The 72,089-nt window shown below is 36.3% G+C and overlaps 2 protein-coding genes and 1 long non-coding RNA gene across 3 annotated transcripts; 2 read left to right on the plus strand and 1 right to left on the minus strand.

Annotated features, from left to right (window-relative positions):
* The first annotated feature begins 13,573 nt into the window (after nucleotides 1-13,573).
* LOC132605265 (probable BOI-related E3 ubiquitin-protein ligase 2) lies at nucleotides 13,574-16,463 on the plus strand. The gene is made up of 2 exons (XM_060318469.1): nucleotides 13,574-14,611; nucleotides 15,267-16,463. The coding sequence occupies exons 1-2, from the start codon at nucleotides 14,306-14,308 to the stop codon at nucleotides 15,771-15,773; spliced, it is 813 nt and encodes a 270-aa protein (XP_060174452.1). The 5' UTR covers nucleotides 13,574-14,305; the 3' UTR covers nucleotides 15,774-16,463.
* A 7,278-nt stretch (nucleotides 16,464-23,741) lies between these two features.
* On the minus strand, nucleotides 23,742-25,582 carry LOC132605266 (uncharacterized). Its single transcript, XR_009569122.1, has 3 exons — nucleotides 25,057-25,582; nucleotides 24,736-24,782; nucleotides 23,742-23,972 (listed from the first exon to the last, which is right to left on the minus strand). It is a non-coding gene; the product is annotated as an uncharacterized LOC132605266 (long non-coding RNA).
* Nucleotides 25,583-26,624: 1,042 nt separating this feature from the next.
* Nucleotides 26,625-28,530, plus strand: LOC132608115 (uncharacterized). Its single transcript, XM_060322188.1, has 5 exons — nucleotides 26,625-27,260; nucleotides 27,298-27,415; nucleotides 27,448-27,805; nucleotides 28,243-28,379; nucleotides 28,418-28,530. Exons 1-5 carry the CDS (start codon nucleotides 26,625-26,627, stop codon nucleotides 28,528-28,530), a joined length of 1,362 nt encoding a protein of 453 aa, XP_060178171.1.
* The last annotated feature ends 43,559 nt before the right edge of the window (nucleotides 28,531-72,089 follow it).

Genomic DNA, 72,089 nt, shown 5'->3' on the forward strand with positions numbered 1-72,089 from the left:
AGGGTCTTGAGCTTAGTAGGAATTCAAGAAGAAATAAATTTTTGAACCAAAGATTTGAGCTCCAAGAATTTTTTTTTTCTTTTTCTTGCTCTAGCCAAACCCCTCTCTTGTTCTTGCTCTCTCTCTCTCTTATGTTCTTGAAGCTTCTAAAATGAATGGTTTGTGGCCCCTTCTTGTTTATTTAATACATGGACTTTAAAAACTTTTATGGGCTTGGGCCCTTTTAGTGGCCATGGCCGGCCACCTAGCACCATTTGGGCCTTTTGTTTTTTTTTCTTTGAGCCCAATTCACTTATGGGTCTTATTTTGCACTTCCCGAACTAATTTTCAAAATTCCCCATTTTGCCCTTGACCTTCCTCCATATTTCCACATCAACATTTTTCATAAACAACACATATATAAAAATAAAAAATAAAAATTATGGCCTTATTTCTTACAAGTCAAAATTATTTCGACTTTTCCGAATATGCAAAAATACGGGATATGACAAAGTTGAACAAGCCCAATCCTCCAAGGCCCACTCAGGTAAGACAAAAATGAACCCAAGAGGCCAAACCAAAAATCTGAAGAAGCAGGAAGAAACCCAGGGTTCTCAAGGCCCAATAATGGTTTTTCCAAAAATCGCTTTCCAGATCAATAATGGGCCACTGCAGAAAAAGAGAAACTTGGATAATTCGTTTAAGTCAACTGGATCCTCCACCCAATCAGAACAAAACCTCAGTATTAACGAGGTAAATAATATTCTCCCTCCCTCTAAAATACTTCCCCATTTCCCCATAACTCCTTATGTGAAAGCTCAAGCAGTGGATTTCTCAACTCCAATGCAGGATATCACACGTCCACCCCATACAAATCATTTCACTGGGGTAGACATGAGTATGAACTCCACTAACGAGGAGTCGGCATTAAATGATAAGCTTTTTTCAAAAAATCCTCCTTATCGTTATAAGAAGCAAAACCTTGTCAGTTTTAAAAATCAAACCCTTTCCTCAGATAACTCTGATACTATTACTACTTCTACCACCCCTACCATTTTCTCCGACAATCTAGATATCTCTAATGGCAGAGAATCTTTTACGTTTAGTTTACATCACTGCTCCACCACCTCAAGACCATCTCCCCCTCATGGCTAGAGATGGGTCTTCAGGGACACTCCACGGCCCTGAGTGTGTAAGCGGAGGGGAGAGATATTCCATTAATAGTGAAAGATACGCGCTTTCTACCCCATCTGGTAACCCAGGGACTCAACAATGGCATGGCCAACTATGGCCATAATGTCTGGCTTCAAACATTACTCCAAACCATACACCAGACAACCCCAGAAGCCATGCATGCACACCTCATCTCGAACATTATGACAAATGTGACTCAGTCCCTCTCTTTCTTCCCACCTATGGACCAATTACTACCCCTTCTACCCCTAACCTTTGTACCCTGGACTCCACCACCTCCCCATGACAATATACAAGTGGACTCAACAACAGTGACCACAACCACTCAGATCACGGAGGCTTCCACCTCCCAAAACATCACCCTCCAGACTTTGAGAGCCCAAAACAAAGACCTGGAGGCAATGCTCATCTCCATGCATGTGCCAAAATCATCAGAAATAACCCTGGAGGAACTCCATATGGTGAAGTTTAAAGGTCCAAGAAGCGAGCTGCTGATTGTGATGTGCCCCAGACTTCTGATCAAAGTTGGAATGGGTCTGAAATTCCCAGTGGACTCTATGACAGGGAACTTTGCTGTGGTTCTGAACTCCACACTTGCCCCTCTGACTAAAGAGACCTTATGGACTACAACAAGGAAGGGGAAAGGGGTAATGAGGGAAACCCCAAAACCACAAAAAACCAATATGATGAATTTTATAATCTGGAATTCTAGAGGAGCCAACAATTTAGAATTTATGAGGCATTGTACTGCCATGATAGGCTTACACAAACCTGATATGCTTGTTCTGCTTGAAACCAAGATGACTGAGCGCTTACACAAACCTGATATGCTTGTTTTGCTTGAAACCAAGATGATTGAGCACAAACATATTGCTCAACAACTTGGTTTTGACTCTGTGATCCAAAGCCCAACACTGGGTAACTCTGGAGGACTAGTCATCCTGTGGAAGGATGACTACTTAAAGATTGAAGACCTCACCGTCACTAACCAGAGCATTCATGCCATTGTTAAGGTAAATAACTATAACTAGCAATGGTACTTTAGTGCAATTTATGCTAGTAATACTCTGAATGATAGGAAATTGCTTTGGGAACAACTCTGTACTTTATCTAATAATATTAATGGGCCCTGGCTAATAGGTAGGGACTTTAATGAAGTTCTTAGAGCCTCTGAAAAGTTTGGAGGCAATCATATTAATAATAATAGAGCTAGCTGCTTTTGGAGATGTATTAACCACTGTAATCTAGTTGTCTTAGGCTTCAAAGGCAGTCGTTATACCTGGACTAATAAGGGATATAGGAATAGGCAGAATTTCATCCTTGAAAGGTTATATAGATGCTTTGCTAATGATGAGTGGCTCCAACTCTACCCTGATGCTACAGTCACTCACCTGCCAAGAACTCACTCTGAGCATTGTCCCTTCCAAATCAAGCTTACTAATCCCCACCTTAACCCCAATAATAAACCTTTTAGGTTGGAATCCATATGGTGTCACCACCCTGATTTTAGCATTCCAAGACTCCCAAGACCATACTATAGATGCCTCTTCCTTCAAACATAGAATCACCTAATGGAATAAAGAGGTTTTTTGAAATATATTCCATAAAAAAAAAGACACACCTTAGCCAGATTAGAAGGTATTCAAAAATCTCTAAACTACCCATATAGCACCTTTCTCCAAAACCTAGAGAACACCCTCCAAAGTGAATACAATGAGATCCTCAGGCAAGAGTCTGAATTTTGGAGATTAAAAGAAGGAGACTCTAACACCAGATTCTTTCATACCTCTACTCTTAATAGAAGAAGGAGAAATAAGATTCTAACCCTTACAAATGAGGTAGGCAACTGGATTCATGACACTAGTGCCATTAAAAACTCTATTTTTAGTTTTTACTAGAAGTTGTATACCATTGAACATACCCATGTTAATAGATTACTTAGTTCCAATTGTTATACCCCATTTTAACCGGGTTGAAGCGGAGTACAACATATTGGAGATTCCTATTTTTTTATTTTAAGGAGTCTCCACCTAATTTATTTTAAGGTGAATTAGGGCACCTAATTGTTAACTAAGGGAAAGTTAAAACTAAACCTCAATTAATAGTCTGCTTAACCAGTGTGATTCTAGGTAAGGGCTCTATATTATCCTAAAGGGAAGGGGTTAGGCATCCTTTAGAATCCGTTAACTTACGGTTATCCGACCAAACTTAGGTTAATTAATTAAGGTTAAATATAAGATGCTTTAAATTTTAAGGAAAGAAAAAGGGGTTAAGAAATGTTGGTAAGTTTTTAAGAAAAATATAAAAATGTTGCTTAAGATAGAATTTAGAGAAAATCTAATAATTTGCATAAAAGAAGATTTTAAATGCCATTTAAAATAAAACTTACAAAAATCGATAAGGCTTTAAATAAAAACGCTATTTAGAATGAGATTTGTAAAAAAATATAATAATTTGCATAAAAGGAAACTTCAAATGCCATCTAAAATAAATGTTGTGAAGACTTCAAATAATAATGCTATTTAAAAATAAGATTTGCATAAATATGATAATTTGCATGTGCTAAGAAGATGAAGGTTTGTGCAGTGTTTTGCTAAATATTTGAAACAAGCTAAACGATAATATATTAATTGATTTTGCGTTTTAGAAGTGTAAACAAGATTATGTTTTCTTAATTACATTGGTCAAAAGTATGCATATTTCGGGATAAACTTCAAAAGATGTCTACAACATATTCTTTAGTTCCTCTTTGCGTATTAGTGACATTTTAAAATTCCCAAGGTAATAAGAATAAAATATGATTCCTTTAACTCAACTATGACCTTACTCTGTTGAGAGTTAATTATTCTAAAAGTAGATATTATAGATACTATGAATAATTTAATATAAAAAGGGAAAAAATGAAACTTATGAAACTGATTATTAGTTTTCCTTAAATTAACTACCCATTGCTAACAGCTAAACCCTACTAAATTCTCTTATAATTCACCTAAGCTGACAGACAAAATAAAACAAAGCGTTAGTTATACAAGGCTAATCAAACTGTATAACGAAATAAAGTAGAGAGGAAGGAAAATCAAGTGGGTCGGCCCATTTTAAAGCCATTGCAATCCGTTACTGCTGTATGGGCTTTGGCCCAGTAGCTTTCTGCTTTGCTACTTTGCTGTGGACTGGGCAGAGAGAGCATTATGTTGTTGGGCTTTGGCCCAACACCGAATGCGGAAGGAGTGATGAGTCCGAGGGACTCGTATGCGATGTTCATGCACAAAAAAAAATGAAAAGGAAAATGATTAGTATCTAATCAATGAATATGTAAAAATACAAATTCAACAGGTCTGTAGGTTATGTATACAATGCGTGTACTTAAGTATATCTCGTATACACATTCATAAGGATGTATAGAAGATTAATGTTTGGAGTATAAGTGTAGCCAAACAGACAGCAGGCATCAAGGATTAAGTTCTGACGATTAAATGAATGGTCATTCATCAAGAATACATGTGAGATTTCAAACCAATTTTCATTCAGCATTTCGAATCGATTTACTCAAGGATGCATGCAATGACAACTGAGTTCAAGAAAGGACTATGGCAGATTTGAACATTCAAAGGTTTATGCATGAGTAGGAACACAGAATTAACTGGACAGAATTGAAACTAAATCAAAATTTGCATTACTAGCAGCTTTTAAATCACCCCTATCCCTCTTGAAATACAAATCAATAATATAATTACCATTATCAGTAAACAGATCCCTTCACCATTACCAACTCCCCTCAACTTCCCAACACAAACAGCTTCAATAAACAACATTTTTTCAAGTCTCTTGAATGTAAGTTCCCAACAAAATGGCACAATCTCAACAGGCATAGCAGACAAGTATCACTCTTCTAATAATGCAATCATTTAAGATTATCAAGGATGACAATTTGAGGCAGATTTGAACCCCTCTAATATCCGATCACAATTTCATCATACTTATCCTACAGACTCGATAGAAAAAAATGTTTTCTATGCATTAAGAAGACCCAAACACTTGAGCCTACAGTAAGAAACATGGTCATACTATAAGTATTAAACTATTTTCAGTCACCGAGCTAAATTCCATATTGTTGACTGAAACCAACTCGGCTCAGGTACTGGTTTTAACACATGATTATCTTGCACAAATTAAGGGCACTTTTCTAACTCATTTCACTTCCAATAGCACTTTGCTATTAGTTCCCAAATTATGAGAAAACTGATCCTACTTATATGAGATTTAGAAATGTCCTTAAAAGAAAAAGCAGCCATAACTAGAAACTGAAACAAACTATACTGAAACCAAAGTTACACCTAAAAATTGTCATCAGTTTGAAGTCTCACCAGTAGCTCCAAACTATTTTAAAGTTACACCATATGCTAATGTCTTGACTAGGTATAGATTACAACAGCAACCAAATAAAAAATGGCAAAGAGGGTAACAGGCATGATGTTTTACTTGAACTAATACACACTCAGCTAAGTAGATCAGATGAGCTTATGCTAATGCTAAACACTTATCAAAATTCTCATAGAACAAACAGGGACTTTAGTGTAGGAACTCATATCCAGGGGGTTCAAACAATACAAAACCAAGGCTGGCATTTTAGTGTAGATAGATGAGATTCAGAAGATAGGTTTATGACTTAGTCTAACATGTTGAAACTCATTTTTTAATTACCAGCTGACCTTAACAACATATTCTAGTCAAATAAGGAAGGCAATTGCCATATTTTAAATTAGGTTACCATGACACAAATGATAAATCAAGGCTCAAGTCAAACCAACAACTATAAAGGCATAAAAGATAAATAGGCTATTGCTAAGCTAATATGAAAGAGACATCAGACTGAAACGATATTCACTTTTATGTTAAACTACTGATACATCCAAATAAACACATACAATTGTATCAACAGAATTTCTGCTAAACTAGTACATGGAATAAGAATAAACCTAACTAACATATGATATCATATAAAGATATAGTCAAGCAAAACCACAGATTAACTGATGCACAAGCAAACCGAAGTTGGACCTGTATGGCACAACCCAATAACTACTGAACTGATAGGTGAACAATCATTATTGAACATACAAGCTATACTTAAATTGTTATAAGCTGAATACGTATGGCTGATCAAGATAAGACATAAAATGAAACACTGCAGAACCACTAAGTAGGCACATCCACATAATTGGCAAACTAGAAACTAATGTATAGAACCAATAAAATGAAGACTAAATAATCAATATAGACCCAACTAGCACATGATTAACCCGAATTGGTGCAGAGCATAGAGCTAATCGACTACAATACTGGAAGCAGGATTAACTTAAGCTTAACCATGCATAATGCCACTAAAACAACACAAACAGGAACTAGATCGTGACAGATTAAACGAATCACATAAGTAGTTTAAGCACTCAAAACATTTGCTAAAATTTAACTAATGGAAGGTGTATTACCTTCTTCGGGTGCAGCGAACTGGGTGCGGGGTCTCAAATCTACACTCGAACACTTCGAATCTACTTCGAAACAAACCCGAATCTCTAATTTGTATATTCTCGAATCCAAACAGATACCAAGGGCAAAAATAAAACGAAAAAATGATTCAGATTTTGACTCGATATCAAGCACTGATGCAACTGCTGAACGTTAATTTTAGGGAATTTAGGCTCCTAAACTTGTATTTTTGTAGAGGGGATTCTCGCGATTCAAAAAAAGGGTCTCAGTGCTTGGGGAGTTTCATGAAATAAAAAAACCTTTGTAACAGATTTTTGTGATTCCTAAAGCTTCATCCTTCCGGAAATTTTTTCCTCCCCCTTATATCGTGGACTCATTTTGAAGAAGGGAAGGAGGAGCAGGGGACAAAGAGGGATGGGGTGACAGAAGCGTGAGCATGGGTGGCGACAGAAGTAAGGCGTGGAGAGGGGAACATGGCGAAGTGGAGCAGAGAGGGAAGTGGGGGTGTCAGACGCGTGGGGGATGGTGGAGGCGGCTAGGGTTTTGGGGGGATGAAGGGGAAGGGGAGAGGAAATGAAGAGGGCGGCGGAAGGAAAATGTGAAGGGAAACCCTAATATTTCCCTGAGGAATGAATTGGACCCGGTCTATTTGTGGACCGGGTCAAATTTTAGACTGCGCATTTAAAAGAATGGGCTATTAAATTAAACATGGACTGATCTAAAAATTGAGGTAAAAAATATGATCTAGTCCAAAATATTAGGAATTAATCGGACTTTGATTTGGGGTCCGGTAAGTCAAAATATGGACTGAGTGCAAGAAATAGTTTGGCCTCTAAATTTGAATAAAAGACCCATTTTGATTAACGATGTACCAAGGGTACCAGAATATCACCTAGTACGAAAATGTGTAATTGTAAAAGACCCGGATAATAAAATTATATGATGTTGCAATGACCGTGCAATGATATTTTAAACAATAAATAAAGCTATCATTTTAAACGTGCGAAATAAATGCGATGTGTACGCGGAAGTTGATAAAAATGCCGAAAAAATGCAAGTTTTAATAATACTAAATAACCGTAACGAATGACTAGCGGTAATAATACCGCTAATAATAATAATACTAACAATTAACAGCAATGATAATGATAAATGATGACGATAATACTGATGCCCATAATAATAACAACAACAACAACAATAATAATAATAATAATAATAATAATAATAATAATAATAATAATAATAACAATAATAATGGTAATAATAGATAACAAATAGTGATAATTACTAACAGAATAACAGTAATAATAATGATAATAATTAATAATAATAATAATAATAATTATTATTAATAATAATAAAAAAAATGATAATAACAAATAACAATTATCGATAACAGTAAATGATGATAAATTAACGATAATGATAATAACAAAAATGATAATAAATTAATAATAATAGTGATAACAATAATAATGACAAAATAATAATGATAATAATAATAAGGATAATAATAAAATAATGATAATAACAATAATAAATAACGATTATTGATAAAAAATAATGACAATAATAAAACAACGATGATAATGATGATTAATAATTAATAACAAAATGACACTGATGATACTGATTAATAATAATAATAATAATGATAACAGAAATGACAAGAATAATAATAATTGGTGACAAAAAATATCAGAAGTATTAATAGGTATTTCGGGGAAGAGGCGGGACAAAATTGGGTGTCAACACCAATCCTTCCACTAGAGGTAGCTTTACTGATTCAGAAAAGAACATTCTCCGTAGGTCTTTAAGGGATGAGGAAGTTAAGTAGGTTGTCTGCTCCTTTAAACCTTTCAAAGCCCTTGGACCTGATGGTTTTCATCCCTTCATCTATCAAAAGTTCTGGGATGACATTCATAAGCCCTAACTATGTTCTGCAGATAAGTGTTCTAATCCAGTACCATGCAAGAGGAAGTGAACACTACCTACTTTTGTTTGATTCCAAAATCTGCTAATGCTACCACCCTTAAAAACTTTAGACCCATTGGTCTTTGCAACACCCAATACAAGATCATCACAAAGATCATTGTCTATAGAGTTAAACCTTCTCCTTCCTAATATCACAGGTCCTACTCAAGCTAGCTTCCTAACTGGTAGAAGGGCATCTGACAATCCCATTATAGTACAAGAATATATTAGCCGTTTTAAGAATATGAAAGGTAAACAGGCTAATATGGCTCGTAAAATTGACCTAGAGAAAGGTTTTAATAGAATTAAATGGTCCTTTATTAAGGACACTCTGCATTTCTTCAATTTCCCTCATAACCTCACAAACCTCATCCTATGAGGTATCTCCACCTCCTCTATTTCTATATTAGTGAATGGAGGAAGAGCTGACTTCTTTAAGCCTATTAGGGGTATTAGACAAGCTGATCCATTATCCCCATACCTATTCATACTGTGCATGGAAATATTATCAAGAAGTATTAACAATAAAGTGGATATTCTTAACTAGAATCCTATCTCTATTAGCAGAAATTGCCTCAAACTCTCCCACTTGTTCTTTGCAGATGATCTAACCTTGTTTGCTAGGGCCAATTATAAGAATTGCCATACTATCATGACTACTCTTAATAGTTTTATCTCTGTTTCTGCTCAAAAGATTAACTAAGCTAAATCCAAAGTAGTCTGTTCCAAGAATTGCAGCTCTAGGGACAAAACTGGTCTTTCCAACTACATGTCCATAAAACCTAGTGATCACTTTGGTAAATACCTAGGCTTTCCCATCCTTCAGAATAGGCCTTGTAATGCTGATTTTCAATTCATTCTTGATAATCTCAAAGCTAAACTAGCTGGCTGGAAAACCAAATTCCTTAACACAACTGGTTGGACAATCCTCACTAAAGCTTGTCTTAGTAGCAGCCTTAACCATGTTATGCAATATATTAAGCTTCCCATAAAAATTACCCAGCAAATTAATAGATTCCAAAGGAATTTCATCTGGGGAACCACAGCTGAGAAAAACAAGCTTCATCTGATAAGTTGGCAGACTGTAACCAAACCCAAATTAGATGGGGGACTGGGCACTCAAAAAGCTGAAGTGAAAAATAAAAAAAAATCTCACCAGTCTAACTTGGAGACTTCTAAAAAATCATGATTCTCTTTAGGCCTCTACTCTAATTGCTAAAAACTCTAGACTCAATCCCATTAGACACCCAACTAGGACTTGGACAAAAATTCTAGAAAGCTACAAATACTGTAGGAAAGCTACTCAATAGGTGGTTAATAAAGGCAATACTGTGAATCTTTGGCATGATAACTGGATTCCTCACTTCCCTAGTCTTAGAGAAGTTATTGAGGGACCCTTAGCCAGGGAAGAAGATCTAAAACAAGTTTGTGACATACACCAGAATGGAACTTGGAATCTAACCAACCTATCTTTTGAATTGCCTGATAACATAAAAGAGGTGATAACCAACACCTATATCAACCCCTACAGTACTGAGGAAGACTTTAGTTATTGGAAACTTACTAGCAATGGTAAGTTTAGTTCAAGCTCAACCTATAAAATGCTTGACAGTAGAACTGACCATGGTGCTGATGGCCTCATTATGAAATTTAAGGTAATATGGAATCTTAAGGCCCCCCAAAAAATAAGGTATCGTTTTTTGGCTCCTGAATCATAATAGACTTCCAACAGCCTCTTATCTTCACTCTATAGGCTTAAATATCAACCCTGCATGTGCCTCATGTGGGCAACACCCTAAAGATATCAATCACATATTATTTGACTGCTACATCAGTAGGCAGTTCTGGAACTGCTTGGCCCAAAAGGGCAACCCCTCTATTCACCCTTCCTCCTTTAGTAGTGTTAGTAACGGATCACTACCTGGAATAACCTAAGGAAGAAGTTTTTGATAAGCTAATCCATTGGGAAATCTTAATGCCTTTTTGTATCTGGGAATATGGTTGAATAGAAACCAGAACTTCTTCAATCAAACAAGAGATTATCCCTCCTTTGAGATTGTTTATCACCATGCTATTGAGTTTAATATACTTTGCAGGAACTATACTACCCCTAAATAGAAAATAACTATCTCTATCAAGTGGGAACCCCCCAATGGTAATAGATTCAAACTAAATACTGATGGAGCTTGTCAAAAAATCCTGGAATAGGGGGATAGGAGGAGTATTTAGAGATGGAAGTGGGAATTGGGTAATTGGCTTCATGAAAGGATTACCTCACACTACCAATACACTTACGAACTAACAGTTATTATGCAGGGACTCAGAATTGTTGTGGATCATAATCTAGCATCATTAGAAATCAACTCAGACTCCATAGAGGTAATTAAAATAATTAAAGCGGGTCATCTACCTTACATGTCTATCATTTCTGAATGCAGGTACTTAATGGGAAAGCTGGGTCATCCGGAACTAAGGCATAGCTTCAGGGAGCAGAACAAGGTGGCAGACTTGCTAGCCAAAGAAGGAGGGAAGCAACTTTTGTTTGACGAAGTGAAGCTATTGGAAGCCCCTCATATTTTTGTTAGAAATGTATATTTTGATGATCAATGTGGTACTTTCTTTAATCGGGTTGTAAATTTTGGTACCGCCCATGGGGGTGATGTTTTTGGACAACTAAATGGCCCTGGAGCCGTTAACTCTAATGTAACTAAAATGTAGATATGTTTGCTATAAGTATATATATCAGTAGTATCTGTTTAACCAAAAAAAAAAAAGATAGAAAATTCTAAGTAGCTTTTTTGTTTCAAGGGTATGAGGAGGGCGAGCCAAATGAAACCATAAGAAACCTTCACCAATTTGAGAATACAAAACGGAAAGTACAACATGAAAAATGTTTGTCAAAAGTACGCTACAATATATATTTTGAACTATGAATATACTCCCTCCTTCCCATATTACTTGTCCGCTTTTCTTTTTTAAAAGTCAAACTATATAAATTTTGACAAACATTTTGATATTTCACCCTATTAATATGGAAAGAATTGCAACTTGTAGTACTTTTCGTGTAATTTTTTAATATCTAGATTATAATTTAAAAATATTTAATTCATCTAATCTAATTTAGCTTCGAAGATTAGTCAATTTGACCCTTTAAAAGTGAAACATGATAACTAATTTGGTACGGGGGAGTAATTTCAAATCACAAAAAGCACCACAAACCTCCATTCCTCAAATTTGTTAAGTGGATAACTGGACAGTTTAGTATGACAGCATGAACTATAATATAATCAAATTGGATAGACATAAAAGATAAATAAAGCATCACTATAATGTACTTGTAACTCCTGTACCCATTTTTTTTACGATTCATACCCTTTAATATATTTTTTTATGAGTCGCACCCAGTCCATTTTCGCCCACGTGGAAAATTTAAAAGAAGAGTGGTTTCTTTATTTTACAAGAAAATCAGAGGTTGGGTGTGAATCGTAAGAATAAATAGGGTAAAGTGCAAATCACAAAAGAGAACATACCTTAGGTTGCAAAACGCAATGGACCAGAGCATATATTATGTAATTTGATGCATCTATACTAAGCTCATTATTAAACATGTCGCATCTTTGGTTGAATTAATTGATCGGTATGGTATGCTCAAAATGTGTAAATTAACTAAAAAAGAAAATAAATAACAAATAAAGGGAGAAACATGTTCCTGTTATACTGCCAATTAAGATATTGAATCCCAACACATATCTTCTATTCTTAAAAGGTTTCCCACGAATCTTTTCACGTTAAACCCGTGAAGTTTGGTTTTATGACTTCTTAAAACTTTCCTTTTGCTTCTATTGACTAGGATTTCAATAAATTAATTTCCTAATAATACACAATAAAGTACCAAAAAGTAAGATGGAAACAAATTAACAACTAATTTGTTAGATAAATGTACAGATAAAAATTTGGTTTGATCTCCATTGATTAGAATGTCAAAACTTGAATTTAAAGTTTTAATTGCCTTCTAATTTTTCCTTATTAAGTACTTTAATGTCCTACCTATTTTTTTCTTTTGGCAGTTCTTTTATGTCTATCCTTATAACCTGCTAAGAAATTACTCTTTGAAGAATGAAGACTACTTAATACGTAATGATGTCAAAAGTCAAAACTGAATTGGACTTTGAAAAGTTAAATCAGTATAAGGACAAAGAAAAGTAGGTTTCATTTCTTTTAAATTTAAATTAAAGGTCAAAGTGTAATTTTGGGTCCTCTGGCACATTTATATACAACTTTACAATTATTTGGGAAGTATGGAAGAAAACAAAGTACTAGTATGTAATATATAATTATTTGGTAAGTCAATTCTTTTTAACTTTGATGTTTTTTTCTCAAATTTTTAGAATACCGTTAATTATAAAATTTTATGATTTATAGCGTTCCCTGAATCCAAAAGAATGACGAGGTTCAGGGTACCATCTTTAATGCATTTTTTGAATTAATTCAAATATCAATTTCTTATTACTTTTTTTCTACCAAATGAAACTTACCGTGCTTACTATATTTTTAAACTATTTAAAGTACTACAAATAAAAATTATAATAATTTTATTGAAATAGTCATAACCGAAGAAAATTATTTGAACTAGTGAATTATAATTTTCACGTATTTGTAATTTTAATAATTGAAAATTTAAGGAACGAGTGTTGGAATTTATACCAGACTAGATATTAAATTCATTGTTCTTTTCTTTTTTCCGAAAATTCATTGGTCTTCGTATTCTGAACTTTGTCAGTTTCTTCTTGAACAGACAAAGTGCGTAATTTTTAAAAAGAAGTTACGAAAGTTAAGAAGGCAAGTAAATAAATAAATAAAAAGTGAGTAGTTAATAAAATTCAAAGGATGGGAATCCTATTCTTCAGGCTTCACAAATGACCAAACTGACAAATCTTTGATTTCCCTCTAATAATTCTCCTCTAATTTTAAACCAAAAAACAAAACTGACCATTTCTTTTTTCCTTCCGTTTCTGCTATCCATCATCCTAAAATACTGACTCCTTCATTGACATACCAAAAACACAACACAACAACTTCTTCAAAACCTCTAAATTAGGAATGGAATTGAATTGATATTTCTTATCATTCATCCATTTACAAATAGTAACTCTGACCCGATAGTTTAGTCACAAAATCTGCATGTTGTACCAGTTATAAATTTATCTCCTTTAATGCTTCTTCACAAGAAGAGAGAGAGAGAGAGAGATAATAGTAGAACCTTTTATAGCCCCTCCTTTAGTTCCTGCAACTTTTCAGTTTCCATAATTTGAAATCAAGAAAATTATTTATTTACATACTATAAATACAGAACAGAAGAAAGAGACCCCACCATTTTTTTTTTCTTCTATATATATTTATACAATAACAAGTCATAGGTTTGGCCTACCCTAAACCAAGAAACATGTCACAAAGGTTGGCATAGGTTTTCCCAACAGATTATTAGTGCAATATAGGTAGAATCCTCTTCCTCCTATTCTCCTTTGCTTGAGGAACAAATCAAGCTCTTATTTTTAACCAAAATCCCACCTTGTTTGCTTCTTCTTTTTGCTGGTTTTGTGGTTAGAATCTAAAAAGAAAGGTCAGTTTATGTTCTTGTTCTTGTTGTTGGTCCTCGTGGTTTACAAATATGGCCATTCAAGCACAGTTGTATGCAGATAATCTTGGTTTTCCTTTGGGAAGTTCACAGGATTTGATGGAGAATAATGGTTGTGGATTCAATCAGTTTTATTTTAATCCTCAACAGCAACAACAACAACAACAGTTCCCACAAATCCAACAGTTTCAATTTCTCAACCAGAAAAATAATCCGGATTTGATGAACTGTTGTACTAGCCATAACACAAATTCTACACAATCAGTGTTGTTTCCTCAAAACCTGGCTCGTCAATTTGAAAAACAGAGGGTTGAGGTTGATCAGTTTATCACTTTACAGGTAATTCTTACAAGTTTTACTATTTTCTTCCTCCCAATTTACGTGACATTCTTTCCATTTTAATCGGTAAAAAAATGAAATTATTCAGCATTAGTACTAACAATTTAACTTAAAACTTTTCATTTTGTCCTTAAAAAAAATACCGCCTTCGTCTCAAAATAGTTATTGTATTTTTTCATTTACACACTCTTTAAGAAAGTACCGTTAAGGCTTAAGAAAGCATTAATAAGGAAGCATTTTATTTATTTTATCCTCTTAAAATATTATGCCACGTTATCTCTATCAACGATGTACTCCCTCTTAAATGTGTAATTAATACCAAGGATAAAATTAGAAAAAACTACTTTATTTTATCTTGTGATTTTTAAAAATGACAAGTATTTTGAAACGCATACTTTTTAGTAAGAATGATAAGTATTTTTATAAGGAGGATTAATTATAATCATACAAATAATTATGACTTGTTTTAAATTATTGTAGATTTTTTTAAAAAAAAATCATTCTAAAAATTTTAATTAAATATCTTCGCATAAATTAAGAGAAAATGTAGTACTAATTTTTTATCAAGAATTTTATTAGTTACTAAAAGATTGAATTTTCACCATATGCAACAACATCCTAACAGTGGATTTGTTATATTTTATTTTATTAACAGAATGAGAGACTGAGATTGGCTCTGCAAGAACAGAGAAAGCAACAAGTGGCATTAATCTTGAGAAACTACGAATCAAAGGCTCAGTTTTTACTGAAACAAAAAGACGAAGAAATTGCAAAAGCAGCAAACAGGTCAAAAGAGCTAGAAGATTTCTTGAAAAGAATAGAAATGGAAAACCAAACATGGCAGAGAATAGCCAAAGAGAACGCAGCTATTGTCCTTTCTTTAAACAACACAATTGAACAACTTAAAGAAAATGCATGTTTATCAACCAATGGTGGTGTAGGAGATGCAGAGTCTTGTTGTGATGTACCACCAATGGAGGATAACGTACAAGCATCACAACAAACGAGAAAGATGATGTGCAAAAGTTGTAATTCTAGTAAGTCGTGCATGGTTTTCTTGCCTTGTAGGCACCTTTCTTCATGCAGAGATTGTGACCCTTTTCTCCATTCATGCCCTGTATGTAACGTGGAGAAGAAAGCAAGCATAGAGGCTTTGATTTGATCTTTTTATGAAAATGACTAGTGTTTCTTGTTTCCAAGAAAAAATAGTTACATCTCTTCAATATGTCCTTTGGGACCAGATTAATTTAAATTTACATCGCGTACGACTCACTTAAGGAGTAATTCCTTATTCAATCTTCCCCCGACGAGTTCATCTATTTAAGCTTTAGAGAATTCAATTCTAGTGGAAGGCTTCCATTTGCGAGAACCAAGGAGTCTTTCTGTAGCAATTCTCCATGAACTATGGTCGTATTCAGATGGTTTTTCCGTTTCTTACAGCTGTTCTTTGAACACATCTTATCACCAAAAGAGTCCTATGTATAGTGCAAGAGCGCTCACATTTTGAGCCTCTCAGGGAAGGCGTTCCCTATCAAAAAAATTACATTTTGAGCCTTTGAGAGAAGCGTTCTCTATCAAAAAAAAAAAAATCATTCTCAGACTCAAACCTGAAAATTTTAATTTAGGATGGAAGGATCCTACCAGAACTTTTGGTTGTTAAGGAACATTGAGTTGTGGGATTAGTCAGGTAGAGTAGTCATTCTAAATTTCATTAATTTTTTCGTTAATCTTGTGTTTACTCTTTATCTTATTAGGGGGATTCATTGATCTTTTTTGGACTTGTTAATTTTCTGTACTTTCTGACGAAACCCCTGAATCAGATTAATGGAACAGAGTTATTAGTAGTACAGGACACAGCATCTCTTTATTTTTATTTATTTTTCTTGGAAACATTACTTTTACCTTTTTGGGGGTTTCAAATCTTTCACTTTAGGATTGATTTGAGTATTCATATCTGATTTTACAGTCGTTTATAGTGTTTGTCGAATCGTGACTGTGAGCGGATGTCAGAAATTAGTACTGGGTTTTTCAATCAGTCCATATTTTGTTGTTGATCTCCTCTTCCAAGGAATCGAGCTTTTTTGTTTCATTCGAAAGGGAATCAATAATCTATTAACAATGAGTATCGGGTAGAAACAAGTATAGTAGTTGCAATTTGGATGGGTTTCACGGGCAATATTTGACCATCGAATATGATGTCTTGCATAAAAACATATTAATTCGCATCGATTGCGTTATATGGAGCTATTGGCGTATAAAAACATATTAATTGCATCGATTGCGTTATATGGAGTTATTGGCGTAGAATCAGAGACGGATCTAAAATTTGAAGGTTCCGGGTGCTACTTTGATATAAATGTAGACGTATTTTAATTTATATGGTCCAAATAAAGTAAGCATTTGATCGGTTTGATCAACTTTGAATTGCGGTTCAGGTTATTTGTTTGAGTTACATAGCCAAATATTATTCCAATTTATGTGGCTCAATTTAGATTTCGAGATTCAAATCTTTTAGTTTTGACCATGAACTCGGAAAAAGTACTATAGTCTATAATTGATAATTCAAAATTTTTAAAAGATACATGAAAAAATTGCAGTCAAAGTAAGACTCGGTTGAATCTCAAAATCCGAAAGGTGCCACATAAATTGAGATGAAGGGAGCACAACATAAAGAAAATTTCTCTTTTAAATCAGCGTGAACCAAAACTCAACATAGCCTTTTCTTCTGTATTGTGTTAAACCATTTAAATAAAATAAATTAATATGAAAAGTAAAGATAAGAACAGCAACGGGAGAGAAGTTGGGTAGCAAGGAAAAATTTTACCAAAATTTTGACGAAGAGAGAGGAGAAGATTTTAGGTGATTTATTGTGGTTAAAATAAAAAGGAAGAAAGATGGTACAAGTTGAGAGAAGATAAATAAAAAGCCTTGTTCATATGTTAAGGATATCACATTACGTGTCAAGGGGAAAAAAAAAAAGGAAGAAAGGAAAGACACCAGCAGGATTCGAACTGGCACCTCTTGGGGCGGAAAAGGTGGTGCCTAACCACTGGCACCATGGGCTACATTTTTACTTCAGGTGGCATACTTATTATTTATACCTTTTCTTATAGATATATACATAGGCATACATAGTTTACACCGAGGCGACCGGGTGGCGTGGCACTCCCACGCCACTACGTAGATCCGCCCCTGCGTAGAATTACCATATATTATATCTTGGAATTGAAATGCCACAAGTTGTACTAGTTTTTTTTTTTTTTTTTTTTTTAAACACCATCTACTATTTGGTATTCACTGATTCAAATAATGCAAATTGACATCGCGTTGCATCTATTAAGGAGAACGTTAAAGAAGAGTGGATGTAGTGAGTAGCCGTTAGAGAAAGAAACACTTCTTACACCTGTTGTTTTCGACTTAAAAAGTAATCAGAGTTAAGAGTTTACTTTTATGCATCGGCACTATATAGTTGTTATACACGAATAGTTCGAGTAATTTTTAGCAAGTTCATCATAATAAGTTTTAATATGATAACTGAAAAGCAATATAGTCCACTATTACAAATTAAAATACAATGATAGTATAAATATTTATACATAATTAGTTTGTGTGTAAGTCTCAGGCTCTCTTGTTGAATGTGGCGGTAAAACTATGCGCAGAACGACCAAAATATCTCTGGTTGTAAAGTGTTTGAACTAAAATGAGGCTACGAGTTTGTTTTTATTGGTGTGCGATCGAATACGATTATATATTAATAGCTATAAAGAAGAGAAAGTTTTATATATAAGGTGTAAATATTTTCAATAATATCAGCAATTCTAACAAAAATCATGCGTATTTGACACAGAAGAAGATAGTCTTTGCTTTATAGTTGGCAGGAATAGGTTTATAGGAGGGCTTGGTTACATAGGAAGAAAAGGCTTAAACTAGAAAGGATAAGAAAGGAAATTTGCAAAACTCTTAAGGCGAGCTGAAATTTCCTCTATCCTCACAGAACAAGCAATTATGGAGGATTCTTTATGCCAAATACGTTTGTACTAAAAGGGATAAAACAGGAATTATCTTAAGCAATAAAGATCACTAACACTAGTGGGATAGGCTCCTGGAAACTAGGAATTACGTACACTAGATTTTCGGCTGGGAGAGAAAGAAGAGAAGGAGAAGATGAAGTGGGATGAAAAGGCTATGAAAAGGTTGCTTAGTTGGTTGAGATTACCAGCTTGACCAAAGAAATATATGATAAAAATAAGAGTTTTCGCTGACTGCTAATCTGCTATATGCCCATTAAGAGTTATATCCGTAGCTAATCTCATTTAGCTACGGATTAACGATGGATTATAAGAAAATCTAACTAGTGAAAGCTATTTAGCGATAAATTAGCTAGGGATAACCGATAAATATCGTAGCTAATTTCATGTTCTCTTGTAGTGATAATTAATTATTGTTGGATTTTGGGTCCAATTATGGAGCGTAATGAAATGAAGTGCTGGTCCTCGTCCTATATAGATATACCTCCAATATAATGCCATTTTTGCAGGGTTTTTATAGTTTGATTTAAAAGTCCTAATCAGTGATGAACTTCAAACGAAAAGACACTCTTCTTTCGTTGTAATCAATCAATTTCGCCGCCTAACTATGGACTGACTTTCTTTGGCGAAATTACACACAAAATATTTGGATTATCGACTGACACGTTTCTTCTGTTATCTTGATAGCTGAAAATTGCATCAAATGACTTACGTGCTAGTACTAATTACGTACGGTTTGCCCACTTCTTTTAGTGTTGGTAGGATGCAAATAGATATGATATCCGTGATGGGCAACCTTCCCTGAAATACCTTAACTAGCTCCATCTTTTTATATTTATTTCATTTTAAATTTAGTTTGTTATTTTATGTGCTAAGTATAATAGACCCTCGTGGTATGGCCTTTTTCCGAATCTACTACTAAAAAAACGGAAAAAACCGTTGACAAAAACCGACGTCAAGCGTCGGTTTTTTTAACCAAATCGACGGGAAACCGACATTTAACGTCCGTCAGTTTTCATAGCCTCGCTTTCAGAAAACCGACGGACAACGTCGGTTTTTACCGACGGACAGCATCGGTTACGTAGTCCGTCGGGTTTTATTCAAATATTTTTAAAACTTAAAAAAAATTAAAAAAACCGACGGACAGGGTCGGTTTTATTAAATTCGGATTTTTTATCTTATATATAAATAATATATATTTTATGAAAAAAACGACGCACTGCGTCGGTTTTTTATATAATTTTTTATTTTAATTATAAAACCGACACAGTGAGTCGGTTTGTTTATAAAATATAAGCATTAATTCCAGAAAATCGACGGACAGAGTCGGTTTCTGGAAAATTTGCAAAATTAATTTCCAGAAAACCGACGGACAGAGTCGGTTTTCTGGAAAATCTGCAAAATTAATTTCCAGAAAACCGACGGACAGAGTCGGTTTTCCGTCGGTTTTCTGAAAAATTTTCAGCATGCAAATCATGCATTTTCTGTAACCACACCTGCACAGAAACCAGTACCAAAAGCTGCTCAGAAACCAGTAACAAAAGCTGCTCAAAACTAGCATTAAAATGCTCCAAATCAATTCTAAAAGAGCTACAACACATAAAATCATCCTAAGTAATAATAAAACACATCAAACACTATCTAAACACATCAAATACGATCTAAATAAACCTTCAAAGTTCAGAAATATTTAAATGACCAACCAAAAGTACCATTAACTAGTTTTAACATAAGTCCATTATTAAATTCAAACTACTACAACTGATCATCCGGTGTTCGGGCTACGAAATCATCATCATCCCACGACTATATAAATGAACCCTAACCGCTTCCGGTTTCAAATACTTCATACACCGGCAATGAGAACAAGGACACCTAATTACCCCTTCATTTTGAAAAGGGTAAAGTGTTATTGCATGTGTGATAAACCCATCAACACCTTCAACAAATTCATCATGTACACCCACACGATTACTATTATTCATATTATACATCCACATACGATCCATCTACAAAAATATACCCACAAATTATTGAGGTTATAGAAATATATTATAACTTAAGAATTCTGACTTAAAATATAACTTAAGAAAACACAATCCCAACCATTTCTAACTTTGGATTCTCAATAACAATTCTAACTTTAATAATTTATAAATTCTAACTTTAATAATTTATAAATTCTAACTTTAATATAATTTTGAAAAGCACAATCCCAACTAATTCTAACTTTGAATTCTCAATAACAATTCTAACTTTAATAACTTATGGATTCTAACTTTAATTCTAAAAATTGAAAAATAAATCTAGTCAAATAAAGTCTACATTTTAGTTTTGAGGTTATAGAAATATTATAACTTAATAATTCTAACTTAATTTGAAAAGCACAATTCCAACCAATTCTAAAAATTGAAAAGTAAATCTAGAGAAATAAAATCTACATTTTAGTATTGAGGTTATAGAAATACTATAACTTAACAATTCTAACTTTGAAAAGCACAATCTCAATCAATTCTAATTTAGAATGATCAATAACAATTCTAATAACTTATGAAATTCTAACAAAAAGCACAATCCAACAAAAAAAAAAAAACTAGTCAAATAATTAAAGTATATATTTTTGCACATATTCAATATCAACAATATTACAAAGAATGATAACTAAGCTAACACAAATACATTGACAAAGAATATGAAATATAGCACAATCTCAACCCAAAAAAAAAATGACAAGTAAATTAAACTAGGCAAATAAAGTTTACATTTTTTTTTCACAAATTCAACATTAATAACATTGCAAATGATGTTTAACAAAGCTAAATAGACGAGCATTAGGCCTAAAATCTACAAATAAAACTAAGATTAAAAGAATTTTAAATGCCCTAATTTAAGAGAAACTAACCTTCAAAATGGGTTTGGGGTAGGGGGGAAGGGGCTGCGCAGGCAGCGGCGTTGGGCGGCGGCGAAATGGGAGGAGGCGTCGGGCGGAGGGGAGGGGGCGGCGGGTAGGGTTTGGGGAGAGTGGGGTTTAATTTTGAAAAGGGATAGCTGAAATGGGAAAGAATCTCGCTGCTGCCAATTTATAGGAAAAACCGACGGACAAAACCGACTCTGTCCGTCGGTTTTTTCCGCACATTTGACCGGATTTTGACCCCAAAAATTAAAAAAAAAAAAACGAAACCGACACTGTCCGTCGGTTTCTTCAAAAAAAAAATTATTTATTATTTTTTTAAAAAACAAAATGAATTGTATATTATTTATAATATTTTTTAAAATAAAACCGACGTACGACGTCGGTTTTATATTAATTATTAAATTTTTTTTAATTAAACCGACGTGGGACGTCGGTTTATTTTGGCGGAATTATATTTTCAAAATTCTGCCAAAAAAACCGACGTTGTCCGTCGGTTTTCTGATTAAAATAATTAAAAATACAAAAAACCGACTCTGTGAGTCGGTTTTTTGAAACGACCCAGTGCATCGGTTTTTGATCCGTCGATTTTTAGCAGTTTTTTAATAATGATCCAGCGCATAGCGAGAGTTTGGTGCACCAGACTGCCTTTTTTTTTATTTTATGTGCTACGTTATTTTTATATCTAGCAAAATTATTGGCATTCTTTTCAGAGTTTACTCATAATCTAGAAATCCTAATGTCAACTTATTTTTGGCAAGAGAATTTCTAGCCTTTGTTGCCCTTAATAGATTGTGAGTCTAATTATCGAATTGAGTGGACGCGGAGATTTGAGCGTTTACTTTTTTTTTTTTATAAAGAGATATATGTTTGTTAACTTAATCCAAACAATATTCGAGAATATTGTATTTCCTTCTATTCTACTTTTGTATAATTGTGTGATATTTATTTGGAAAGTAAAATAATTTTTCGTAATATAATTGTGTTCTTTTTATATTATAAAGATTAATTAAAAGAATTTACAATTTAAAATACTTCTACTTGTCTGAGAATATAATATTAACTGTTGGGTTTAAATGATAGATTGAATGGGAAATAGAGGGCAAAGAAGTGGAGGGAAAATGAGTTGTCTCTCTTGCTTTATGAAATGAGCATTTGTCCCTCATAGGTAGTGAAAAGAAAAGTTCTCCTACTTAAAAGTAGAAGTACTCCTTCTTGTTGCTAAAGGGTTAAGAAGAGGGTCTCCCCTCGCGCCGTCGTCGTCGCTCGGCTCAGCTTCGGATTTGGATTTGGATTTGGATTTGGTCAAATGATCTGATATGTTCACTACGGAAAGTTCAAAGAGAAACCTACTTATCCAGATGCAATTAATCCTTGCTTGTAAATTACACACTTGTCCGTGCATTCCTTTATCTCATAGCCATTCCCCATTCATGTGGGGGATTGTTGGGTTTAAATGATAGATTGAATGGGAAATGGAGGGAAAAGAAGTGGAGGGAAAATGAGTTGTCCCTCTTGCTTTATGAAATGAGCATTTGTCCCTCATAGGTAGTGGAAAAAAAAGTTCTCCTACTTAAAAGTAGAAGTACTCCTTCTTGTTGCTAAAGGGTTAAGAAGAGGGTCTCCCCTCGCGTCGTCGTCGCTCGGCTCGGCTTCGGCTTCGGCTTCGGTCAAATGATCTGATTGATTGATAATCTTTTTGGACCAAATTTTATTTATTTTTAATTACTTAATTAATAATTATTTATTTAATTAATTAATAAACTTATCCGATCCTACCCGTTAGTAACCCGGACCCGCGACCCGGTTCTTTCCCGTTTTTATTTAAATTTTCCACCGTTTTTAAAGTGATTATTCTGAAGGGTTGCAAACCTTCAGAAACAGTACTTCCATGGCTATAAATTCGTTTGATTCCTCAGAATTTTCCTTACGAATTTTCTGAACTACAAAACTTCTTCTCCTTCTGCACAAACAAATTCCAGTGTACTTTACTGTTGTTGAGTGGTTCACTGTGTCACGACCCGACTAGGGCCGCGATGAGTACCCGGGGCTAACCACCGAGCACCGCTCGTTTCCTTACTTGTCATAACCATTTTACATTTCTTTATCATTCATACCCTCATAATCATAAGACAGCCATTTTTCATTTGACAACACAAATGATTTTGTATACATGTGCTCATTAGGCCATCAAAATAACATATACAAATATAACATAGTACTCTTGTGAGACCATCTAACCCACACTGCGCGTCTACGAGCCTCTACTGACATATTATGCATATAGACGGAACAGGACTCCATCGTGCGCGAAATACATAAAGGAACCAAAAGAATAAACATAAGCACCTCCGAACAATGGAGTGCTCTCAATCAGCTGACAGCTACTAAGAATCTGGATCAAGCTCACCTCCCTGTCTACCTGTGGGCATGAACACAGCGTCCGAAGAAAACAGACGTCAGTACGAATATTGTACTGAGTATGAGGGGCATAAACAATAAAAATATATCAATGAAATAGGAAGGCATCAATGAAATAAGGAAGCATCAAGAAAGAGCAATTTGTACTGGCTGTCAAATATAATTGAAATAATGCATGCTGACTTACTCATAATCATCATCATGTCATGTATCTATACATATATAAGCTGCCCGTCCATATAGGTACGGTGTGATAATGTATAAGCTGCCCGTCCATGTAGGAGCGGTGTGATAATCATAGCCTGTATCCAGGCCTCCCGCGTTCGGGGTATAAGCTGCCCACTATAGTGGTGTGCACATCTACGTGCCTGTCCGGCCGACTATAGCGCGGCGCGGTGTGAGAAAATACATACATATATATATATATATATATAAAGCATGCACAAGAGCCCAATCAAAAGTCATAACTATATCGGAGCGACATAAGGTCGGTGGCTTCCGACGTCATTATGGACCATTCATTGATATCCTGCCTCACCTTGAAGGAATTAGCATATAAGGTGAGTGTAAGCAATAAATAGCATCATTAACATTATAGGATCATCACAACATGAGTATTGGAATTTCTATACTTTACTCATTACCTTGTGTGGCTAATTATGGACATAGACTCATATTTTCCGGAACTTAAGGAAACTCATGGATAAAAAGAAAGTCAAGCTATAAGATTCATGCCATAGAAAGAAAGGACTAGCCTCACATACCTTGAACTCTATCTAATGTCCAACGTCTACTTCTCGAGCTCGTAGGTCTAAAATCAAGATAACATAGGCCACAGTTAGATTATCCACATCACTTACTAACCAATCCAAGTACGAATGAAACTTAACAAAATTCGGGCAGCATTTCCCCTGTAAACTTAACAATCCTCGAAATTTCAACTTAGCCAAACATCAATAAAAATATCAACAACAACAATACCAACAATTTATCCGATTTCCCGCAATTAATTTCGTATTTTTCATTTCACAATTTAGCTATGACTGAGATGAATTTAAATATCTCAAGAATAAAAGAATCCTTACCTATGAAGCTCTTGGACAAGCGGAATGAAATCCAAGTCGTATTGGAAAAGAGTTGCTCAATTGAGTGAGCTACTTTTGATCAGAATGTTATATCCGTGGAGGAACAGAAAAGTGCATATCTAATCGTTTTATATAACTTGGGAAGGATTGAGAATTTTTTTTTGTTTTTTTTAGTGTAAAGAAACATATTCATCATTCACTTAGTGGACAATCACGTGTAAGGAAACTTAGACACATAATTGTCTTACACGAATAAAGTAATGGGATAATTATCTTCTCCTCCCTTTCTTTTTTTTGACCAGCCACGTGGATTTCCATTCCATGATTTACTAATCACTTTTTCAACAGATGACATATCACCTTTGTGGCATAATTGTTCTTGAACAACACAATTTTCAAATGATCATTTCATGCTTGCCCCTTGTGTTTTACACGTAGGGTTTACTTGGCCCACATATAAGACACTTATTCAATATCCATTGCTGCCACTTCATCCCCCACTCACGTTAACCTTGCTAATTAAAGAATTAACCCACGTAAAAATTATACCATAATTAATTCCTTAATCTCAATTCACTTAAATAATAATTTTTTTTTAATACACTTTATATACTCATTGCCGTGATTATGTGGCATAGCACTAGTCCATAGTCCCTTTTGGTACACATAAAATATTATTCTCAATCACCTTGGTCACACTTGTTAAGTCCTAAATTATTTCAGGACCTCAAACTCTTTGTACACCGAGCTCTCAATTTCCATCCTTGAATATGATCGAATTTTATGGGCTCGGGTAATTTTTGCTCATATTGGACGATTAAATTTTTCTAATCCAAAAATACGGGATATTATAGCTTGGACCGTATTTCATCAAATAAATTTCGAACCTCGACAAAACTTATTTTCTTAGATTTGTTTAACTTCAAATATTTATGACACATCTTTACCATTACTACAACCACCCACAAACTTGGGAGGATAGCCTCGTTTTCGTTACTAATATCATTTAACTCGCACCCTTTCCAACACATGAAAATACGGGATGTAACACGCTGACACCGTTGTTTTAGGTACCGATACACCGGTGAATAAGATCGTTCTATCCTGGGAGGATATATTCCATTAACCTCGGGTACTTGAGGGGAATAATTTCCTTAAGGACACACTGTGCATTCAGTGGGCTCGATTTTTATTCTTAAATATTTTCCAGTTTCTGTTTTCGTTTTCTACTGGTTTTTCCAGAATCTGTCCAGTTTCTATTTTCCTATTTTCAGAAATTATTTGTTACTGTTTCAACATTTTTGCAATACAGATAATAACAATCTTAAGGAAAATTATTTGTTTTTTATATATTAATCTGTATTCTGTTTTGGAGACTAAAACCTGTGTGGTTTTCTACTCCGTATGAAATTTCGTATTCTGACTTGCAGACATAAAAACTACGTTGGAATATTAAAGTTCATACTTGTACAACGATTTGAAGAACATAAAAACTTCATCGTTGCTGTTGTAAAAAGTTTGTTATTCTGAATATTAACACAGTTTGTCTATCTTGACAGTGAAAAGAAATGGCTACTGAAAGCGCTACTACTTCTGCGACTGTTGCGGCAACAAGCCGAACTGTTGTGCCACCGGCAGAAAAACCGGGGAAATTTTCTGGAGCCAATTTCAAAGGATGGCAGCAAAGGGTGTTCTTTTGGCTTACCACTCTTGGTATGCTGAAGTTCACCAACGAAGACCCTCCTGTGCCTGCTGCTGATATGCCAGCCAATGAAAAATTTATGATTGCTGAGGCATGGAAACAGGCGGATTTTCTATGCAAGGGCTACATCCTAAGTGCTTTGGAGGATGATTTGTACAATGTCTACAGTGCTATGAAAACTTCTAAAGAATTGTGGGATGCACTTGAGAAGAAGTATAAGACTGAAGACGCATGCTTGAAAAAATTTGTGGTTGCCAAGTTTCTAGACTATAAAATGATAGACAGCAGAACCGTTGGAACCCAAGTTCAAGAGCTTCAACTTATTTTTCATGACCTTATCGCTGAAGGCATGGTAGTTAACGAAGCATTTCAAGTGGCTGCAATGATTGAAAAGTTGCCTCCTTCGTGGAGAGATTTCAAAAATTATCTAAAGCACAAGCGCAAGGAAATGAAGTTCGAAGATCTTGTGATTCGTCTCAAGATTGAGGAAGATAACAAAACAGCTGAAAATAAGTCGCGTGGAAATTCAACGATTATAGGAGCGAACATCGTTGAAGAAGCTTCTCCAAAGAATAAGAAAAGGAAGAAACCTTTTGGAAAGATTAAGGAGCAGAACAAGAAAAATTTCAAGGGCAATTGCTGCAATTGTGGGAAAGCTGGCCACAAAGCCCCCGATTGTCGTCTCCCGAAAAAGGACAAGGGAAAGGGACAAGCCAATATGGTGGAGAAGAATGATGACATGGATGATCTGTGTGCAATGCTATCGGAGTGCAATTTGGTTGGAAATCCAAAGGAGTGGTGGCTTGATTCTGGTGCCACTCGACATGTTTGCGCTGTAAAAGAAGCATTTGCAACCTATGCTCCCGCTGGATCCGAAGAGGAACTGTTTATGGGAAATACTGCAACAGCCAAAGTTGAAGGATATGGGAAGATACTTCTGAAGATGACTTCCGGCAAGGTGCTGACTCTCAACAATGTTCTGCACGTTCTAACAATTAGGAAAAATGTAGTTTCAGCCGGACTACTCATCAAAAACGGGTTAAGTGCGTGCTGGTTAGTGAGAAAATTATAATAAGTAAGAATGATATGTTCATAGGAAAGGGCTACCTCACCGAGGGCCTTTTCAAACTCAATGTAATGGTTGTTGACAGTATTAATAAGAATTCAGCTTCGTCTTACTTATTGGAGTCAAATGATTTATGGCATGTTCGTTTAGGACATGTCAATTACAAAACCTTGCGAAAATTAATTAATTTAGAAGTATTGCCTAAATTCGAGTGTAATAAATCAAAATGTGAAATCTGTGTTGAATCTAAGTTTGTTAAACATCCATATAAGTCTATTTATAGGAGTTCAAATCCTTTAGACTTAATCCACACAGATATATGTGATATGAAGTCAATACCATCTCGCGGTGGGAAAAAGTATTTTATAACTTTTATTGACGATTGTACTCGATATTGTTATGTGTATTTGCTTAATAGTGAGGATGAAGCAATTGATGCATTTAATCAATACAAAAACGAAGTGGAAAACCAATTGAATAAAAAGATAAAAATGATTAGAAGTGATAGGGGTGGAGAATACGAATCTCCTTTTGCAGAGATATGTTTAGAATATGGGATTATTCATCAAACTACTGCCCCCTACACACCACAATCAAATGGAATTGCGGAAAGAAAAAACCGAACATTAAAGGAAATGATGAATGCTTTACTAATAAGTTCCAGTTTACCGCAGAGCTTGTGGGGGGAAGCTATCCTTACAGCTAACCGAATACTCAACAGGGTTCCCCACAGCAAAACACAATCTATTCCATATGAACTATGGAAAGGAAGAAAATCCAACTTGAAATATTTCAAAGTGTGGGGGTGTTTAGCAAAGGTCCAAGTTCCTTTGCCCAAAAGGGTAAAAATCGGACCAAAAACTGTGGATTGTGTTTTTATTGGCTATGCTACAAACAGCAAAGCTTGTCGGTTTTTGGTTCACAGATCGGACAATCCTGAAATTCATGCTAATACGATAATTGAATTAGATAATGCTGAATTCTTTGAAAACATTTATCCGTATAAAACTGAATGTGTGTCGTCAAGTGAAAGATCTAAACGACCGCGGGAAGAACCAAAGGAAAGTATACCAAGTGAAGAGGATCCAAGGCGTAGCAAACGTCAAAGGACATCTACTTCCTTTGGACCAGATTTTGTGACATTCTTGCTTGAAAATGAGCCTCAAACATTTAAAGCAGTGATGTCATCTTCTGATTCAGCATTTTGGAAAGAGGCAGTCAATAGTGAGATTGAATCAATTTTGAACAATCATACATGGGAATTGGTTGATCTTTCTCCTGGAAATAAACCTTTAGGATCAAAATGGATTTTCAAAAGAAAAATGAAAGCTGATGGCACTATTGACAAATATAAGGCAAGACTTGTGGTCAAAGGTTATAGACAGAGAGAAGGCCTTGATTACTTTGACACATACTCGCCGGTAACAAGAATAACATCTATTCGGGTGTTAGTGGCACTGGCGGCCGTATAGGGTCTTGAAATCCATCAAATGGATGTCAAGACAGCTTTTTTAAATGGAGAATTGGAGGAAGAAATTTACATGGAACAACCTGAGGGTTTTGTGGTTCCTGGTAAAGAAAGGAAAGTGTGCAAACTTGTTAAGTCACTTTATGGACTTAAACAAGCACCCAAACAATGGCATGCGAAATTTGACCAAACAATGTTGGCAAATGGATTTAATATTAATGAGTGTGACAAATGTGTTTACATTAAAAATACTCCAAATCATGAAGTCATTGTTTGTTTATATGTTGATGACATGTTGATAATGAGTAGAGATATTGCTGATGTAAATGCTACGAAGCGTATGCTCGCTAGCAAATTTGACATGAAAGACTTAGGGGTTGCTGATTTGATCTTAGGAATTAGGATTCATAAAACTCCACAAGGTCTAGCATTATCACAGTCACATTATATTGAAAAGGTACTTGACAAGTTCAAGTATTTAAACTTCAATGTTGCAAAGACTCCAATTGATGTAAGTTTTGCACTTCAAAAGAATGAAGGTGAAAGTGACTCACAATTGGACTATGCACGAGTTTTGGGAAGTTTGATGTATATTATGAATTGTACACGACCAGATATAGCATGTGCTATTAGCAAGCTGAGTCGATTCACGAGTAATCCCAATCAAACTCATTAGATGGCAATGAAACGAGTCTTGGGGTATTTGAAACACACCCAAAACTATGCTTTGCATTATAATAAATATCCCGCAGTAATTGAGGGATATAGTGATGCAAACTGGATCACCGGATCATCTGAAGTTAAATCTACAAGTGGATATGTTTTCGTCGTTGGTGGAGGAGCAGTTTCTTGGAAATCATCCAAACAGACGTGCATCGCCCGTTCCACAATGGAATCTGAATTTATAGCTTTAGATAAGGCCGGTGAAGAAGTTGAATGGCTCCGGAATTTCTTAGAAGATATTCCATTCTAGCCTAAACCTCTGGGACCTATATGTATACATTGTGATAGTCAAGCAGCAATAGGTAGGGCAGGGAGCGTTATGTACAACGGAAAATCTCGTCATATACGACGGAGACATAATACTGTGAGATAACTACTCTCTAGTGAAATTATCACTGTTGACTATGTAAAGTCTAGAGATAATGTGTCGGATCCACTTACAAAAGGCCTAACTAGAGAGGCGGTTGAAAGATCATCTAAGGGAATGGGTTTAAGGCTTAGGATAAGTCATCATGGCGGTAACTCTACCTAGCAGACTGGAGATCCCAAGAGCTAGGTTCAAGGAGATCAAACAAAGTTGTGACTGACGGTTAGGCATTGTCAAATAACTCAATCCATTCTCGTGGTGAAGACAATGTTCAGGAACAAGGATAAAACATTAAGCCTTTTTAACGAGTTAATAAAGCTTAAGTTTTTTAATGGTTTCTAGGTTTGGCAGGTTTGACCAAATAGTGTATCTACGCGATAACACGTTTAGGAATCACCTATGTGAGTGTGAAGTGTAAGCCGCTTCAAAGAGGATGATTGTAAAAAGCCCATTCTCTATACACTCATGAAACCAGGAGGTGTTCATGGCTGAAACGAACACAACCGTAAAAACCATAGACGGTAAAGGATTGATTGTGTGACATGTGGTTGTCTAGGTATACGCCAAAGCTCGACGGTTCAAAGATATCAAATCTACCGATTGACCAAGTATATCCGACATATGTTCACTACGAAAAGTTCAAAGAGAAACCTACTTATCCAGATGCAATTAATCCTTGCTTGTAAATTACACACTTGTCCGTGCATTCCTTTATCTTATAGCCATTCCCCATTCATGTGGGGGATTGTTGGGTTTAAATGATAGATTGAATGAGAAATGGAGGGAAAAGAAGTGGAGGGAAAATAAGTTGTTCTTCTTGCTTTATGAAATGAGCATTTGTCCCTCATAGGTAGTGGAAAGAAAAGTTCTCCTACTTAAAAGTAGAAGTACTCCTTCTTGTTGCTAAAGGGTTAAGAAGAGGGTCTCCCCTCGCGCCGTCGTCGTCGCTCGGCTCGGCTTCGACTTCGTATTTGGATTTGGATTTGGATTTGAATTTGGTCAAATGATCTGATTGATTGATAATCTTTTTGGACCAAATTTTATATTAATTATCCGATCCTACCCGTTAGTAACCCGGACCCGCGACCCGGTTCTTTCCCGTTTTTAGTTAAATTTCCCACCGTTTTTGAAGTGACTGTTCTGAAGGGTTGCAAACCTTCAGAAACAGTACTTCCATGGCTATAAATTCATTTGATTCCTCAGAATTTTCCTTACGAATTTTCTGAACTACAAAACTTCTTCTCCTTCTACACAAACAAATTCCAGTGTACTTTACTGCTGTTGAGTGGTTCGCTGACACCGTTGTTTTAGATACCGATACACCGGTGAATAAGATCGTTCTATCCTGGGAGGATATATTCCATTAACCTCGGGTACTTGAGGGAATAATTTCCTTAAGGACACACTGTGCATTCAGTGGGCTCGATTTTTATTCTTAAATATTTTCCAGTTTCTGTTTTCGTTTTCTACGGATTTTTCCAGAATCTGTCCAGTTTCTGTTTTCCTGTTTTCAGAAATTATTTGTTACTGTTTCAACGTTTTTGCAATACAGATAATAACATTAACCAATACAAGTTTATACCCAATTCACACTAAAATGTTAGATGTATGCGAAACCTATTAAGTATTCTTTTTGGAACTAGGGGTGTTTGAGCGGTTCGATTAGATATTAGCGCTTAACGATTGAGCTTGTCTTGTCGGCGATCGGTTTAAAATATAGTCAATGGTTAACCGAACTAATAAGATACTGATCGGCTCGATATCGTTTTAGCGGTTATCTGTCAATTATCGATCAGTTTAACGGTTAAATTAATTTCACCTCCATAAATGACTTTGTACATTACTCCTGTAAGTGAATTAGCAATCAAGCCAACACAATAGGTCCCATTAGTTAGAAACGCATTGGCTAACAACATCTTTCAAGATCTAATTAGTTCTGGTACTTGCAAAAAAGCCCATAGACTGGTTAGAGATGTTTATGTCTATGTATGGGTGATTGTCAGATTTAGTGATTTAACGAAGCCCTAATTTGCCTTAAAAGACATATCACTTATTGTTGAAATGAAGTGGATGCAAATAGAGCAAAATATTTACAGAGGATTCACATAGCCGCCCCAAATAGTTTAAAATTGAAGCATGGTTTTCTTTCATAATTATACTCCCTCAGTCCCAATTTATGCCACATTTTTCGCTGTTTGAGATTCAAACTTCTTATTCTTTTGTGAGCGTCACCTACAACATTTGGCATTGTCAGACGCATATTCTTAGCTAGGTGTCAAGCTCAATGTACAAAATCCTTTATAAGATACAAAGAAAAATGTACGTACTATTTGAGCTTGTGGTAGATATTTTCAACCGCATTTTTCGCTAAACAGATAAAATATATTTACTTTAAGAAATTGATGCAAGAGGTCTTAAAAAAAAACATTTCGAAACTGGCTGAATCCTTCCCTTCGTTTTTTGGAGATGTTAAAATGAATTTAGTTTAGTGATGAGAACATAAATATTAAACTCGTTGGATCCACCACTCTCTAAATAAGTAAATATAGGCATGTGCTTGCATTTGTGCCTGATTCAAGTGTGCAAGTTACTTCTTGATGTATTAGGGAAACCCTAGGGCAAAGTATCTCCTAAAACAAAATACAATATGGATTCATAAATTAAGAAAAGATCAGCATCAAATAGATTGTAAAATTGGAAACAAAATAAGCGCTTACTCTTGGTAAGGGAGATTGAGAAATGACATTGTTTGGGGTATTTTTGAAATGGAAAAGGGCCAAAATTACCCCTGAACGTTCGAAAATAGTTTATTTATACCCTTCGTTGTACTATTAGGCCCATTGTGCCCTTATCATTATACTATGGGCCAAATATACCCCTGAACTTTCGGAAATAGTTTATTTATACACTTCGTTATACTATTGGGTCAATTGTGCCCTTACCGTTATACTATAGGCCAAATATGCCCTTAAGTTACACAGTCTGCCACGTGTCACAATCACAATGGCCCAACCCATTTCCCCCTATAATTACACCCAGTCACCGGATCCGACCCGTCACTTTATTTCACCCAATTCGTTTTGTTTATTTTGAAACCCAAATAAAGTATCCGTACCCATTTTGTTTAATTCATTATAGGTTTCGTTTCTGTAAAACATGGTAGTATACAAGATGAAAACCCAAAATGTAATGAAACGAAACATGTAATGAAATAAACAAAACGGGTTTGAAATAAACAAAACGGGTACAGATACTTTATTTGGGTTTGAAATTAACAAAACAGGTTGGGTGAAATAAAGTGACGGGTCGAATCCAGTGACTGGGTGTAATTATATGGGGAAATGGGTTGAGTCATTGTGATTGTGACACGTGGCAGACCGTGTAACTTAAGGGTATATTTGGCCCATAATATAACGGTAAGAGCATAATTGGTCCAATAGTATAATGAAGGGTATAAATAAACTATTTTCGAAAGTTCAGGGGTATATTTGGCCCATAGTATAACGGTAAAGGCCCAATTGGCCCAATAGTATAACGAAAGGTATAAATAAACTATTTCCGAAAGTTTAGGGGTAATTTTGCCCCTTTTCCGTTCCTGAAAATGGGTCTTGCAAAGAATAAGCCAGAGCTCTTGTTGAAAAGAGGAAGTAATTTTTACTTGGCATAGCTTACTATGTTACATACTTATGAAACATAACTATACTTTTTAATAATTAAGTTTACTAGCTATAATATTATATTTTTACAACTTATAGCTACCCACTTTTCTACCAATTAACTTACCACTCCCCACACACCTATTTTTTAGCTACAAACTTTCTCTCTCTCCCCTTTTCCTAAATATACATTTCTAACTCCCATCTCCCCTAATTTCGTGCTTTTCAAATCAGTTTCTGATTTCTTTCACTTCTTTTTTTTACTCTGTATTAACTGCTCATTAATTTCAATCTTTTACCGCCAAAATTCAACTCTATTTCCTAAAATATGTAAGATTCTCTGTTATTTTTGTGTTCTCTCTCATCAACTTTGTTTCTTTTTGGGCTTTACTAAGCTGCAGATTTCATCTTTCCCTGTATTCAGTGGAAGTTTAAAGGTTTTTTTTTTTTAGGGATCCATGTATCATTCATCCTCATGTCGTTTTAGACCACCGTCTTCTTCGGCGTCTTCTCCGGCGTGATTTGACAGGCGTCAGTCGTCTTCTCTTTTCCGGTCAGATCTGTAGCAATTGCATGGTCAGATCTATAGCAATTACAAAGACCAGCCTATTTGACACAGTCAGATCTGTAGCAATTAAAAAGATCAGCCTATTTGAACAGAAAATATTAAAGCCCAAATCATTTAACCGCCAAGACTGTTCCTAAATGCCCTCTGCTGCCGGCCACCGGAATTTTTGAATACAGATCTGAAGTTTTTGTTATTGGACAAGAGTAAAAATGTTCATGTTCTCCAAGAGGTATTTTTTCTTATTAATGACCCTATTTTCACTTCACCAGATATGTATTTTACTTGCATTTTAAGTATGTTTTTATCGTATTTTTTGATGAACTTCAGTTAATTCCCGTTTTTTCAATTCACTAGATCTATATTTTGCATACATTTTAAGTATATTTTTATAGTATTTTTTATTATTTCAATTAGTTCGTGTTTTGAACTTCAGTTAATTCCTGTTTTTTCAATTCACCAGATCTGTATTTTGCGTACATTTTAAGTATATTTTTGTCGTATTTTTTTTTATTATTTCAATTAGTTTGTGTTTTTAATTGTGTGTTATATATTTTTTCGACCTAATTTGTTACTTGTAAATTTATCCGATTTTGATGTTGTGTTTACTTTTTATCAAAGTATATTTTGTAGTATATATTCAGTGTATTTGAAGTGTAATTTTATAGCACAGTCACACACTGTTGTAGTGACAACCACAGTGCATTTGACATTGATATATTTGTAGTATATTTTCAGTATATCTTGAATGTGTTGTTATTTATTGTGGTTAATTTGTTATTCTGTTATTTTTTCATGTTTTGTTAATGTAAAGTTTCAGTATATCTTGACGCATTCCAGCTAAAATTGATGCAAAGTTTCTCCGTATGAGATACGACGCAAATCGACAAGGCAACCCTGAATGCATTTATTGATAACGAGCAACCAGTAATACCTGTCAAGGCTACCGTTGATTATGATGCAGTGATTTTAGTAGATGTTCAGGAGTAGATTTGTAGACAGAACAATTTATGTTTTAAGGCTTTTTTATTTCTCCAACTTTTTTGTTGATGTATAACATCACTGTTGCGACATTATTTTTATGAAGATTTTAGAAGAAGTTTTATGTAGTTTGGTAATGATCTCGCTTGTTGTATAGTCTAATCGTAGATTTGAATTCTGTTTTTATTACATTTATAGTTTTCTTGTATAGTTATTGCTAAAAAATTACAAAGTGCATTTCAATATCAAGTTTGTATTTCCTACATGTTTTCACTATATTTTATTGATGAACCAGGAAGAGTTCGATGCATTTTCTCTATATAGTTATGGTACACTTGAATTCATTATTGAACCATAAAATCCATTTTTCTATACAATATACTTCAAAAATTAAAGAACAATTTTAATACTTCTAAAATACATACAAAATACAAGTGAAATATATTGTAAATATATTCATTACGATTCAAATCTTACAGATCAATTAGAATACACTCAAAAATACAATCATAATACAGATAAAATACAGTGAATCAAAAGCCACCCTTAGGGATTAAAGTTTTTTTACGGAGTCAAGTTTTCCCATCTTATTAAAGTTACTAAATAATATTCAATATCAGCTTATTGCACTCAATAACTAATATTTTTTGTAACGAACATTTTGATTTTTAATAATGTAATTTCATTGAATATTTTTAATAACGAACACAAAACCGATGGTCATAGCATTAGGAGACAATCTCAACTTGTCACTATGCAATTCAGTTGATGAACAAATCAAGCTTTGCGTGATTTATGGAACATTAAAAAGAGATTTTTTTTAGTTATATTTTGGGGAAAAATATGAAGAGAGTTTTTGAATTCAAATTTTTTGTGAATGATTAGATGTTGAATGAGATATGTGATTAGATATGGAAGAGAATGACATTTGTGTGCTTTATGGAACATTAAAAATAGATTTCTGTTTAGTTTGAAAAGATTTTTTTCCTTAAATAGAGGCATTATTTGCTCAACAGTTCCGTGTATTTAGTCTGTATTTTGGCTATATTTATGCGACGCGTCCAAGACCTAAATATAGGAAAAACCAGCTATGAATTGTAAATAATGAACTTGTAGTTATAGCTTGTTAGAAGCAGCTAAAAGGTAGCTATTTGTGAAAATTTTACAAAGAGGAATTGGTCAAAATTTGGGCTATTTTCTTGCAAATTTGGCAAGTGGACTGGTCCCTCTCGGACCCAATAAGCCCATTGGGAGTTTGGAGGGACAAGTGCATAGATAGCCGATTTTGGCACTTCATTTAAGGCATAACCAAAATTTATAAAACAATTTGTGAAGTATAGTCACTTTGGAATCAACTTCCAAAATAGGCTTACCATAGTTGCAAAAATTAGTATCTGAAGTTATAAACTTTGTCTGTAGTTTGGCATATTATTTGTGCAAATAAACTTTCGGCATTCGCATTTGATAAGTAAAAGTCAAGTTAGGATAGAAAGTGAAGTGTTATTAGGTGTTTGGACAATATTTTATCGCATGTGAGAAAAATTACATTTTAAGTTGAAGCTGAAGCTCAAAAAAAGTATATGCAAGGTTGGATTTGTGGTGGTTTTGTGGAGGAAGATGACGTGGTTTTATGGTGTTTTTCTTTTGTAATTTAATTTTTTCTCGTTAAAATGTTGAAGGTGATGTGTCATCCTGATGAGTTTGACTCTTTGGTTACACATGGCTGAGCTTGATGATTTTGGGCAAAAGATATTAAGATAATTGACTTTTGTACAATGAACATTTAGTTGGAGGACCACCCCAGAAATTAATTTAGCTGCCAGGTATTGATATATGAATAACCATAAAATTTATTGGTGCCAGTTTGTTGATGAAGCTGTCTAGATGTTCTTAAGAGCCCGTTTGGATTGGCTTATAAGTTACTTAAAACAGTTTATAAGCTGTTTTCAGCTTTTTTGAGTGTTTGACTGGCCAGTTTATAAGCTATTTTGTGCTTACAATAAGCCCAAAAAAATAATTGGACTCGTTAGCTTAACTTATCTAAAGCAGCTTATAAGCTGAAAACAGCTTATAAGCAAAAAAAAAAAAAAAACTTTACTTATAATAGCTACTTCTAAGACCTATTTATGAATAGTAACTACCTTTTATTTTATTTATTGTTCATAACTAAAATATTTTCTTAAATTACACATCATAACTAGTGTCCTGTATTTCACAAATTTCTCTTTTAAATTGGTTTTCTCTCACCTCTCAAATCTATTTCTCCTTCACCCTTCTCTTTCTCTCTCTCCGTTCCCTCTCCTGCCCCCAGATCTTTTCTCTTTACACAAATCCCTATGAGAGAAGAGATTTTATTCGACCCTCCATGTTTTTTTTCTCTCAATTTTATCATTAATCAATACCCAAATGAAGGTCTCTTACGCAATTTTGTTTTCTAACGGGAACGGAAGTTAGGTCTGTGTTGTTTCACAATGTTGAATCTCTTCTCTCATTGACAACCCGGTCCGATCCATTCCCAAATTTTCATCTTCCACCTGCTCTTATGGTGGCCTGTTGCACCTCGGAAAATTCCCCGTTGGTAGGCAAGTAAACGAACTAGTGATGTGTGCGAGGAGTGCGTGTGTATAATGTTTCATGAGCAATGTGCGTATATGGACAAGAATGATTAGAATGAAAAGTCGAGAAATGTGAAAAGTGAAAGTTGGCAAAACTGCCCAGTGATCGTAAAGTGCAAAATACGGACCGTAAAGTGGAACACGGTCCGTAAACTGGCAGTCGTAAACTGCCATGCAAGGCTTAAACTTTCTGCCAGCCGAGGAAATGGTTAAATACGGCCTGGTGGACGGACCGTAAAGTGATTTACGGCCCGTAAACCATGGTCGTAAATCACCATGCATGCAGCCTTAAGTTTCTGGTTCTGCTTAAGCTTAAAGACGACCATGAGGGACGGTCCGTAAACTGAAATACGGACCGTAAACCTCCATGGACGATCACTGTACACCTCAGCACAGAATTTCAATTCATTAAATATGAGGACCAAGACTTGTTTTATTTCATTTCTACATTGCACCACTTCTCTCTAGAATCATCTCTCTACATTTATTTCATAAGTTTTCAAGGATTATAAGTCACCAACAACATAAACAAGTGAAGCAAGTGTAAGCAAGCCATTAAATACCATTCAAGTCAAGAAATGCAAATGGAGAAAAACTAGGGTTTTGCTCAAAGTGAAGTATTATCAATCAAAGCTTGTTCATACAACTCCTAAGGTAAGATTCATGATTTTTACATGATGTTTAAGGTATTGAAGAGTTGAAATACATAGATTGTAGAAAATATGGTTAAGTAGGTCATAAATGATGAATAGTGACATTTTGAGGAATAGTTTGAATTGAATCATGAATGTTGTTGTGTTGTGATATGAATGCATTATAAATGGTACTAAGATCATGAACTAGACACTTTAGACGAATGGACGAAGTTGGATGTTATGACCATGAATATGGGTGAATTAGAGGCAAATTAAGGAATCTAAATAATGTGGATAATGTGAATGACTAATGGCTATTGCTATGATATTAATGAAGGTATAGACGCTAGCATTGGAAGGAAGCGTGCAAGTGTAGAATAGTCTGACGAAAAGGTATGTAAGGCTAACCCTTCTTTCATAAGGCATGGTTCCTTGGCCAAACTCTTAAATCCTCTATATGAGTATGTTGTAATCAAATGATTGACACTCTGAGCTCATAAGCTCACGATCCTCGATATGTGCTACGATTGTACTACACACCCCATATGACGAGTAAGCATAAGATATAGATGTAGCGAAAATGATGATAATAGTGAAGACGATGATAATAATAATGCTAAAGGTGCCTACGGGCTATTATACTTACATGTGCCTATGAAGGGCTATAATGACATCCCGAGTTTATAACGCCGGGTAGGATATATGTATATGAGTATGTATACGATTACGAAACGCGCGCACACCTCTGCAGATGGTACGGATAACCCTGAAGCCTTGGCAGGGCCAGGTATGAGTAACCTTGAGCCTTGGTTGGCCAAGTATGTATGAAACACCGATCCTATGAGGTCGGGTATGTTATGTAAATGCCTTGTATATGAAATGACTATGTATATAATATGAATATGAATGTGATAAGACTATGTATAAGAATACGAATAAGGACATGTATACGAATATGAGCACAAGTATGGTACGAGTACTATTATGGAACACGGATGATGACGTAGGTGTACTAATACGTATGAAAAATGGAAAGTCCTACGAAAGGCAGGTAAGTATTATGACGATGATATTATTGTCTTCCCTCCTATGCTATTTCATATGTTGTTCATTATGCTTATATATCGATGTTGATCATGCTTTACATACTCAGTACATTCTTCGTACTGACGTCCTTTTGTTTGTAGACGCTACGTCATGCCCGCAGGTGCACAGGGAGACAGACTTGATCCATAGCTGCCTATTCGGAGATTACATAGAGAGCTCCATTTCCTTCGGAGCCATATCTTTTGGGTACTCATTATTTTGTGTGTATAATTATGGGCATAGCGGGGTCCTGTCCCGCTAACGTGATATGTTATACTCTTAGAGGCTCGTAGACATGTGTGTGTGTGTGGGTAGATGTGTTTGGCCTTGTCGGCCTATGTTTTGTATATCATTTTGTCGGCCACGTCGGCTCATGTACATTGATGTGACATAGATGTCTACGATGATATAAATGTGTTGTTGTCCAAATGGGACTAGTTGACGAATGAATGGAAATGCATGTATAATTATGTGGCTCACCTAGATGAAAGCATAAGAGTAAGCTAAGAGGGTGCCCGGGTGGGCTAGCACCGGGTGCTCGTCGCGGCCCCGAGTCGGGTCGTGACATGGCCAATGGCAGTTCCAGGTGCCAGAGCCAAAAAAGTCGATCACCGGAAAGAGGGATTGGAGCCATTTCCACTGGGATTGGAGCAAGAAAAATCTAAACTTGAATTTTAGAATTTGAATAATTTGTTGCCTGAACTTGCCGACTCAAATCAATCCCTTTACCGATGAATTTCTGGCGATAAAAGACCCATCAATCAGCTTGAATCAATGAAATTAGGAAAAATTACAAACAAATACAAAGAAAAAGAAAGAAGTACCAGAAACCTCCAGGTCTGGAACCACACCATCGTCTTCATCTTCGGGAAAATACCACCATGACCGCCACCACGAAAACTCAAAGCTAGGTCGGAAGCCCATTAAAATCAGTACTTTCTGTGTTGTTTTACAATGTTGAATCTCTTCTCTCATTGATAACGGCGCTATTCTACCACCCCTCCGGCATGAATCCAACGCATACTCCACCGATGAGAGTTGTGGAGCTTCATGCTCACCAAGTGTTTGATAAAACGTTTCAGTATATTTCAGTGTACTATTTCAGTATATTTCAATATATTTCGTTGTATTTCAACGTATTTCTAATTTATGAAACAGTTTCTAATATATTTCATTATATTCCATTGTATATACGCATACTATAATTTTATATTTCTTAAACAATCAGCCATATTTCATTGTATTTCAGTGTATATTTTTCTGTATTTGGAAGTATTTCTAAAAGTTTGGAATGGAGTAATTTGGAGAGAGAAACATGGGTTGTTATGGAACTTCAACAGTTATGCGTGATACATGATTGATTTAATTTGACTTACCATTTAAAATGAAAGAAGAGAATTTGTTCCATAAATACAACCTATTTTTACTCTGCCAGATTTTGTATTTCAGTGTATTTCAAAAATACGAACTCTGCCGGATTTTGTATTTCCGTGTATTTCCCTGTATTTCACTATATTTCAAAAAAATAAAATACACGCGTTTTAACTGAAAAACCAGCTACGCTTAGTAAATAACAATTTTATAGCTATTTCTTGTTACAAGCTACTAAAAGGTAGCTATTTATGTAAGTTTCCCAAAAAAAAATTGGGATAGCCCAACTTATTTTTTTCTGCTTTTTTTAAGCCCATCCAAACAAGCTCTAAACGTGACTAAATTTGAATATAGGCAAGTGGAAAAGTCCACTCAAGTTTTAAATTTATATTTGCGGTATCTAGTGGTTGATGGCAGGTGATTTTCAATTCTAATGAAAGGAACTAGAAGTTGACTTTTATATTAAACTCTATTTTCTAACACCACTCAAAATGTATATATCTTCTCATTATAAACTAGACATTTTCATATAATCACCCAACTCTAATAATCTCTAAATTACCGGATCAAGATGATGCGCAAAGTTGCTTTCCACCTTCTTCTGTTGTTCATCATTGCTACTACTATTTTCTCAACTGTCTCAACATCTAGTAAGTTTGGATATATGCAATTTAGTATAGCAGCTTTAATTATCTAAATCAAATTCTTGTAGAAGTTGTGTTTCCCATCTTGGCTCTGTATATTTCCTGCAAGTAAATATATGCTGCAGCAATAAGTCAAGATTGCTACTTATCTAGTGGTGTTTGGTATGATGAAAATCATTTATTAGAAAATTATTTTTCATTAGAGAGTTATTTTCTAGTCGTGTTTAATTCTCAGAAAATATTAAGAAAAACATATTGCGAGAATAGAGAGGAAAATGACTTTTCTATAATCTTATGAACGGAAGTCATTTTTCTTACGTTTGTGAGCTGAAATTTCATTTCATATCACTTGTTACTGTCAGTGCTTCACAAGATCTTATGCATTTTACATGTCAAGTTAATCTAATAAAAGTTTTTTGCACCATCGATAGGAATTCTCAAGGAATCCATTGATGAAATCTTTGTCAACGGCTTACAGGCTCAGGTTCTTTTCCCCTCTCTCTCTCTATATATATATACACACGCACTACATATTACGTTAGATTTTTATGCAAACTCAAAATTTATCAGAACTTTAGTTTTTTTGCTTTTCTAAATAACACTAAGCTAAATTTTTCAAAAAATGAAAAGAGAGAACATTGAACCGGAGTAGATCCATGCAATTTTCAAGAACTTTTACTTTGCTGGGGTGGGGACATTGTTGGAAGATAGTAGGATTTTCATTAAGGGGAGTCAAAATATAAAGAGATAAATACATGAAGAAGTCAAGGGAATATACATATAGTATAAATACATTAATTAAATTTGTTATATGAAGAAGTCAAGGGGATATACATATAGTATAAATACATTAATTAAATTTGTTGTTACTTATCTACACAATGTAACTTTCCAGCAAATGAGTGTCTGGAGTGATATAAATTCAATTATAGGTAAATCTCTATGACAAAAATATTAAATGATAACCCGATAAAATATGGTATTAACTAATTTTGCTACAATATATAAGTTAAATTACATTGATCGTGTAAAAAGAATCTTTATACCGTCAGGAGTAGTTTGGTTCAAAACTAGGATGATCCTGGGATTAAAATCACGACTATAACCTGTATAACTTATTCTACATTGTATATGACATTCTATATTTCTTGCTATATGACATTTTATATGAGATAAGTTATACAAAGATTTTAGTAAAAAAATAATACCAATATTAGCTAATACCTCCAACCAAGCACGGGATAAATTCTCTACGATTTTAATTTCTCTTCCCTCTTGTGTAGGATGTGCCGGTCGAAGATGCAGAGTTCTCCATTGAAAAAGGATTTGCAGCAAGGAGATTGGACTCGTTGTTGTTAGACTACAGTTCTCCATCAGCAAACAGCGGGCATGTCCCTTAATTCCCATATCCTTGAATATTATTCCCAATATTGTCTCTTGTTGGTCTCTTTTTCATGAATGCAACAAATAATTTTATGAGCTATGGAGGTTTCGGCCTAGTTTTCTATTGCATTTTGTTACAATTGTCTTGTTTTTATAAAATAAAGATTAAAAGGGGTTCAATTTGAATATCAATCAGAATATGGTGTGCATGTACGTAATACTCATCAGATTTATTTGCACTTATACTCTTCGGACGTTTGGTTTTATTTATTAAAAATGAATACAATAACAACAAGAACAAACCCAGTGTAATCCCAGGAGTGGATCTGGGGAGGGTAAGATGTACACAACCTTACACTATCTTTATGGGGTAGAGAGGTTGTTTACGATTAACCCTCCTCCTTTATCCGGGCTTGAGACTGACAATGTGAACGAGCTTACACAGGCGGAGTTAGCTCTTATACACGGAGCGTAATCTATTACATGTAATTATATTGAGTTATAATTAAACCTTTTGTATTTTAAATTCAAACATCTAAACCACGTATATAATAAAAATAAGGATTTTTTACATGTCGTAGCTAACTATAAGAGGTATTTAAATATAATAACTACACTTTAAATAAATTACAATCCGTAGTTATATTGTGTATTCCAACCCCTCATAGCTATATATGTAAGTCACCCTAAAAAAAAAAAAAAAAAAAAAAAAAAAAAAAAAAAAAATGGAGCCCCAAGAGATGTAAATAACTTGTGTTATCACCAAATTGGAGAGAGCAAATGTTCAAATATATTATTATACTATCTTAAATTATTTAATATTATCATTCCTAATAAATTATCTCGTTTCGCCTTGCAGTTAGACAATTACAAACCTCTAACGCGAAATGAGAGAATTTCATGTGTCCAAATCTTACGAGAAAAAATGATCAAATCTAACCTTCAAAATTTTTATTTTTTCCATGATTAAAATTACATTAAGGGTCAAGGAAAAACTAAGGGTGTCAGAGGGGACGAGATGGTCCCGGTCCCACCCCGTGTCCGGCCCGGTCTGGCACCGAACCATCCCCGTCCCGATCAACGATGGGGGAGCGGGCAGAGGGGGTGGGGGGACGGGTAGGGGGCGGAAGGGGGGGAAAGTCCCGGTGAGGCCCGATCCGATCAGGCCCGGTACCGGACCGGCTGACCGGTCCCGCCAGAAAACGTTACTTAATTTTTTTTTCCAGAGGTGGTGACCACTTGACCGTTGGAGCTGGGGCCCAGCTACTGTAACACCTCGTAACTTCGGAGGAGAGTTTGACTCATAAGATGATAATATAATGAAACCAAGATGAGGGTTATAGGAAGTGTTTTTTTTAAAACCAATTAAGTCATAAGAAATGTCTTTGGGCAAAGAAAAGTTGGAAGCCACTCTACGGAGCGTGTTTTCAAGCGAGTTTATGGAAGGTCTTACTTCCAACGACCATAACCCCTCTATTAATTTGGAATTTGGGAAAACTTCCTTGTTGAAAGTTGTATCCCCTTGAAATATCTTTCCAACGGTATATTACGGGCCTCAATCGGACATCTTTGCAAAAGGTTATGCCCATTATACGACAGACTGTCCGAGCAGAAGAATTTTGACGGACCATTTGACGGTCCGTAGAATATTTGACGGTCCGTATAACATTTATACGGTCCGTCAAATGGTCACAGAGGGTCACATTTTGCTGGGCAGTTTTACGCTTCATTTTTACGGTCCGTATAAATTTTGACGGTCCGTAAAACAGTTATACGGTCCGTAAAATGGTCACAGAAGACCATGTTTTGCTGGGCAGTTTTACGGTTCATTTTGACGGTCCGTAAAACAATTATACGGTCCGTCAAATTGACTCAGGCCAGCGTAAAATGGTCACAGAAACTCAATTTTTGCTGGGTAGTTTTACGGACCATTTTGACGGTCCGTCAAACAGTTTGACGGTCCGTAAAAATGGGCGTAGAATTGCCCGATGGGTCAGATTTTAAGATATTAATAAGAGGCCCAAACTCATTTTTTTCATTCCCATTTCTCCTACACGACTCAAGGGTTCTCTAGAGCCATCCAAACACTTCACATGCAAGAATCCAAGTGAAACTAAAGATCCACTTCATTAATTCACAAAACTAAGTGTGAGAAACACATCAAATCCATTCAAGTCAAGAAATTTCATAGAAGGTGGAACTAGGGTTTTGTTCAAGTGAAGCTTTTCAACTCAAGGCTTATTCCTACAATAACTAAGGTAAGTTTTATGATGTTTCATGTTGATTAAAGTGTTGATAAGTTCTTGGGAGAATAGTAAATGGGTTTGATAAAGAGAATTATATGAACTATGCTAGGGTTTTTGGATTGTTGACTTGGGATTGTTGTATTCATATGGGTGATGAAGAACGATGTTAATTACATCTAATTAAGATTGTAGAATCACCTAGAAGTCATAGAATGGGGATTGGGTGAAGAAAACACCATTAATGAAGGTTGTAGAGTTTCATGCCCACTAAGTGTTTGATTAAATGCTTAGATGACCAAAGCATGAATATTATTGCTAATATAGAATCCCTTTAACTTGTATTGATATAGATCAAAGTTGAGAGGGTTGACGAACATTGTATTACGCTCAAAGGCTGGAATTAAGGTATGTGAGGCTAACTATCTACGTTAGGGAATATTCATGATTCTCCCTATGCCTCATTCTTCATGCTTGTCAGAAATTTGACTCAGAACATAGTTTAGCCTAGTTTCGTGATATGATATAGAACTGTTATCTTCTATGGTTGCAGTTACAGAATTCGTTCATGGTTGTCACTTTGAACATCATGAACTCAGCACTTAATCTTTATAGACTTATGCATTATTATCACATGAGTCTCAGTCAGTGTATAACCAGTTATTTGCAAGAGTCCCATAATCAGAAGCAGTTATCATGCCATCAGCTATAGCCAGAATCAGTTTTGTAAATTGTTAATGTTGAACACCTGTATCTGTACTTTTGGGCCCTAGGCCACAGTTTATGCATACGTATTGCTTGGGCCAGAGGCCACAGTTTTTGTGCACATTATTTGGGCCCTAGGCCACAGTTATATTTACAGTTTTACAGGTGATTCTTCATCCAGAACAGGGAGTACTTCAGCTTCTTGCTTTCCTGTTTAGTTCAGTTTCAGTTTTCAGTTTTCAGTTTCAGTTTCAGTTCCAGTATTTTTATTGCTTCAGTTGCTTTATATACCAGTACAATTCAAATGTACTGATGTCCCTTTTTATTGCTTGGGGGCCTGCATCTCGCGATGCAGGTAACGATACACAGGTTGACGACCCAGCTAATTAGGAGTGCAAGTATCAGCTACTGGTGAGCCCCACATTCCTTCGGGGCGTTGCCAGCTACCCAGTTATTTCATTTTATAGACAGCTCTATCATTCAGTACTCTTAGAGGCTTCATAGACACAGTTCAGACAGTCAGATATTTATTATGATAGCCTTGTTGGCAGTTGTTAAATCGTTTTGGTTTAGCCATGTAGGCTACTGTCAGATATATTTCAGATTGTCTAAGTATTTCCGCATTACGATATTTCAGTGAGACTTTTAGTTAATCAGCATGTGTTAGTTTTATTTTATAAATTAGTTATGTTTTGGTATCACATGTTGATTCAGCCAGCCAGTTGGTTCGCTCGGTCACATGCAGTCAGGCACCGGGTGCCGTGTTACGTCCAGGCCCAGGTTCGGGGCGTGACAAAGCTTGGTATCAGAGCCCTAGGTTCAAGTGCCTTAGGGAGTCTATGAAGCCGTGTCTAGTGGGGTCTCTTTTATATGTGTGAGGGCCCCACACATATAAACAGTTGACCACCAAGACATTCAGGATTTGTTTCAATTCTTTCATACTCTAGATCGTGCAAGGTAGAGTAATGCTTTTAGGAATTCTTCTAACTCGTGCGAATTACGTATTTCAGACATGGCTCCAAAAAGGAAGTACAACAAGAAAAATACGGCCACTAGCCAGAGGGCAACCGTTGACGCAGCAACAGAAGGGGGCACTCAGGCCCAGGCAGCCGCCACAGCTAATGTCGCTGCTACGCCTTCCAATACTTCTGATGCAGATGTTAGAGGAGCTATTCAGCTGCTCACTCAAATTTTGGCAAATCAAGCCCAGCGACAGGAAACGGCCCCTAGCTCAGGCGCTAGTAGTGGGTCAAACAGTTCTAGGACTCAGGAGTTTATGCGGATGAAGCCGCCAGTGTTCACAGGGTTAAAGAAGGAGGAAGACCCCCAGAATTTCATTGATGGACTACAGAAAATATTTCGTGTGATGCATGCTACTGATACAGAGGCAGCAGAATTCGGGGCTTTCCAGCTGCAAGATGTGGCCCATATTTGGTATGAGACATGGGAACAGTCCCGAGGGGAGGATGCACCTTCTGCTACTTGGGACGAATTTGCAGACGCTTTTATTGAACACTTCATGCCAATTGAGGTTAGAGAAGCCAAGGCTATAGAGTTTGAGAATCTAAGGCAAAAGGACATGACTGTTCAGGACTATTACCTCAAGTTCGTGTCATTGTCCAGACATGCTCCTCACATGGTTCCTGATATGAAAGCCGTGGTTAGGAGATTTGTACTTGGGCTTAAACCCGAGTTGCACAGGGATGCCAACACAGTTGCTCAGAACGACAAGATGACTATTTCCAAGATACTGGCATTTGTGCAAGGTAACGAGACAAGAATGAAGGAAGAAGAATCCCTACAAAAGCAAAAAGATAGGGAGTTCAGCAAGAGGGTTAAGTCTGCTGGTAATTTCAGTTATGGGGGATCTCAAGGTGATGGCAACCGTCAGTTTTTTAAGAATAGGTCATCAAGACCTACTCCCTCAACAGCTAGTGCTCCATTTCAAATGTCCAAGTTTAACCAGAAAGACCGGAACTCCGGAACGGCAAGCTCACATTCACAGGCCAGCGTGACCAACCGTGGTTTTCAACACCCTACATGCAACACTTGTGGTAAGAAACATTCAGGAGTATGCCGTTTGGGCATGGATGGTTGTTTTGGGTGTGGTCAGCCGGGTCATTTTCTGCGGGATTGTCCGTCCGCAAGATGGAATACCGGAGGTAACAATAATGTAGCTCAGTCCACAAATTCAGCAACTCCCCGAACTTTCCAAGCCCAGCAGGGGCGCGGAGCAGCAAAGCCCGGTAATACGAGTGGTGGTCAAAATCGTCTGTATGCACTGTCAGGTCGCCAGGATACAGAGGCTCGTGGAGATGTTGTCACAGGTATGCTAACAGTCTTCACCTTCGATGTATTCGCTCTTATGGACCCAGGATCCACTCTATCTTATGTAACCCCGTATATTGCTAAGAAATTTGGGATAGAGCCCGAAAAGTTACAAGAACCTTTCGAAGTATCCACACCAGTTGGGGAATCAGTTATAGCTAGGCGTATCTATAGAGGTTGTCCAGTGTTAATCTACCATCGCAGCACCATAGCAGACTTAATAGAATTAGAGATGGTAGATTTTGACGTGATTATGGGTATGGATTGGTTAGAGTCCTGTTATGCCTCTGTGGGTTGTAGAACCAAAACTGTGACATTTGATTTTCCCGATGAACTTATAGAATGGAAAGGTAATTCAGTAGCACCTAGGGGTAGATTTATTTCCTACCTTAGAGCCAGAAAGATGATCTCCAAGGGGTGTATTTATCACTTAGTTCGAGTCAGGGATGTAGATGCCCAGACTCCAGCTCTTCAGTCAGTGCCAGTTGTCAGTGAATTTCCAGAAGTCTTTCCAGATGACCTACCCGGAGTCCCTCCCGATAGAGAAATTGATTTTGGAATTGACCTACTTCCCGGCACTAAGCCGATATCTATTCCACCGTATAGGATGGCCCCAGCAGAGTTAAAGGAGTTAAAAGTTCAGTTGAAGGATCTTCTTGATAAGGGATTTATAAGGCCAAGTGTCTCACCTTGGGGCGCACCGGTCTTGTTTGTCCGAAAGAAGGATGGATCTTTGCGTATGTGTATAGACTACCGCCAGTTGAACAAGGTCACCATTAAAAATAAGTATCCTCTTCCCAGAATAGACGACCTATTTGATCAACTTCAGGGTGCTCAGTATTATTCCAAGATTGACCTCAGATCAGGATACCATCAGTTAAAGGTTAAGGAAGTTGACATTCCGAAGACCGCTTTCAGAACCCGTTATGGTCAATTTGAATTTCTTGTCATGTCGTTTGGGTTGACGAATGCACCAGCAGCTTTCATGGATCTTATGAACAGAGTATTCAGCCTTATCTTGATTTATTCGTCATTGTGTTTATTGATGATATATTGGTGTATTCCCGTAGTGAGACAGATCATGCAGAGCATCTCAGAATAGTGTTGCAGACTCTCAAGGATCGTGAGCTTTATGCAAAATTCTCAAAGTGCGAGTTTTGGCTCAAGTCAGTGGCATTTCTAGGCCATGTAATTTCAGGTGAAGGTATTAAGGTGGACCTTCAGAAAATTGACGCTGTCAAGAACTGGCCCAGACCCACCTCAGCAACAGATATCAGAAGTTTCTTGGGTCTGGCAGGTTATTATAGGCGTTTTGTTGAGAGATTTTCCTCTATCTCAGCTCCGCTGACTAAGCTGACTCAGAAGAAAGTCAAATTCCAATGGTCAGAGGTATGTGAACAGAGTTTTGAAGAGTTGAAGAAGAGATTGACTTCTGCTCCAGTTTTGACACTACCAGAGGGAACCGAGGGATTCGTTGTCTATTGCGATGCTTCGGGAGTTGGTCTCGGATGTGTTTTGATGCAGCATGGTAAGGTTGTTGCTTATGCGTCCAGACAGCTTAAGACTCATGAGAAGAATTATCCAACCCATGACTTAGAGTTAGCAGCTGTGATTTTTGCACTCGAGATATGGCGGCACTACTTATATGGAGTACATGTGGATATTTTCACCGATCATAAAAGCCTGCAATATATTTTCAAGCAAAGAGAGTTGAATCTTAGGCAGAGAAGATGGCTCGAATTGCTTAAGGATTATGATGTGGATATTCTTTATCATCCGGGGAAAGCGAATGTTGTAGCTGATGCTCTTAGTCGGCGTTCCATGGGAAGTTTAGCCCACGTGGACGTGGATAAGAGAGTTATGACAAAGGAAGTTCACCGTTTGGCCAATCTTGGAGTTCGACTTTTGGACTTGGAGAATGGTGGTGTGGTTGTTCAGAACATGGCTCTTTCCTATTTAGTCGTGGAAGTCAAGGAGAAACAGTTTAATGATCCCTACTTGTTACAGCTAAAAGAGGGAATTCACAAGCATAAGACAATGGCTTTCGAACAAGGGGAAGATGATGGTACCTTGAGGTACCGAGGTAGATTGTGTGTTCCATATGTAGATGGGCTCAGAGAGCGAATCATGTCAGAAGCTCACAATTCCAGGTATTCCATTCACCCAGGTTCCACTAAGATGTACCATGATCTTAAAGAGATTTATTGGTGGAATGATATGAAGAAAAATATAGCAGATTTTGTAGCTAAGTGCCCGAATTGTCAGCAAGTGAAAGCCGAACACCAGAGGCCTGGTGGCTTAGCTCAGAACATTGATATTCCTGTCTGGAAATGGGAAATGATCAATATGGACTTTGTATCAGGTCTACCTCATTCCGCTAGGAGACATGACTCTATTTGGGTGATCGTTGACAGGCTTACTAAGTCAGCGCACTTTTTGCCAGTCAAGACCACAGATTCAGCAGAAGATTATGCCAAGCTATATGTTAACGAGATTGTCAGATTGCATGGGACACCAGTGTCCATTATTTCAGATCGTGGTGCTCAGTTTACAGCGAACTTCTGGAAATCCTTTCAGAAAGGATTGGGAACCAAGGTGAACCTCAGCACAGCTTTTCATCCACAAACAGATGGCCAGGCAGAGCGTACTATTCAGACTCTGGAGGACATGTTAAGAGCATGCGTTTTGGATTTCAAGGGTAATTGGGATGATCACTTGCCTCTTATCGAGTTTTCCTATAATAATAGTTATCATGCTAGCATTGGGATGGCACCATTTGAAGCTCTGTATGGGCGAAGGTGTAGATCACCAATTGGTTGGTTCGAACTAGGTGAAGCAGAGTTGTTAGGACCAGATTTGGTTCATCAGGCCATGGAGAAAGTCAAGTTGATACAGGAGCGTTTGAAAACGGCTCAGAGTCGCCAGAAGTCTTATACAGATGTGAGACGAAGGGATTTAGAATTTTCAGTTGATGATTGGATGTTCCTTAAAGTCTCACCCATGAAGGGTGTCATGAGATTTGGCAAGAAGGGGAAGCTCAGTCCCAGATATATTGGACCTTACAGAATTCTACGAAAGGTTGGTCTAGTAGCTTATGAACTTGAGTTGCCACAATATTTGGCTGCTGTTCACCCAGTGTTTCATGTATCCATGTTGAGGAAGTGTGTAGGAGACCCATCGTTGGTTATTCCTGCTAATACTATAACAGTTAAGGATGGCCTCACCTATGAGGAGATCCCCGTAGCCATTCTTGATCGTCAAGTTCGCAAGCTGAGAACTAAGGAAGTAGCCTCAGTGAAAGTCCTGTGGAGGAGTTAGAAAGTTGAGGAAGCTACATGGGAAGCCGAGAAGGATATGAAATCTAGGTACCCGCACTTATTTCAGCCCGCAGAAGAGATTTATGATGAAGCGCCAAGATTTTGAGGTATGTAAGCTTTCTTTTCATGTTTTTGGTCGTGTGTGGCCAATGTATAATGCTGTTGTGATGTAGCCTTGTGAGGCAATGATATTACGGGTTGTTGTGAAAGGTTGGTAGTGCCTTATTACAGGGGAAACTCTGGCAAAATTTTTGTAGAATCCCGAATGGTTATCATTCGAGGACGAATGATCCCAAGGGGGAGATATTGTAACACCTCGTAACTTCGGACGAGAGTTTGACTCATAAGATGATAATATAATGAAACCAAGATGAGGGTTATAGGAAGTGTTTTTTTTTAAAACCAATTAAGTCATAAGAAATGTCTTTGGGCAAAGAAAAGTTGGAAGCCACTCTACGGGGCGTGTTTTCAAGCGAGTTTATGGAAGGTCTTACTTCCAACGACCATAACCCCTCTATTAATTTGGAATTTGGGAAAACTTCCTTGTTGAAAGTTGTATCCCCTTGAAATATCTTTCCAACGGTATATTACGGGCCTCAATCGGACATCTTTGCAAAAGGTTATGCCCATTATACGACAGACTGTCCGAGCAGAAGAATTTTGACGGACCATTTGACGGTCCGTAGAATATTTGACGGTCCGTATAACATTTATACGGTCCGTCAAATGGTCACAGAGGGTCACATTTTGCTGGGCAGTTTTACGCTTCATTTTTACGGTCCGTATAAATTTTGACGGTCCGTAAAACAGTTATACGGTCCGTAAAATGGTCACAGAAGACCATGTTTTGCTGGGCAGTTTTACGGTTCATTTTGACGGTCCGTAAAACAATTATACGGTCCGTCAAATTGACTCAGGCCAGCGTAAAATGGTCACAGAAACTCAATTTTTGCTGGGTAGTTTTACGGACCATTTTGACGGTCCGTCAAACAGTTTGACGGTCCGTAAAAATGGGCGTAGAATTGCCCGATGGGTCAGATTTTAAGATATTAATAAGAGGCCCAAACTCATTTTTTTCATTCCCATTTCTCCTACACGACTCAAGGGTTCTCTAGAGCCATCCAAACACTTCACATGCAAGAATCCAAGTGAAACTAAAGATCCACTTCATTAATTCACAAAACTAAGTGTGAGAAACACATCAAATCCATTCAAGTCAAGAAATTTCATAGAAGGTGGAACTAGGGTTTTGTTCAAGTGAAGCTTTTCAACTCAAGGCTTATTCCTACAATAACTAAGGTAAGTTTTATGATGTTTCATGTTGATTAAAGTGTTGATAAGTTCTTGGGAGAATAGTAAATGGGTTTGATAAAGAGAATTATATGAACTATGCTAGGGTTTTTGGATTGTTGACTTGGGATTGTTGTATTCATATGGGTGATGAAGAACGATGTTAATTACATCTAATTAAGATTGTAGAATCACCTAGAAGTCATAGAATGGGGATTGGGTGAAGAAAACACCATTAATGAAGGTTGTAGAGTTTCATGCCCACTAAGTGTTTGATTAAATGCTTAGATGACCAAAGCATGAATATTATTGCTAATATAGAATCCCTTTAACTTGTATTGATATAGATCAAAGTTGAGAGGGTTGACGAACATTGTATTACGCTCAAAGGCTGGAATTAAGGTATGTGAGGCTAACTATCTACGTTAGGGAATATTCATGATTCTCCCTATGCCTCATTCTTCATGCTTGTCAGAAATTTGACTCAGAACATAGTTTAGCCTAGTTTCGTGATATGATATAGAACTGTTATCTTCTAGGGTTGCAGTTACAGAATTCGTTCATGGTTGTCACTTTGAACATCATGAACTCAGCACTTAATCTTTATAGACTTATGCATTATTATCACATGAGTCTCAGTCAGTGTATAACCAGTTATTTGCAAGAGTCCCATAATCAGAAGCAGTTATCATGCCATCAGCTATAGCCAGAATCAGTTTTGTAAATTGTTAATGTTGAACACCTGTATCTGTACTTTTGGGCCCTAGGCCACAGTTTATGCATACGTATTGCTTGGGCCAGAGGCCACAGTTTTTGTGCACATTATTTGGGCCCTAGGCCACAGTTATATTTACAGTTTTACAGGTGATTCTTCATCCAGAACAGGGAGTACTTCAGCTTCTTGCTTTCCTGTTTAGTTCAGTTTCAGTTTTCAGTTTTCAGTTTCAGTTTCAGTTCCAGTATTTTTATTGCTTCAGTTGCTTTATATACCAGTACAATTCAAATGTACTGATGTCCCTTTTTATTGCTTGGGGGCCTGCATCTCGCGATGCAGGTAACGATACACAGGTTGACGACCCAGCTAATTAGGAGTGCAAGTATCAGCTACTGGTGAGCCCCACATTCCTTCGGGGCGTTGTCAGCTACCCAGTTATTTCATTTTATAGACAGCTCTATCATTCAGTACTCTTAGAGGCTTCATAGACACAGTTCAGACAGTCAGATATTTATTATGATAGCCTTGTTGGCAGTTGTTAAATCGTTTTGGTTTAGCCATGTAGGCTACTGTCAGATATATTTCAGATTGTCTAAGTATTTCCGCATTACGATATTTCAGTGAGACTTTTAGTTAATCAGCATGTGTTAGTTTTATTTTATAAATTAGTTATGTTTTGGTATCACATGTTGATTCAGCCAGCCAGTTGGTTCGCTCGGTCACATGCAGTCAGGCACCGGGTGCCGTGTTACGTCCAGGCCCAGGTTCGGGGCGTGACAGCTACCCACTAGGAACAAAAATTAACGTTGGGACTCCAACAGACTCATTTTCAGCCGTTGGAGTCCCCCTTCCCCCTCCCCCCTCCCCCCCCCCCCCCCACCCCAAAAAAAAATACCCCCAAAGTTTAATAAATTGCATTTTAATCCAAATTCTAAACTATAAATACCTCTTAATTTTTATTCATTTTCACACAAATCATCCACCAATTATCTCTCTCTTTAATATTTATTATCAATTATATCTCTCTCTAATATTTGGTGAAATATTATTATTATTATTATTATTATTATTATTATTATTATTATTTTGGTGAAGTGGGCAATATTTGAATTTTGGAGCAACTTTCAAGCTTCAAGTAACATAATTTCAATTTCGACGTTTACGGTTACGTCTGCTTTTACGCAGACGTTTGGTACACTCGTTCCATCCTTTAATTTATTTAATTCTTGCATTTTATTTGCGTATTTTTTTTCAATTAATTTTCATATTTTATTTTATTATACTTTGATAATATGTCTAAAAAAGTTAAGATCCCGGTCCTAGGTAAAACTGTCGAAATCCCTAACCTTTTTAGCCGTAGTAGTAAGGGTAAATCTGGTTCTTCTAGTAAATCTAAAATTCAATTTAGAAACAATACGGAGGATTTCACTCATGTTGATGAAACTGAATTTTTTGTTCCCCCAGTTTTCCTCCTATTCCAGAAGAATTAGAATTACAAACTGAAGCCTTAGATAGAGCTTATGGTAATTTAGAATTTGATGATTTGGAAAATTTAGAAGTAGAAGAAGGCGAGGAATTAGATTTAAATGAGACACCTACTAGTCCCGTTACCGAAGCTCCAACTCAGACTACATCTCAGTCTGGAGCTGGTTGTCCCCCTATACCTCCTACTCGAGGTACGACTAAGGCGCAACGTCCTAGAACTAGTGTCGTATGGAAATTCATGACTTTAGATGAAACTAAAACTCAGGCTATTTGTCACAAATGTAAAGAAATTAAAAAACACGGAAGTGGTGGAGGAGCGGGGTGGGACGGGTGGTTTAGCTAGACACTTGATAACATGTGTTGGAAAGCCATACTTAGATGCTCGATTAGCAGCCGGACTTAAAAACACACCGACCGGCGCTACTTGTGCCGCTCCCGGTGGATCCGTTGGGGGATCTAATATGGTCCAACAAACTTTAAATCCTTCTAACCCTGCTGTCACCCCAAATGGCTTATAGTAAAGATAGAGATCGTGAAGAACTAGCTAAAATGGTTGCGGTTTGTGACTTGCCTTTTAGTTTTCCTTCTAACCCCGGTTTTGTGCATTATATTAGAGCTATGTATAACCCCACTTTTCAAGGCATTCCTAGATCCACTGTTAGAGCTGACGTTTTTAAATTTCAAAGTGATTATTGTCAATATATGAGTTGTGTGTTCCATCACCTAGATACTACAGTGTCTGTCACTTCTGATATAGGTCGTAGTGTTAATGACAATGATTATTTATGTGTTATGGCACATTGGATTGATCATAATTGGGATATGCAAAAGCGTATGCTTGGTTATAAATATATTGATGAGAAAAAAACAGGTTCTTATATTTCTACAAATGTTCTAGACATTTTGCAATTATATGGTCTTGTTGACAAAGTATTAACTGTTACATTTGATAATGCTTCTTCCATGACTAAGAGTGTTGAACTTATGACTATAAGAATTTGCCCAATTAACCTTGATATTTTTCATGTCCGATGTGCATGCCATGTTTTTAATTTAGTTGTAAAAGATGGTCTTGATTTATTTGAGGGTTCTCTACAAAAAAATACGATATGCTTGTCAATATGTTTTTAGCACTCATAAGCAAAGTAGAATTAATTTGTTTAAAAAATATTGTGTTGAGCAAAATTTGCCTGTTAGAAAAATTCCAAAAGAAGTTTATACTAGGTGGAATTCTTTATATGAAATGCTACTTGTTGCTCACCAATATCAAAAACCCCTTCAATATGTTTTTCATGCACATCATTATCATCCCCATGAACAAATACAAGATAGTGATTGGAATGAAATTGAAGGACTATGTATTTTTTAAGAAAATTTTTATATTGCAACAAAAATATTTTCTGGTCAATACTATCCTACAATTGCACAAATGCTATTTTATATTTGTGGGCTTACAAAACTATTTGCAGAATATAGAGAATCAAACGAACATGAGGAAGCCGTTGATGAAATGATTTTCAAATTTAAAAAGTATTTTTTTCCTATTCCCGATATTTATTTGATTGCTTGTATACTTGACCTGTCTTTAAAATTAAGAGGTGCTCATGGACTTGTTGACAAAATTTATTTGCAGTTAGATAATCTTCCTGATGAACATCCAAATGTTGAAGAGTGTAAACGTTGCATAGAATTAAAAGCTAAATTAATGTATAATAATTATAAATCTGAAGAAAGTAGAAGTGGAAATCAACGTCCTTCACAAAAAAAGGCTAAATTTGGAAATTGAAAATTTGATAGATCAATGGATGCTGCATGGCTTGGTATTGCTAATACTCAAAATGAAAGTGATCTTAAATCTAATCTTGATCAGAGTTTGGAAAGCATCACTGTGGACGACGACGACAATGAAGATATTTTAGGATGGTGGAGAGAGCGTGGCAAGGCATTTCCATTTCTCTAAAAAATGGCTCGAGATATCCTAACTATTCAATCATCATCAGTAGCTTCGAAGGCAGCTTTTAGCATGGCAAGATTTCGACTCAGAGATCACAAACATTCATTAGCACAAGATAGCTTGGAGATTTCTGTTTTATTCAAGGATTGGATCAACGCAGAAAGAAGAAATCGCGGGCTACCAAAATTAACCCGTCAAGAAGAAGAAGACTATAAAGAGATAATCAACACTAATAGCGATGATGGCATGGAACTTATGGACCGTCAAGGAGATATACTAATTCCAGAATTGAATGCAATGGAAGCGATACGACAATTAGAAAAAATGTACATAGATCCGTATAAGTTTTAGTGTGATAATTTATAATTAACTACTTAGATGCCTAGTTAAAACAGAAGCCTTCCTAGAAGGTGGCTGTGTAGATTAGGTGATATTATTGTAACTTAGAGGCTTAATTGAAACAGAACCCTTCCTAGAAGGTGGCTGTGTAGATCAGGTGCTCTTCTTGTATTTGAGACTTTGAGTCAAGTTTTATGAAATTTAAAAAGATCTATTTTGAATAAATAAACATAAAGTTCTTACTTGAAATTATTTTTCTTTACATAACTACAAAAAAGAATGCAATTCTTTCTAAAGATTATAAAGACTTGAAAGTATATTTAATATTATGTAATAAATTAAAAATAATAGCCCTTAGAAGTTCAAAAATTACCCGTTGTTAAATACATTTAAAGTCCTTAAAGTTATAAGTTATAAAAAATAAATAGTTCTTACTTGAAATTATTTTCTCCTATTATAAAATATAAATGACTAAAAATAAATCCAAGTCTTTAAATTTTTTATAAAGACTTGAAAATTTAATATTAGCTAATAAGTTATCAATTTAAATGTTAAGTTTGAAGTTTTATAAAAAAAAAAAAGCCCCGCCCCCCGTCCCCTCAGGCCCATCCCGTTCCCCCTTGGAGTGGGACGGGACGGGCCCCCCGAAAAGTCCCCCAAAAGCCCGTCCCCCCAAAGTCCCCATCCCCCCAAAGTCTCCCTTTAAGAAGTCCCCGTCCCATCCCCCCAAAAAGTCCCCTACTGTCCCCCCTGCCACCCTTAGAAAAAACACAAGACTTCCGAAACCAAAATGCCCCAAAAAAAAACATTTTGAACCAAAATATCCGAACAAAAAAAAATGTTACCAAAATGCCTTTAGCGTAGTAATTTACTGCGCTAAAGCAGTTAACGGGGACGGCTCCGTTAACTACTATAGCGCAGTAATTTATTGCGCTATAGTGTCCCTCCCATTTTTTTTTTCGTCCCTTTTGGTTAACCCTTCTTTCATTACACTTTTTAACGTACTTTGACCATAGATTAATCATGCTTCGGGACCCCGAAACTTCAATATTTTATATAGAGCTCTACTTATTTTTGTGCGATTAATAAGGTAGGATCAATACATCAACGATACACAAAAGTTCGGATGGCCGTTTTAGTGGTTGAAAAGTGCTCGAATGCCATTTTCATTTGAAGGCTCGGTGACATTAGCTTGAAGTTATTTACGAATACTTAAACTTATTCATTAATAATTAATCAAAAGTTAGTCAAAATGGCAACATTCATACAAAAAAAAAACTTAATTAAATTGCATCATTCATAACCTTGAGTAGATGAAAATACTTAACATACTAATATTCTTCAAAATAACAACATAATCATAAATTAAACTTAAAACTAAAATCACAACATTATTAATCATCATCAGAGTACAAGTCCTCAATATCGTCCTCAGAAAAATATTGGCGGTTTCTTAAGACACATCTTTTTTCAGTAGCAGTTAGTTCTCTACCGGTTGATGATGCTTGTTCTTCGACCAACTTTAGCATGTAAAATCTACATCGTCTTGCCAGCATTCTGTTGTTTTCTTTTCTAATCCTTTGCACGGCAAGCTCACAAGTTTCTGGACCTACTTGAGGCATGGTTAAGGAGTACCTTGTTGGGATTGGAGCGTTGAGATTTTCCAAGTCACGAACAAGACGTTCTGATTCGGCAAGCCGATGTGACCATTCTCGGCGTAAACCGCAATAATATTCCCGCGGATCTGAATATTTCACACTGCAGAAATCATCATTACGCTCTATAAGAAGGTGGGGATTTAGCTCATCTAGTTTGAAATCACTGGTATCGCTCGAAAAAACTGCTATGATTTGAACTCTCATCATCACTGTTATTTGGTTCTTTTGGAAGGAGTAAAGACCAAGCTGAGTTTCTACTACTCGATATTAAATATGGTGTAGTCTAATAACAAAAGAAAGGGCTACTTATATAGTTGCAAACCCCCAAGTATCCTCGGGGGGGGGGGGGGGGGGGGGGGGGGGAGGGGGGGAAGGGGAGGGTTTTTATGACCCTACCTACTTACCTTATTGTAAGAAAAATATTAATCTTCATCGGACATTTCACAGTCCGAATTCCACTTGGATCTAAATCTTGTGCTACCATGTATACCATATTCTACCCTATGGTAACGTATTTGCATCCGATTGTTCTCTTCGCGAAAACAATTAAGAGCCAAATTAAACTCTTGTGGAGTTCCGCGAGGCATTGACATAGCACGTTTTTTTGGGCGTTTAAGCCCTACTGACGCTAACTTGTGCTCCAGTGTTGTAGCCTCCCTAACACGCCAATCCCACTCCTCTCTCATTTTATTATTGTATTCTCGATTGAATCTGTCGTTAGGGTTATTTGAGTAATGAAAATCATCATCACCTAGTTCCTAGGTCCTACCAATTGCTTCAAAGATGTTTGCTGGAGTGAACGATATAACACGATTAATATCTCTAAATTGGTCAAAAAATGACATAGTAACTCAATTTTGTGTGGAATGTTGTGTGGTTGGTAACAGTTATTTGTCAAATTACGTTATATAAAGTTTGATTCGAATCATGACGTTTTTCTGTTTGACAGTTGAGGTGACAATATGATGCAGCGGTATAGCGCAGTAAAATACTGCGTTATACTAGTATAACACACTAAATTACTGCGTTATACTGTCATAACACATTATTTTACTACGTTGTGACAGAATAACGCAGTAATTTACTGCGCTATTCTGACATAATGCAGTTATTTCATGCGTTATGCAACACTCCATACTTAATTTGATTTGACGTAACACTGCAAGACACTGTAATTGCATGCATGCATTGGTTCTATATTCAAACTTCAAATCCTATTAATACCGAGTTCGTATAAGGCAAAAAAAAAAAGCAAAAAATTCGAAGTTTCATCTAGTTTTTGCATTTTTGTATTCCTCCTAAATTATTCAAAATATGGCAGATGTTCCAAGAATTAGAGTTTCTTTATTCTGGGACGGACAAATTATATTCGAGGAAAATAATTTGCGCTATGATTCTTCCCCAAAATACCATGTTAAGTTTTCACTTGACTTAAAATTCTCAAAACTACTCCAAGCTTTGTATAATAGACTACAAGTTAGTAGAAGTGATTTGATCTAAATATAATTGGAAAATATCCAATGTCATTTACGCTGCAAGGTGTAACTAGTTATGGACAGTGGTACATTCAAGACGATGATTCTTTGACTGATTATTTGAAGGCGTCTTATGATTATAGGCAATGCATAACTTTAAACGTCCTTGAAATGTCTATAGAGAAGGTTCCCATTAATCGACTTGAATTCATGGCTAGGGCTCCTCGAGAAGCCCGAAATAGACCTCGTCGGGAAGCCCCGTCTATAATTCAGGATAAAGTCACTCAAGCGGAACCTACTTATCAACACAATTACCCTGACATGAGTATCTATGAAAGCATTTTGATTAGTCAAATGCCTCTGAATAGTTTAAGTCAGCAATTTGACGAGCAGTGGTAAATATTCATTTTTTACAATATTATTATTATTCTTATTATTATTATTATTATTATTATTATTATTATTATTATTATTATTATTGGCACTTGAATGCTACTAATGATGTCGATCATATTATTTAGGGGTTATACACCTGATATGGATCATATCGGACGGTCTCCTCAATAGTGTTATTTGATGTGTAGTAGTTAAAACACCCTGATTTCTTATGTAGAGAGAATGTGGTTGTTGCACCAAATTATAGGCAAAGGCCTGCTATGGATGGTCCGAATTATCCGAATTATATAGTGACATCATCGAACGATGGTGAGGAAATACCTAATGCGGAGGAAAGTGACGATGAGATTGAGGTTGGAACTAATCCTCAACATCAAGTAGAACTGTTGCAAGACATAATGGATAGTCCGACACTAAAATTTAGTGGATGGGGTTCCATATTCATGAAAATTCGGGGTTGAAACATGTTTTGAAACTAAGACAACAATTATTTCGAATAATAAGAAAGAGTTAAGCGCCACGAGGAGGAACTGAATTCACAGCAACCATTTGAACAGCAAGAGTCGACTCCAGTTCAGCCGCAAAGCCAATTTCAACAGCAAGAGTCGACACCGATTCAGTGGCATTCCGATGAGATCCCCTATCTTGATCATCTTCAAGATCGCCCAGTTGTCGTTGTCTTTACTAGGGATGATGATCATATTCGGTGAAGTTCGTGGAAAGAGCCAGTGGATCTTTTAAAACAAAAGGCTCATATTGAAAAAGGGATGATTTTCAGCTCGAAAAAATCATTGCAAACGACTGTTAAGATTTATTGCATCCAGGGGACGAGGGAGTTTAAAGTTGACGATTCCACACGAAAACTTTGGCGATTGGTCTGCAAGCGAAAATATCAAGGCTACGAATGGATGCTCTGTGGTAAGGAAACTGCTGAAAAGATGTAGACTATTTCAAAGTTCTACACAAAGCACACTTGTGATATGGGTGACCTCCCAGATGATCATTGCAATCTAGATACTAATTTGATTGCGCGTGTATTAGTTGGCGACATTAGAGAAAACCCAAGGTATCCCCTTCGCCTAAGTTTATTTTATTTTTGGTGTTAATATAATGTTCCTCGTTGTTATATGCTGATATTTCAACTTTTTCAGGTTCCCTATTAAAGATTGTATTAGAGCCGTCCAGAAAGTATATAGCAAAATTGTTACTAGGAGAAAGGCGTATCTTGGGCGTAGGCGTGCACATGAGATAGTCTTCGGCAATTGGAAGGGCTCTTTCAAGACGTTGCCGAGATACATGGCGGCTCTACAACACTTCAATCATGGTACTGTTGTTGAATGGAAGCTCAAATCGAATCCTGGTGTGCCCGGTAATATATTTGATTTTGTGTTTTGGGCCTTCAAATCACGCATTGATGGTTTTGCTCATTGTCGGCCTGTAATATCAATAGATGGAACACATGTGTACGGGAAGTATGACATAAAGCTGCTAATAACAGTTGGAATGGATGCAAATGGAGCTATATTCCCTTTAGCTTTTGCAATTGCAGCTAATGAGAGCATTAGTACGTGGGGTATGTTTTTGGACTACTTAAGGCAACACGTTATTAAGGATCGCATAAGAATATGTGTGATACCAGACAGACATGCTGGCATATTGCACAACATGTTCAATTTGCAGAGGTGGCAGCCAGCCTTTGCCTACTATCTTTATTGTTTAAGGCATTTGAAGGCAAACTTCCAAAAGGCATATCGAATCCCAGCACTTTGCAATTGGATGTGGGCGGCTGCAACAAAGCATCAGGAGAAGAAGTTTAACCTGCAGATGGACATTATTAGGCGGGCGAATGAGCAAGCCTTCCACTGGTTGAATGCAATTGATAAAGACAAATGGACATTACACCAGGATGAAGGTAGGCGATGGGGTATGCTGACAACAAACAGCTCTGAGTCATTCAATGGCTTGTTGAAATCTGCACGGGTACTACCCGTCACCGCAATGGTGAGAATGACATTTAAGCAGGTTGTGGAGCGGTTCGTCAGTAGATCAAAAGAGGCCAAAGCACATGCAACAGCAGGTCTAAGATGGATGCCAAAACCATCAAAACTGTTCGAGTACAAAAAATATAAGGCTCAGAAATATGACCGGATGGAGTACAACCCTGCAGAGCGCATATTTGAACTCACAACAAGTGTGCACCAAGGTAAAGGAGGTAACGTCCACACAATTTGTGAGATTCCAAGAACATGCACATGCGGCAAGTGGCAATCATATCACATGCCATGTTCTCATGCCTTCAAGTGTTTTATCGCAATGGGAAATAACGCCTCCCCGTACATGGCTGAGGAATATACAGTTGAAAATTATGCAAGAACGTATGCTGGAAGGTTCTACCCACTTGGTAGTGAGAGTTATTGGCCACCGGATCCATTTTCAATGGTTGCAAATAAAACATTTATCCGTAAATCAGAAAGAATGCATACTCGCGTATTCATAATGAAATGGATGTTCCACCAGGGAGATACACTCGAAAATGCTCATTTTGCAATTATGTTGGTCATGATAAGCGCAAGTGTCCCTTACGGCATGGTGGTCAAACTACATCTCGCGGTGGAAGTACCTCTCGTGGTGGAGGAGACTTTCGTGGTGGAAGTACCTCTAGTGGTGGTGGCACATCTCGCGGTGGTGGCGGAAGATCAACTCAAGGGCATTAATTGATGAATGTTTTTTAAGTTTTTTTCTTACTTTGATGATTGTATTTTAAAAAGTTTGGGTTTCTTATTAATGAACAAGTTTAAGTATTTTCATCTACTCAAGGTTATGAATGATGCAATTTAATTAAGTTTATTTTTTTTTGTATGAATGCTGCCATTTTGACTAACTTTTGATTACTTATTAATGAACAAGTTTAAGTATTCGTAAAGAACTTAAAGCTAATGTCACCGAGCCTTCAAACGAAAATGGTGTTCAAGCACTTTTCAATCACTAAAACGGCCATTCGAACTTTTGTGTATCCTTGATGTATTGATCCTACCTTATTAATCGCACAAAAATAAGTAGGGCTCTATATAAAATATTGAAGTTTCGGGATCCCGAAGCATGATTAATCTATGGTCAAAGTACGTTAAAAAGTGTAATGGAAGAAGGGTTAACCAAAAGGGCCGAAAAAAATAAATGGGAGGGACACTATAGCGCAGTAAATTACTGCGCTAAAAGCATTTTGGTAACATTTTTTTTTGTTGGGGGTATTTTGGTTCAAAATGTTTTTTTTGGGGACATTTTGGTTCCGGACTCTTTCTTGAAATGGGATAGTATTAGACTAAAAGTTTATCCGTATGCAAAATTGAGTACATGAGTAAATTTGGCCTTTTCCTAATTGAATATTGAGCAATTTCATATAGCAGAGGAGCAAGTTTCCTATATATTGTCTGATTCCATTTTTATATGTTTAAAATAAATTTATATCAAATATTATCGATTTCTATAATTTAAAATCATACTAATTCAAACCAAGAGAAAGATGAAACTTTAAGTTAGTTTTCCCCCTTATTTATAGCAATACAAAATCTTATTTAATAATAGTTTCTTCTCTTATTTATTCTTATTTAATAATATTGTTTTCTCTTATTTTTAATAATACAAAATCTTATTTATAATAACTTTAAAACCAACTTTGAATTGGCATTTTCAGGAGAAAAGGACAAAAATGGTTCCTTAACTATGATAGTAGGTTCAAAATAGTCTCTTAACTATGCACTTAACGGTTTTAGTCCTTTAAGTTTGTTACAAGTTAACAAAAACGGTCCCTTAACTATGAGAGTAGGTTCAAAATAGTCCCTTAACTATGCACTTAACGGTTTTGGTCCTTTAAGTTTGCCATAAGTTGACAGTTTTAGTCTCGACAAAATATTCATCGAACTCTGTTTGTTAGATTTGATGAGAACTATGAAAAAAAGGGAAAAATTAGTGAGAACTCTAGATCGGTCAAATAACTCGGGACAAAACCGACGGACGTTAGTCGGTTATAGGATGGACTTCTGCGTATTTTTCCTCAAAAATAACCGATGGACTTTCGTTGGTTTTCGTAAAAAACAATAAAAATTAAAAAAAAAATAGTGTCCCTCGATTTTATCCATCGGTTTCCGTCCATCATTTTTTTCGCTTATTTTTGGTAGTGACAACTTTTTTAGTTTCTGCTATTTCTAATTTATTTCTAAAGTCTAGTGTATTTTATTTAGTCGATGGATTCCCTCAGTTTTAATCGATAGAGTCCGTCGGTCTTTGTGTTTCGAGACATCATTTTCTGACATTATCAAACCGTTAAGTGCATACTTAAGAGACTATTTTTAACCAACCCTCATAGTTAAGGGACCATTTTGTCAACTTATGGCAAATTTAAAGGACCAAAACTGTTAAGTGCATAGTTAAGGGACTATTTTGAACCTACTCTCATAGTTAAGGGACCATTTTTGTTAACTTGTAACAAACTTAAAGGACTAAAACCGTTAAGTGCATAGTTAAGGGACTATTTTGAACCTACTATCATAGTTAGGGACCATTTTTGTCCTTTTCTCGCATTTTCAGTCCAAGATTATATGTCACGTGTCTTAATTAAACCAAAATGGGCCAAGTCTACCCTATAACGTCTCATTGCAAAAACAATAGGAATTTGCAAGACTGTCCATATTCGGGGATGGTTTTTTTTATTTTTGGCCCTTCAAATTGCTGGTCTTTAATTTTTATCATTCACCTAAAAATTAATAGGTTTTGAGTTCGAACCCCGCTCAATCAAAAATTTTAAAAAAGATTCGCAAGGCATAATTTGTTTGCAAAACTCTACCTTAAGGTAGAGTTTGCCTTCGGGCATAAGACTCTGTCTGGCATAAGACAAACTCTACCGTAACTCTACCTTGTGAACTTTTTAAAAAATTTTGACTGAGCGAGAGTTCGAACCCGGAACCCATGGGTTTTTAGGTGAAGGGCAAAATTTACAGAAATAACTTATCTCTTGTCCATCTATCAAACATGATATAAGTTAATGTATAAATTAATACATGAATAACTTGCCTTTTGTCCATCTACCAAACAACCCCAAAGTGATCTAAAGAAAAAAAAATATAATTAATTAAAAGAACTTAATAAGTAGTGTCCCTAAACTATTGGTAATTTATATTTTTGGTCTTTGTGATATATGACTCAATATACTTAATCTTCAATTAATTAAAATATGTTATAGTTGATTATTTATAAAGTTCTATTACTGGAAAATATGAAGTAGCAATACAAACTAAACATAAACATGAGTAATTAAGTGATAAAATAGCTAATAAGTACAGTGAATTTGTGAACATTCACAAGAAAAATAATTAAAAGTGCACAATTTAACTAATTAGAGGTTTAGTCAGATATCACAGGTACTAAAATTAGAATCTATCAATAATTGAGGGACCAAAAGCGCTATTAACCCTTTGACTCAATTTTTTTTAGTTTTTCTTTAAATAGGCCTATAGGTGTAGCCTTCAAATATCACAATTTGCTATTTTACGGTTATCTCTCTCGCTTTGGGTTAGGGTTTGTTCCCAAAAATTTATCAAAGATGATCGTATTGAAGAGTTCAGATGGAGAGACCTTTGAGGTTGAAGAGGCAGTGGCTTTAGAGTCACAGACAATTAAGCATATGATTGAAGATGACTGTGCTAACACCAGCATCCCTTTGCCTAACGTCACTAGCAAGATCTTGGCTAAGGTTATCGAGTACTGTAAGCGCCACGTGGAGGCTCCTAAGGGTGAAGATAATAAGGTTTCTGATGAGGATCTCAAGTCTTTTGATGCGGATTTTGTTAAAGTTGACCAGAGTACCCTTTTCGATCTTATACTGGTATATTAATTCGGAATTTTCTTTATAATTATGTGTGACTTACTTGATTTTGATGGTAAATTGTTCAATTTTCAGTCATGAATTTGTTATATAAACTAAAAGTGCCATATAACGGCAAATTATGTGTTCATTGCTTGATTTGATTTTTCTAGGGTTCACGGTGGATTGTTCTATTATTGGTCTCAATGATTATTTGTTCTTTAATTTATTTATTTATTTAAACGACTACAAAAAGAGGCACTTATAAGTCATAATTTTGTCATATTTTGAAATTGCAGTCGGGAAAAAAAATGTTTCTTCTATAGTAGTGCCATTAATTAATTTATTTAAACAACTACAAAGAGGCACCTATAAGTCATAATTCTGTTATATTCGAATGGGTGTGATAGAGGGCGGGGTAATAGCAAGCAAGATGGCTAGACTGCAAGCACAATAGTTTTCTTACATAGTAGGACTGGGCTTCAACATCCCGAAGGACGGCTTGCCACAAAATGGGCTGGCTTCCTAGCCAAGCTACTCAACTCGGAAAAACTTTCACACTATTACATACTGTCAAAGCTTCGGAAAACTATGCTACTTGTAGCAAGCTAACTTGCTCAATATTTCCTAACCCTATACTACCTTAGGATCAGCCTTTCCATGCTTTTCAAAGAGAAGAACAAGAGAAATTTAGAAAGCACTCATTTTATTGATATTGGAAAATTTATAGGGAGATTGTTTGATGATTTCTAACTATTACATAGCTTCCTATTTATAGGAGTTGGAGGCTACTACAAGACATATCTTACATGGCACACGGCCCCGCTAGACATGTGAAGAGCCTAATAAAACAAACCTAATAAAACGAGCCTAGTAAGACAAACCTAATGAAACAAGCCTAATAAAACGAGCCTAGTAAGACAGGCCTAATAAAACAAGCCTAAGTTTGTATAGGGTTAGGAAATATTGAGCAAGTTAGCTTGCTACAAGTATAATAGTTTTTCGAAGCTTTGACAGTATGTCTGTAGTAGTGTGAAAGTTTTTTTGAGTTGAGTAGCTTGGCTAGGAAGAACTTGACAAGCCATCCTTCGGGTTGTTGAAGTCAGGTTTGTGGCGAGCCGTCCTTCGGGATGTTGAAGCCAAGTCTTACTATGTAAGAAAACTATTGTGCTTGCAGTCTAGCCGTCTTGCTTGCTATTTACCCGCCCTCTATTGAGGAGAAGCCGGACCATGACGATCATTGAGGAGAAGTTCCAATCAATAACGATCTCACAGGTCGGCTACATCAGGCAAGCAATATTTTTAGCGTTGGATGATATTTGCACAAAGATGTCTGTTTTGAAGCAGATCATACAAAATAATCCAGCCCTTGATAAAGCTTGCGGGAAGTCTGACCTAGTTACTGGGTCAAGTTGTTTGTGCCATGCCCCCAGACGAAAAGGAAGATTCAAGCGATACAAATGGCCAAGGCCTTCCAGAGAAAGATCTCGGTTCAGGAGGCGCACAAAATATTTCAGGAGAAGGAGGCTAGGCAAGTTCCGAAAAAATGATAGATGCTTCATCTGCAACAAGATTGGGCATTATGCAAAAAACTGTCCCTAATCCAGAAGGTCGATCAAGCTTCTTATTGAAATAGAGGACTACACTGGTATCCATCTGGGTGAAGATGACAATCTTAAATCTGTTCTCTCATTAGAGGAAGAACCCACAGAAAAGACCCTCTTTTCCATGGATGTGTACGAAGAATATGGAGATGAATATTACCAGAGGGAAAGGCTCAAGAAGATATCAGCAACATCATGGTAATCCCGCAGGTCCAACTTAAAGTCTATCCATCCAAATGGGATAAACCAATCCAGGTTATTGCTTTCATGGATACTGGAGTGGCATGTTCACTGATGAACCTAGCCGTCCTTCCTGAGGATCAATGGATTCCACATTTCAAAGATTTCAACACTGTTGGGATTGGAGTCCTAACCACCACAATCATCACAAAGCATCCAATTACAATTGAATTCTTCCTAGGGTTAAAGTTTCGAACTAAGCTGATTGGATCGAATGTCCCAGGGAAAGATCTCATTTTTGGATTTGACATCTACAAGCAACTTAAAGATCAGCTCCAGATCAAAGCCCATGGGATAAATGTTTTACGATTATTCCAAATAACTGATGCTGAACAGATCAAGGAGATAGAAAAGCAGTTGGTAGAGCATTCATATGCGGAATCTCACAAGGAGCTTATGGGAAAATGCAAAAAGCCTTAATGGCTAAATGAAGAGTTTTTCATTAAACTCTCCTTCAAGAAGAATGAAAGCATTAATCCAACGAAGGCAAGTCACTTCGGCATGAATCTAGATCATCTTCAACTTTCCAAAAAGGAATGTGAAGAGCTCTTGGAGTTTAGACTTATCGAGCCCTCTAATTCGCAATGGGCGTGCGAGGCGTTATATGTCAATAAACGGGCAGAACAAACAAGAGGTAAACTCAGATTAGTCATAAACTATCAACCTCTTAACTATTTCCTCCAATATGATAAATTCCCTATCCCAAATAAACTCACCCTTTTTTCACACTTAGCCAAAGCTAAATACTTTTCCAAGTTTGACCTTAAATCGAGGTTTTGGCAATTGGGAATACACCCAAAAGATAGTCTAAAACCAGGGTTTTGTATACCCGATCATCACTTTCAATGGAAGGTCATGCCATTTGGGTTGAAAATGGCACCCTCCCTGTTCCAAAAAGCCATGATAAAATTATTTCAACCCATCCTCCATACATCACTAGTTTACATTGATGACATATTACTCTTTAGTGATATTGTGGAAGACCACCTCACTTTGCTCCAACAATTCCATGACCTGGTGAAGAAAAATGGAATCATGCTCTCACAAAAAAAGATAATTCTTTCCAAAACGGAAATTGATTTTCTGGGGATGCATTTTGTTCATGGAGCATATAGCTCAGGGCCACATATTTGTCAACAGTTGCTCAAATTCCCAGACACCAATTTTACAACGAAGCAGCTCCAACAGTTTTTAGGTGTGATTAATTATGTTAGAGATTTTATCCCTAATGTCTCTACATACATTTCTCCACTTACAAAAATGCTCAAGAAGAATGCCCAAGGTTGGAGAAAGGAGCAGGATGAAGCAGTTCAGAGAATAAAAGAAATCTCAAAAGAAGTCAAAGCCCTCCATATTCCATCTGAAGGAAAAAGGATATTGCAGACAGATGCCAGCAATGAATATTAGAGTGCGGTACTTTTTGAAGAAAAAGATGGCTAACGGAAAATATGCGGATATGCCAGTGGAAATTTCAAAGATGCTGAGCAGCACTATCATTCCACATTCAAAGAAATTCTTGCCGTAAACAATGGGATTAAAAAGTTTAATTTCTTTTTAATTCACACAGAGTTTCTTATCGGGATGGATATGAAGGTTTTCCCGAAGATAATCCAGATAAATTCAAAGATTATCCTAAATCCGCAGATTCTCAGATGGGCACAATGGTTCTACCCTTACAAATTCCAGGTAAAGCACCTCAAAGGGAAGGATAATATTCTAGCGGATTTCCTATCCAGGCCAGATGAGTTTTCAAAGAGATTTTAAGCCAGGCTACAGAAGGCTACAGAAAAGGCTAACTAGCCAAATTTTCATGCTTGCAAGTTCACCAGGAGCTAGTTCATCCAGAGTAGCAGATCATCCGTTAGAATTCTTCAGCAAGTTTGTGGACCTGTTTGATCCATCCATCCTTATAGAAAGGACTTTCTATGAGCTTTTAGTTTTCAAAAAATATGGAGGAACCATCCTTAAGCCATTTGGAGTCAATCCAGAATATCCATTTTGTCACATATTCATAGCAATGCACAACGATTTTTCACATGAGCTATTATGGTTTTTCTGGTACTTATGTCACTAGTATTATATTTTCATGGAATTCAAGTGCTACATGTTCCGACATTTTGACAGGATTGAACCTGCTCTCAGAAGGTTTCTGGAATGGTTCAAACCACAAAGATATTGGGTTCAATGTTTCCGAGACTCCTACGTAGTGAAAGTGTTCATGTTACATCGACCGATAAAGATTATTGATGGGAAGGTTTATGCTCAGCCAGATATTTCATTATAGTGGGAATTCCCCGTCTCTATCTTCTCCTTAGAAGATGAATACAGCGAAGCACAGAGAATTATTTTCCAGCAAAATAAGTGCATCCCAAAGGAGATATGATCGAAAGAATGGGCTCGTTGGAATTACACTGATGACCATCCCCATTGGAAAAGAGTTCGAGAAGTAGCAAAAGAGTACCAAGTGCCGTATGCAATAATAAAAAATGAAGTCACTCAGGCTATCACAAAGATAAGGTTGAATTTTCCATCTAAGATTCAAGATCGTGAAAAAGAAGTCTGGAAAACAAAGAAAATTTCAAGAAAGACCAGAATGGTGGATAGAGAAAGGATACACAACTCCGCCGTCGACGCCATCAAGCACCGCTCCGTTGGATAAGGCTTACTGGCGTGCTTATAATAAAGACAAAAGAGGAACCCACGGTCACATGTTTGCACATGGTTGTCATGCTTCGGGCCTCGTTTTATTAGGCTTGTTTTATTAGGCCTGTCTTACTAGGCTCGTTTTATTAGGCTTGTTTTATTAGGCCTGTCTTACTAGGCTTGTTTTATTAGGCCATTCACATGTCTAGCGGGGCCCGTGTGCCATGTAAGATATGTCTTGTAGTAGCCTCCAATTTCTATAAATAGGAGGCTATGTAATAGTTAGAAATCATCCCACAATCTCCCTGTAAATTTTCCGATATCAATAAAATGAGTGCTTTCTAAATTTCTTTTGTTCTTCTGTTTGAAAGGCATGGAAAGGCTGATCCTAAGGTAGTATAGGTTAGGAAATATTGAGCAAGTTAGCTTGCTAAAAGTACAATAGTATCCCAAAGCTTTGACAGTATGTCTGTAGTAGTGTGAAAGTTTTTCCGAGTTGAGTAGCTTGGCTAGGAAGCCAAC

Source organism: Lycium barbarum, chromosome 8 (assembly GCF_019175385.1).
Source record: "Lycium barbarum isolate Lr01 chromosome 8, ASM1917538v2, whole genome shotgun sequence".
NCBI lineage: Eukaryota > Viridiplantae > Streptophyta > Magnoliopsida > Solanales > Solanaceae > Lycium > Lycium barbarum.

What these genes read in the sequence shown, in the direction of transcription:
- LOC132605265 (XM_060318469.1), top strand. Translation starts at nt 14,306, where the DNA reads ATGGCCATTCAAGCACAGTTGTATGCAGATAATCTTGGTTTTCCTTTG. An exon ending in ATCAGTTTATCACTTTACAG is followed by an intron (nt 14,612 to 15,266) that starts GTAATTCTTACA and finishes TTTTATTAACAG; the next exon opens with AATGAGAGACTGAGATTGGC.
- LOC132608115 (XM_060322188.1), top strand. Translation starts at nt 26,625, where the DNA reads ATGGCTACTGAAAGCGCTACTACTTCTGCGACTGTTGCGGCAACAAGC. An exon ending in TGCTGCAATTGTGGGAAAGC is followed by an intron (nt 27,416 to 27,447) that starts TGGCCACAAAGC and finishes GTCGTCTCCCGA; the next exon opens with AAAAGGACAAGGGAAAGGGA. An exon ending in AGAGATATGTTTAGAATATG is followed by an intron (nt 28,380 to 28,417) that starts GGATTATTCATC and finishes TACACACCACAA; the next exon opens with TCAAATGGAATTGCGGAAAG.